Source organism: Desmodus rotundus, chromosome 7 (assembly GCF_022682495.2).
Source record: "Desmodus rotundus isolate HL8 chromosome 7, HLdesRot8A.1, whole genome shotgun sequence".
NCBI classification, from domain to species: Eukaryota; Metazoa; Chordata; class Mammalia; order Chiroptera; family Phyllostomidae; genus Desmodus; species Desmodus rotundus.
The window spans coordinates 112275465-112340173 of NC_071393.1; the positions used below are offsets into that span (position 1 = coordinate 112275465).

General features: G+C 43.0%; 1 protein-coding gene and 3 pseudogenes across 3 annotated transcripts; 1 reads left to right on the plus strand and 3 right to left on the minus strand.

The window, feature by feature from the left end:
• Window positions 1-15894: 15894 nt before the first annotated feature.
• EXD2 (exonuclease 3'-5' domain containing 2) lies at window positions 15895-57757 on the plus strand. Of its 3 annotated transcripts, none has more exons than XM_024567927.3 (10): window positions 15895-16054; window positions 20622-20709; window positions 22274-22659; window positions 40953-41209; window positions 46506-46632; window positions 50460-50791; window positions 52002-52108; window positions 52372-52507; window positions 53806-54162; window positions 56313-57757. In XM_024567927.3, the coding sequence occupies exons 3-10, from the start codon at window positions 22321-22323 to the stop codon at window positions 56527-56529; spliced, it is 1872 nt and encodes a 623-aa protein (XP_024423695.2). In that variant the 5' UTR covers window positions 15895-16054; window positions 20622-20709; window positions 22274-22320; the 3' UTR covers window positions 56530-57757. The 3 variants fall into 3 exon arrangements, with proteins under 3 accessions (XP_024423695.2, XP_045057750.2, XP_024423696.2); XM_045201815.2 differs by having other exon boundaries at window positions 15895-16036; XM_024567928.3 differs by lacking the exon at window positions 20622-20709.
• LOC112311534 (small ribosomal subunit protein eS4, X isoform-like) lies at window positions 17739-21399 on the minus strand (annotated as a pseudogene).
• LOC128781345 (RNA-binding protein FUS pseudogene) lies at window positions 29886-32008 on the minus strand (annotated as a pseudogene).
• On the minus strand, window positions 34699-35205 carry LOC128781346 (triosephosphate isomerase pseudogene; annotated as a pseudogene).
• Window positions 57758-64709: the final 6952 nt, after the last annotated feature.

Below are 64709 nucleotides of genomic sequence, written 5' to 3' on the forward strand. Positions count from 1 at the left end.
AACATTTCAAGCAGAGGAAATATAGCAAGTGCAAATGCCCTGAGGCAGGAGAATGTTTGCCACTGAGTTATAGTTACAGTATCCATATATGGGCCATGTTAATACTCGTCATTCAGTCAAGGTCCTACATGAATATATTGAAATGAAAAGACTAAAGCATAAAATTAATCAACACCAGCAATCCTTATATAAAGTAATAAGGAGAATCAGGATAGAGATTCTTTTATGTACACACACATAAAAAGCTAGAAGAAAATAGGCTTAGCTGTTACTGTGTTCATTTCTGTAAGTGGTCACAAGGTCATAGTTGACATATGTAACTGTTGTCTTCCACTCTCCATTTATTATTGCCTTTGCCCTCTGCTAGAATCTCTTTTTCTGGTCTGGGTTCTTTACCTGGTGGGACAAGCCAAACTTCGATTCCTGAAGTATCTAAATCCCCCTTAGGGTCCTGCCGTTTTCTAGTTGCTCTAATTTTGTATTAATCTTTCCTGTTAAACATGGAAGTGCTCAGAGGCTTTCCCAAAGAATCTCTTTGGTTCCAGAGAAACTCTTGGGTACCTGTCCCTAGTGTATAACAGAGACCCAATTGGTAATTAGGACCAATCACCTCACCTGGTTGAGTAACCCTGTCTTGGCTGTTGGTTCTGTGGCATGAGGAACCCAAAATGGCTAAGTGACATCTCAACTACCCAGTCAATGGGAATATTATGCTTCATGGTAGAAGCATTTTCCTTTTGGCAACTAAGCTCCAAACCATCAGAACTCAAAGTTTCAGAAACGGAGAAATAAAAATTCTGTAAGTAGATTATTAGGTGTAAGAATGAGAAAAACCACTTTCATTTTCAACCCTTGATTCATGGAGTGATGCATTCTGGCTATAGAAGAAACAATACTATATACTGAAGAACGCAAAGTGGGATAAAGTAGGTTTACAGTTGTGAGCATGTAAAACACAGAGTTTAGTTTTACTCTTGTATCATTTATTAATTATTGTATTATTTTCCATGTGAACAATGGTAAACCTACTTTTGCCCCCGCCCCTGTATATTGAGTTTTGTAAGACAACCCCAATCTTCCAAGGCGCTCTCTCCCCACTGGCGTTGGCACTAAAACCGAGGCATCAGTAGGCTATTCAAGCATTCCATCAGGCCACTGCTTCTGGATAATGATGTATATGGGAAGATCAATGAATTCCACAGACACGAGCCCATTGCCACACTTCTTTTACAATGAAACAGGTTTCCCAATTACAAGCAATACTGTATGTAACAACATTGCAGGAAATAAGCCCATGGATGGTGGTGCAGGCAGAAGTACCATATAAGCGGGGAAGAGAAATCTATGTCCATAATATATGTCTATTCTAGTAAGGACAAACTGCAGTTACCTCTATGATATTATAAGGGGTCCAGTAGAATCAACTCACTACCGATTGGCTGACCACTTCCCCCAGGGAAAGTGATATTGAGGGTCCAATTTACGTCTTTATTGTAGGTATGTTAGGCTTACTGAGGGGCTTGCTTACCCAGGTCAGACTTATTGAGGGGAAGTCAATGTTGAGACCATGCATAGTCTTGTTCTTTGCAAGATGGCCACATTGTACTTAAACTCATTGAGCAAACACTGGTGTGTCTGGAGAAAGAGGTGAAGTGAACTTCATACTACATGTCATCTTGTCCACCTAATTGAGAGCTTCCTCTACAGTGGATGCCCTTTTGTGAACATTCTTACAGGATTTAAATATTAATGACATTCTGCGCATTTGAGAGATCCATCCACATACCTCTTCCCCACACCTTCTTTCTACTTAGTGTCTCCCAATGCTTCTGTTCTGTCCAAGTCCTGAGCATATAGTGAAACTGTTGGCAACTGTTCCCATTGATGGGCATAGGTCTGCCCTGGCTAGTGTGGTTCAGTGGACTGAGCACTGGGGCCGAAATGTTGCTGATTCGATTCCAGGGCATGTGCCTGGGTTGTCAGGGTGCAGCCTCACTCATTGATGTTTCTCCCCCCTCTTTCTCCCTCCCTTCCCCTCTCTGAAAATAAATAAAGTGTTTTTAAAAAATCAGTATTGAACAAAATAAACTAATGAGCAAAACAGAACCAGAGTCATAGAAACAGGGAGCAGACTGACAGCTGCCAAAAGAAAGCAGCGGAGGGGGACTGGTGGAAAGAAGGGGAAGGGAGTAGTGAAAGACCATGTATGAGTGACCGACCCATGGACATGGACGACAGGGTGGGGACTGACTGTGGGAGCAGGGCATAGACTGGGGGGCGGAGAGCAAAGGGGGAAAAATTAGGAAAACTGTAATAGAATAATCAAGAATAAAATATAAAAGCCTAAATTTTAAAAAATACATAAATAATAATTTTAAAAATCAGTGTAAATCTATTCTTCTGGCTATTTCTCAGTCCAGATAGAGTAGACCACCAAATGTATTTCTTGGAGATCTTGCATCACCACTGTCTTTCAAGGACACTTCTCAAAAGTGTTTTCTGTTTAGTGCAGAATTACCTGTAAGTCCGGTACGATATAGGTAAATTACATTGGTTGGTTTTCAAATGTTAAACCAACTCTCAACTCCTGAAATAATTTTTGTCCTCTCTCTTTTTTTCTTGGTCAGTTAGTGGCTTGTGGATTTTATTGATCAATTCAAAGAAATAGTTTTTGTTTTCATTGATTATTGCTATTTTTGCCCATTTTCTATTTTGTTGATTTCTGCTCTTGATTATTTCCTTGGGCTGCTTGTTTGTGCTTGTTTTTCTAATTTTAGGTCTTTCTTCTTTTCTAATATAAATGTTTAAAGCTATAAATTTCCCTCTAGGCACTGCCTTATCTATACCTCACAAGTATCAAAATGCTTTATTGTCATTATGGTTCACTAAAAAATATCTTCTCATTTCTCTTGAATTTTTGACTTGTGGATTATTTAGAAATGTGTAGATTGAATTTGCTGTATTTTGAATTTTCTAGGAATTTTATTGTTATTTATCATTTAATTCCATTGTCAGAGAAATACTTTTAACAATGTTGATGTTTAAAAATTTGTCAATACTTGTTTTATAGCTTAACCTATGTGGTCTGTCCTGGTGAACCTACCATTTGCATTTGAAAAGAATGTGCATTTTACATTCGTTGGGCATAGAGTCCTATGAATATCAAGCAGGACAAAAGCGTTGATAGTGTTAGGTTCTTGTGTGTCTTTGATGATTTTCTACCTGGTTGTGTAGAAAGGGACATTAAAATCTTTAACTATGATTGTGGAATTGTCCGTTTCCCTTTTAATTCTGTAATTTTTGCTTCACATATTTGGAAGCTCTTGTAAGGTATATACACATTTATGATTGTCATGTCTTCTGATATACTGACCCTTTTAATATATAAAATAGCCCTTTTTATCTTCTTTAGAACTGGGTGTCTTGATCTGATTTTTCTAATATTAATATGCTCACTCCGATTTCTTATGCTTCCTGTTTGCATATCTTTCTCTATTTATTTTCAAACGATGTGTCTTTATATTTTGTTTATTTAAAATGTGCACTTTATAGGTCATAGATGCTGCTAAATATATTACATTGCACAGGGCCTTTCCCCACGGTGAAGAATTATCCACAGCCTAGTGTGCTCAGAAACCCTGATCTCTGGGTAAGAACGAGAGACTGGAGTGAAACTTCACCTCTCACTACAGTAGAGAGAACCCGCTACTTTACTCTCTCCAGGGAATCAATCCTAAGTCTTCAGCAGGGACAATTCAGAAAACAGACTTCCTTCAGAGGATGTTATCAGTAGGGCTTTTAAGCAAGGGATGGAGGGCTGCTGCTGATCCTGATTCCTTCCACCGAGACTGGAGGTTTAGAGAGATTTGGGCATTCCACAATCTTAACTTTGTTTGCATGAACCCAAATGTCCCCCTTCCAAGTTTCAGTGTCACACCCTCCCCAATCAATGCCCTATATTTTAATAAAGAGTTGTGGCAAGGCTATGAATCAACTTATGTTGTAATTCTGAAACCTGCACAATTAAATTTGATGTTTGATTTCCAGCAAAATTAGTCTGTGAGTACAAAAATTGAGGGTTTCATTTAAGGCTGCCATAGAAGCTTTCGTTCTCTGACTGTGACTTGAACTGAATGTTTAATGGCTCGAACTTCCCATTTCTTTTTTTAAATTATATTTTAATGATTATGCTATTACAATTGTCCAGATTCTTTCCTCTTCGCCCCCTTCCACCCAGCACCCCCTACTCCCTCTGGCAATCCCCACACCGTTGTTCACGTCCATGGGTAATGAGCAGAAGTTCTTTGGCTACTCCATTTCCTACACTGTAGGAATAAGCTGTGTCTTGACCGGAAGTCGAATGACCAGGCGGGAGTCTTGAAAGTGAATAATTTTCACTGAATCCTCATATTTTTAGGTACCCTCTACTTTACTCTCTCCAGGGAATCAATCCTCAGTCTTTAGCAGAGACCCTAGAAGTACAGTGACTTTGGAGCTAGTGGGGGAGATCTGGTGGTTTAACTACTTATTTTTAATCAATTATTCTGCTTGTAGTCCCAACTTTACCCCTGCTTCTTGAAGTACCTGGTGTTGCCCATTCTTTTTTAAAAAGATTTTATATATTTATATTTGGAGAGAGTCTAGAGAGAAGGGAAGGGAAGGAGAAAGAGAGGGAAAGAAACACTGATATGAGAGAGAAGCATCAAATAGTTGCCCCTCTCATGCTACCCAACCAGGAATGGAATCTACAACCCAGTCATGTATTTTGACCGGGAATCAAACCAGCAACCTTTTGCTTTGTGGGAGGATGCCCAGTCTACTGAGCCACACAGGTCAGGGCTGCCCATTCTTGAGCCTTTTGGTAGTTCTCTGGGGCAAATCAGGCTTGATCTTGGCCTGTCCTTTGTTTATTAGATCAGTTCCCACTACCTTTCTGCATTCCAGTTTCCAAAATGTTAGTAAGTTTATCTTCTCTTCTGTTCTCAGAGAGATAGACAAATGGATAGACCATATATGACATTAGAATGCTGACCCATAACCTCTGCAGCAACCAACCTGGGAAGCCAAACCACAACCTTTGAGACAATAAGCCCAGAATGGCCTGAACTTGTCAGTGAGTCAGCTTCCTTATATTTTGCCCCTACTTTCAACACAGGACCAGCCACAGAAAGCCAATCCGATCACACAAGTCTGGCTTCTAGAGAGCCCATCTGTGGCTTCCCCATAACAATGACCTCCAATCAGAGCATATTTGAAGCCTTCCTTTTTCTTCCCCCACTATAAACCTAAGCTTTCCCACTCCTCTGCCTGAGTGCTCTGAGTCTTTGCCAAACAGAAGTGATGGTGGCTGACTCCCAGCCATAGAAAATTCTGAAAAAATAGCCTGTCCGTTCTCATTTGGTTGGTCTTCGTCTTTCTCTATATTCTTTTACACTGAAGTTCTGTGTTTTTCCCATTTTTTAGAGGGATTTCAGGAGGAAGTGGAGTTACATGGGGCTCCATCCATCATCTTTAACTGGAGGTCTCTTCCTGTGTTCTTTTCTCTGTGACCAATTTACCCTTTCCCCTCCAGCTCCAGATAGCCTGAAATAACCTTTGTCTTTTCCTCTTGTAAACCTAGATGCAAAATGTAACACCTATTCACATTCCTCCAAAGAATCTCTTGGAACAAAAGCACTAGAAAATAATACAGCCTTTGCTGAACCTTACCTAGGAGAGAGAGATTAGGTTACATAACACGTACAATGCCTCAAGTAAAGAACTTAAACTCAACTCCCCAAACACTTAAAACATTTCTTTCTCCCCCAGAGTCTCTCCTCTGAGATGATTTTCTCTTTCTTGCAGCAAGTTTGGAGGCTTGCTGACTTCTCCATCTCTGATTCCCCTCACCTCTTTACCCTACAAAGCAATACAGCTCAGCCCCCAATCACTCCACTTACTGCAGAACAAAAGGAATGCTGATTCACCAGCCTTTCTATGCCTATTGTTAGATGAACTTGTCCCATAGGGGATGTATGTGTTTCACCCTCACTCTAAGGGGCCTTCATGAATTTCTTCTAAATGAATACAGGCATCTTTCCCAAGAGATACTTCCATTCCAGGTCCTTAGGAGAGAAAAAAAAAGTTCCCTATATCTCTAAAAACGATACATTTTCTCACTTGCTAACAGTCTTTTTGTGTTTCTAACTAGCTTGCCAGCTTTTCGAGTGCCTAGCTACATATTTTTATATTCTGTAGAGTACCTAACAATATTACAAAAGTTTATACAAGAGATCAGTGAGCAGAAAGGATGGGTAGAATGTCAATGGAAGGAAATGGGTTTTTCAGAAAGTGCCTATTTAGTGGTTCCTCTAAGTTTGACCTTTATCTTTAACACACTAAACAAGTCCAAAAAAGGTACTGTGTTAAAAACCGCTATTGTGTGTCTTTAGTGCTGGGCACTCTATTCAGCATGGTTTAGTTGACCTGTGTGGCATGCAGTCATTATTACTATCTTTCATTTCCTCCCTCAGGTCGGGATTGGGTTCCTGGTGACAAAGCCTGGGCTGCAGTGGCTTAAACAAAATAGTTTATTTTCTCATGTAAAAGAAGTCCAGAGGTAGGTAGTTAGTTCAGGGTTAGTATGGAAACTACAGAAGGCATGAAGGATCCAGGCTTTTTCTACTTCTCTATCCCATCTTCCTAAGCACCTGGCTTCCATCTTCAAGGTGCTACTGCAGCTCTAGGGAGCTGTTGGAGCTCCAGCCATCAGGCCCTAGTCTTATCAGGAAATAAGTGGAAGGGCAATGACAAAATGGAAGAAAACAAAAAGCCCGTGGCAGTTGTCTGCACTGTTTTGGGGAACCTTACCAAAAATCCATGCAAAAACTTCACTGGCCAGAACTTAAGTCACATAGCCATACCCATTCCCAATGGAGACAAAAATGTATTTTTTAAAAGATTTTATTTATTTATTTTTAGAGAGAGGGGAAGGGAGGGAGGAAAACATCGATGTGTGAGAGACACATCAACTGGTTGCCTCTTACACGCCCCCAACTGGGGACCTGGCCCGCAACCCAGGCCTGTGCCCTGACTGGGAATTCAACCAGCGACCCTTTCATTTGCAGGCTGGCACTCAACTCTCTGAGCCACACCGGCCAGGGCTAAAAAAAAAATGTTTTTTAAGTGCAATTTTTAAATGTCCTCCGACTTCTGTTCCTAAGTACAGGGGGACGATGGATATGGGGTAGGCCACGAGCACTTCCTGCCACAGTTCCTCCTGAATTTGCTGTACACGATGTTCCAGTGCTTGGTGTTAAGTTGTCCTTGGATCAATGAATAAATACATAAAGCATTTATGATAAGCCTCATTTTTAGATAAACCAAGCAGTTCACAATATGATCTTTTCTTTTAATTGGCTTTGTTTCTAGAGCAGTTTCAGGTTTATAGAAAGTTTGAACAGAAAGTACAGAGAGTTCCTGTATACCCCTCCACCACCTCCACGCAGTTTCCCTTATTATTAGCAGTCTTGCACTGGTGTGGTCTCTGTTACACTTGAACAAATATCGATACATTATTAGCATCTGAAGTCCACAGTTTATTTTAGGGTTTTCTCGCATCACAAAGTTCGATGGGTTTTGACACACGCATCATGTACCCATTACTACAACATTACACAGAATAGTTTCACTGCCCTAAAAATCCCCACCTGTGCACACTGTCCTTCTCCCAGGAACCCCTGGCAGACACTGATCTTTTTACTGTCCCCATAGTAGTGCCTTTTCCAGAATGTCATATAGTTGGAATCATACAGTGTGTACCCTTCTCAGACTGGTTCCTTTTCTTTCTTTATTGTTTAAAATATGTTATTTATTTATTTTTGTAGAGAGGGGAAGGGAGGGAGAAAGAGAGGGAGAGAAATATCGATGTGAGAGGGAAACATCAATCAGTTGCCACTCACATGCCCCCCGACCAGGGACCACAGCTCAGGCGTGAGCCCTGATGGGGAACCAAACCGGCGACCTTTCACTTTGCAGAACGATGTCCAACCAACTGAGCCACACCAGTCAGGGCCAGGCTGGTTGCTTTTACTTAGCAATATGCATTTAAGGCTCCTCCGTGTCTTTTCATGGCATGATAGCTCATGCCTTTGTATCACTGAATAATATCCCATTGTACGGCCGTACCAGAATGTGGTTATCCACTCACTTACTGAAGGATACCTCAGTTGCTTTCAATTTATGACCGAAGCTCCTTTAAACATTTGTGTGCAGGTTTTTGTGTGGACTTAAGTTTTCACCTCACTTGGGTAAATACCTAGGAGCCTGATTGCTCGGTTGAATGGGAAAACTATGTTTAGCTCGGTATGGAACTGACAAAATATCTCTGGAAGCGACTGCTGTTTTACATTCCCACCAGCACTGCGTGGGAGTCCCTGTTGCTCCCTGTCCTCCCCAGCATGTGGTGTTGTCAGTGTTTGGATTTTAGCCATTCTGTTGGGTTGGCCAAAAGTCTGCATGCTTTTTTTCTGTAAAATAAAAGGACACATTTTTCATTTGCAGCAATAACTTTATTGATTTGGATATTTTGAGTATGTCGGCTATCTCCCGCTATTGGCTTCTAGTGGGTAGAGGCCAAGGGTGCGCTAAACATCTTGCAATGCATAAGACAGCCCACAGCAAAGAATTCTTTGGCCAAAATGACAACGGTGCCAACAAAAATTCCCAAACCACTTTGGACATATTCGATCAGTCACAGTACCTTCTTCATATACTGCAGAAATCTTTTTTTGCATTTCAGTTGCATTATTACCTTTCTTGTAATAATAAAGCATAATACACCAAAAATGTTGTATACTTTCTTCCATCTGCAATATTAAAATGGCTACATAAAAATTCACTGATTTTGATAAGTTTTTTTTAATATATTTATTGATCATGCTATTACAGTTGTCCCATTCCCCCCCCACTCCACTCCATCCTGCCCACCCCCTCCCTCCCACATTCCCCCCTATAGTTCATGTCCATGGGTCATACTTATAAGTTCTTTGGCTTCTACATTTCCTACACTATTCTTACCCTCCCCCTGTCTATTTTCCACCTATCATCTATGCTACTTATTCTCTGTACCTTTCCCTCCCTCTCCCTCTCTCACTCCCCTGTTGACACCCCTCCATGTGATCTCCATCTCTATGGTTCTGTTCCTGTTCTAGTTGTTTGCCTAGTTTGCTCTTGTTTTTGTTTTAGGTGTGGTCGTTAATAACTGTGAATTTGCTGTCATTTTTACTGTTCCTATTTTTGATCTTCTTTTTCTTAGGTAACTCCCTTTAACATTTCATATAATAAGGGCTTGGTGATGATGAACTTCTTTAACTTGACCTTATCTGAGAAGCACTTTATCTTCCCTTCCATTCTAAATGATAGCTTTGCTGGATACAGTAATCTTGGATGTAGGTCCTTGGGTTTAATCTTGGGTAATGTAATTATGATGTGCCTTGGTGTGTTCCTCCTTGGGTCCAGCTTCTTTGGGACTCTCTGAGCTTCCTGGACTTCCCGGAAGTCTATTTCCTTTGCCAGATGAGGGAAGTTCTCCTTCATTATTTGTTCAAATAAGTTTTCAATTTTTTGTTCTTCCTCTTTTCCTTCTGGCACCCCTATAATTCGGATGTTGGAACGTTTCGAGATGTCCTGGAGGTTCCTAAGCCTCTCCTCATTTTTCCGAGTTCTTGTTTCTTCATTCTTTTGTGATTGGATGTTTCTTTCTTCCTTCTGGTCCACACCGTTGATTTGGGTCCCAGTTTCCTTCGCATCACTATTGGTTCCCTGTACATTTTCCTTTGTTTCTATTTGCATAGGCTTCATTTTTTCATCTACTTTTCGAACAGATTCAACCAATTCTGTGAGCATATTGATAACCAGTGCTTTGAACTGTGCATCCGATAGGTTGGCTATCTCTTCCTTGCTTAGTTGTATTTTTTCTGGAGCTTTGAAGTGTTCTGTCATTTGGGCCTTTTTTTTGGTCTTGGCGCTTCTGTTACTTTAAGGGGCGGAGCCTTAGGTGTTCACCGGGGCAGGGTTACGCCGGTCGCTGTGCTGTGACGCTGTATGTGGGGGAGGGGCCGAGAGGGAGCAATGGCGCCCGCCTCACTCTCCCTCGGACTTGAGTCTCCCACTCCGATACCCACAATCAAACTGGGCCCCTCTGGTGCTGGCTCCCCAGTGGGTGGGCTTGTGCACACTCTAGGCCCCTGTGGGTCTCTCCAATGACCTCTCCCGTGAGGCTGGGAGTCTCTCCTGCTGCTGCCCCAACCCCCACGGGCGCTTTCAATCAGAGGTTTGAGGCTTTATTTCCCGGAGCTGGAGCCCTGGGTTGCGCAGTCTGCTTTGCTCCCCGCCGTTCACCCGGTTTATCTGTGTGCGAATGTGGGGCCCCGGGGTGCTACCCACTGCTCTGCCTGCCCCGCTCTCCGCCACTCTGAGTCCGGCCCTCTCGGTTTATCTGCACAAATGTAGGGTTGCAGGGTCTGCTAGTGCTCGGACTGCCTGCCCCGTTTGTCCCACACTCCGCCAGTCTCAGTCCCGCCACGGCCACGTGAGTCCCCTCCACCCCGGTGCCCGTCTCCGCCCCTCCTACCGGTCTGGATGAATGTTTATTTTGTATTTCCTTGGTGTTGGACCCCCTTGCCGTTGGATTTTCTGTCAGTTCTGGTTGTGCGAGGAGGCGCAGTGTGTCTACCTACGCCACCATCTTGGTTCTCGATAAGTTTTTTAAATGAATGCTGATATGACAGCTGTTACAATACAATCTAACAAAATTGTTTACAATGAAGTGCAACACAACTAAGCATGACTAGAGTCATCATACAGAAAAAATGTAACAGAGTTTTTGTCCTACCCTATAATAGGACTTCATTATTCAATGAAATACCAGTATCTCATTGGTGTTTTAATTTGCAATTCCCTAATAACATATAATATTGAACATCTTTTCATGTGATTATTTGGATATTACCTATCTTTTTTTGGTGAGGTATCTATTTAGATCCTTTGTTCATTTTTTAATTGGGTTGTTGACTTTCGAAAGTTCTTTGTATGTTCTGTGTAAAAAATCTTTATTAAATATGTGTTTTGCAGGTATTTCCTCCCAATCTGTGGCTTATCTTTTCACTCTCTTGTCTAATCAATTCTTTTGGCATAAAGGTATTCATATTTTCTTGTTTCTTAAATCTATGCTATATTTTTTAGGTGTTACTAAATTTTTATTTTATTTTTTATTTTTAAGTATATTTTATTGATTACGCTATTATAGTTGTCCCATTTTTTTCTCCCCTTTGTTCCCCTCCACCCTGAATCCCCCCCCCCCACCAGGATCCACCCTCCCCTTAGTTAATGTCCATGGGTTGTACATATAAGTTCTTTGGCTTCTCCATTTTCTATACTATTCTTAACCTCCCCCTGTCTTTTTTGTACCTACCATTTATGCTTCTTATTCCCTGTATATTTTCCCTCCTCCCCCTCCCTCTCTCCTGCTGATAACCCTCCATGTGATCTCCATTTCTGTGATTCTATTCCTGTTGTAGTTGTTTGCTTAGTTTGTTTTTGTTTTTGTTTTTTAGGTTCAGTTGTTAATAGTTGTGAGTTTGTTGTCATTTTACTGTTCATAGTTTTTATCTTCTTTTTCTTAGATAAATCCCTTTAACATTTCATATAATAAGGGCTTGGTGAGGATGAACTCCTTTAACTTGGCCTTATCTGGGAAGCACTTTATCTGTGCTTCCATTCTAAATGATAGCTTTGCTGGATAGAGTAATCTTGGATGTAGGTCCTTGTCTTTCATGACTTGGAATACTTCCTTCCAGCCCCTTCTTGCCTGCAAAGTTCTTCTGAGAAATCAGCTCATAGCCTTATGGGAACTCCTTTGTAGGTAACCGTCTCCTTTTCTCTTGCTGCTTTTAAGATTCTCTCTTTATCTTTAGCCTTTGGCATTTTAATTATGATGTGTCTTGGTGTCATCCTCTTTAGGTCCAACTTCTTTGGGACTCTCTGTGCTCCCTGGACTTGTATATCTATTTCCTTCACCAAATTATGGAAGTTTTCATCATTTTTTCAAATAAGTTTTCAATTTCTTGCTCTTCCTCTTCTCCTTCTGGCACCCCTGTGATTTGGATGTTGGTACATTTGGAGATGTCCCAGAGGCTTCTTACAAGGATCCTCGTTTTTTTTTTAATTCTTTTTTCTTCTTGCTGTTCTGATTGATTGCTTTTTTTCTCCCTTGTGTTCCAAATCATTGATTTGATTGTCGTCTTCATCCCCTCCACTGTTGGTTCCCTGTAGATTTTTATTCACTTAATGTAACCTTCCTTTCTTCCTGGATCTTTTTTATGCCATTGCTGTAGTCAATGACTGTACTTCTTTGAGATCCTGATCACCAGTGTTTTGAACTCTGTAGCTGATAGTGTGGTTATCTCCATTTCATTTAATTCTTTTTCTGGAGTTTTGTTCTGTTCTTTCAACTGGGCCATATTTCTTTGTCTCCTCAATTTGGCAGCCTCCCTGTGTTTGTTTCTGTGTATTAGGTAGGGCTACTTTGACTCCCTGTCTTAGTAGCATGGCCTACTTGTAAATTGTGTGGGGTGGAGACTCAGGTGATCACCAGGGTGGGGCAACCCGTTTCACCACTTTGTGGCTCTGTGTGGGGGGAGGGCTCAGAGAAGGGCCAGTGCTGGTGCCTGGCTTCTGGAGGTTTGCCTGGGAGGAAGCTGTCTCCCAGCACTCGCCCTGTTTCCAGTCATTTCCCTTTCTCCCCAGTTATGCCACTTACACCCTTCTAGGTGTTGCCCTCATGCTGAATCCCAGAGGGGGTGGGTCTGTGTAAATCCTAAATCCATGCGGGTTCTTGAAGAGGAGTGTCCTGATAATCCGGCAGTTTCTTCTACTGCTCCATCCCCCACTGGTTTTTACAGCCAGAAATGATAGGGATTTATCTTCCTGGTGCTGTCACCCTGGGCTACCGGGTGGTCTGGTTTGGGGCTGGGATCCCTTGCTTCCCAAGTATCCCTACTGATTTTTATCTACCACCTGTGAATGTGGGACCACCCATTCTGCTGCCTCCCCACCTCTCTCCGTGTCTCTGTCCCTCCTGCCTGGCTGGATGTATGTGGCTTCTTTAAATCCTTGGTTGTTAGACTTCCATACAGCTAGGTTTTCTGATGGTTCTTTCTGAGTGATATTTGTTTTGTAGTCTAGTTGTAATTTTTTCTGTAGTTGTGCAAGGAGGCTAAGCATATTACCTATGTCTCCATCTTAACTTGAAGTCCCAAATTAATTTTCTTAAATATTCTTTGTATATTTGAAAAGTATGTGTTCTCCAAATGCTAGGCGCAGAATTCTATACATGTGCCTTAGAAAAAGTTAATAGTATTGGAGACATTCCTGCAATGACTGGTGATTCTTGGATGTCTTTTCATATTTAAGAGTGCTATACACTGAATGTTTTATGTCCTCTCAAAATTCATGTTGTAAACTAATTCCAATGTGATGGTATCAGGAGGTGGGAGCCTTCAGAGGTGATTAGGTCATGAGAATGGAGCCCTTATGAATGGAATTAGCGCCTTATAAAAGAGGCCCAGGAGAGCCCCCTAGCCTTTTGGCCAAGTGAGGATACAGTGAAGACAGATGTCTGTAAACCAGGAGGCAGCCACTTACCAGACAGTAAATCTGTCGGCACCTTAATCATAGACTACCCAGCCTCCAGAACTGTAAGAAATAAACTTCTGTTGTTTGTAAGTCAACTTCTGTTGTTTATAAGCCGCTTAGTCTATGGTATTTTGTTATAAAAGCCTGAATGGACTACGACAAAGAGTGAAGTACTAAAAAGCTGACTGGAAACCTTATGCACAGATGGGGCTTGTTGACTGGGCTTTCGATGTAGGGTGAGTGCTTATGGACCCAGACAGTTCATTACGGGATTCCTCAAATGTCTATATTCTGCCATCCTGGTCTAATTTATCTTCTAAAACTATGTTAACATTTGTGTCCGTTGTTCTTTTTTTTTTTCCTTTGGGTTTATAAACTTTTCACTCCTTTTCATTTCATTTTTAATTGGAGTATATATGCATTCAGAAAAATGACCACAAATGTGCAACCTGAACACACATGTAAACCAGCACTCAGATTAAGAAATCAAACATTGTCAGCATTTCGTGAGCTTCCCCATGTTCTCCTCTGGTCATTATTCCACCAACAGCAGTGGCTACATTGACCTCCAACAGCACAGATATTTGGATAGGTTCCAGTTTAGGGCTAGTACCATGTATGGGTATGATCGTTTTTATACATGTCCTTTTTAGTGAACATACCGACCCATTTCTGTTGGGTATACACCTAGGAGTGAAACTGTTTGGACAAAGGCTTTGCATATATTCAGCTTTAGCTGATAGTGCCAAACAGTTCAACAAAGTGATTGTACCAATTTACATTCCTTTCAGCAGCTTATTCGAGTTCCACTTGCTCCACCATCTTGCCAGTACTTGGTCTTTTCTGTTTGTTTGTTTATTTATTTATTATTTTCATTTTAGGCTTTCTGATGGATATGTAATGGTATCTCATTGTGTTTTTAATTATTTGCATTTACTTTTTACCTTTTTGTTAGTTTTTTTAAAAATGTGTTTCAGGACGGAGCAGATTACAATGCAGGGGGTTAATCCTCTGCATCTGTCAGAAATTTCCCCTGTATGAGTACCGATCTAATGGAACTTAGAACCTTGTTCCTGTACTGGAGTAGGGAATACAATAGAGAGGATGAGGGCAACAAGCTTTGTAATCAGACATACTGAGGTTTCATTCCCAGCTCCAGTGCTTACTTGCTTTGTTACCTTGAGAAATTTATTTAACCTTCCCAATTTTATGTAAAATGGCACTAAAAATAGTACTGCCTTATTAGGTTATTATGAAGATTATATAAGATACAATATGTAAAATGCTCTGCAAAGTTGTTTGCACACTGTGATCACATACTCATTTAATGGCAGCTCTTGTAATAGCTTATATTGTTTTATTTTAAATTTTATTTATTGATTTTAGAGCGGAAGGGAGAGAGACATCGATTTGTTCTTCCACTTACTTATGCATTCATTGGCTGATTTTTGTATGTCCTGACGGGGATCAAACCCGCAACCTTGGAGTATGGGACGATGCTTCAACCGACTGAGCTACCTGGTGAGGGTTGTACCTTACATTGTTAATGCACATCTCATTTCTCCTTCTGATTTACACATTCTATGTCAGAGCACACAGCACAAAGCTGCCTCACAATAATAACTGCTGGAAAAGACTGGTTGAATGAACGATTTTTAATATAAATGGAAGGTATTGTGATTGTTATAAAAGATGGCATAAATTATTATAATGCCTATAGTACCAAATGTACTGCTAATGAGTAATACATTATTTAAACACATGTCTCTCCTGAGTGCTCGCAGGGTAGCTCAGTTGGTTAGAGCATCCCCCGTCAGGGCAAATACAAGAAACCACCAATGAAGGCATAAATAAGTGGAACAATCAATCACTCACTCTCTCCCCCGCCTTCCTCTGTCTCTCTAAAATCAATAAAAAATTTTTGAAAAAGTGTCTCTCCTATTTACCTTCATCATTTGACAGTTAAGTAAATTAATACAGTAGAGAAACACTACTAGAGCTAATTAGTAATGACAGATGTCCCGTATTGCATTTGTGAGGATTCCAGAGACTTAACCCTTTAAAACTAAAGCAAACAAAAATGTTACCCCAGAAACAAAAGCAAAACACCCTTTTTTTTGAAGAGAGTTAAGTCTTTCAAATTTTAACAGAGCCTTATATTCAGCAATGGAAAGACTGGGAATAGCTGCCCCAGTAGCTTCCGTACAATATGGCGCCGCCCATTTGTGCACCCAGCTGGGATTACGTCCTCCTATTCCGTCGCAGGACCGGAAGTGGTTTCTGCCCTAGTGGATCCGGGTGGGTTCGCGCAGGTGGCTGCGGAGGTTCCAGTTCTTGAGCGTCAGGGACCGCAGGTGTTCAGGTGGGATCCGGGTCTCAAGTAAGTGAGGATCACGGTCTGGCAAGGCTATTCATCCAGCTTGTGCAAGGGGTGGAGAGGGTTTCCAGTGCGGTTGAGGAGACGGGTCGTGGAGTTGGTGATGACACCAGTGCGGGGGCGACTGATTGCGGGGACCATGCGGTCCCAAAGCTGCTTGGCGCTGGTTCCTCGCACCCCTTGCTCGTGGCGGGGGCGGTTCAGGACCCAGTGCGCGGTCACCCCCGCCCTCCCTAGGGCATACCGTTTAGACCCCTTTTCTCTGTAGGAGTGCCTACCAAACCTTCATGGCTTCTTCATCCAGTAAAAACGAAGCACCATCTGCAGCACCTAGCAACTCCTTGGGCGCTGCGTGTTCCACGCGTCCAGTTACATACAGTTCCCTCCCCCGGATTCGTGGGGACTTACCCCCGCCCCCCATTGATTCCACCCCTTTCCTCCCAGGCCACACCCGCTGTTTTGGGCCTTGCCGGGGAGCCACCTCTCTCTTTTTCCCCATCTGGGACAGATCAAAACTGGAACGTTAATTATTATTTATTACAAAACTGATAACTCCTTATTAAAATATAAACAAACCCAAACCTTTATAAGCTTTTGACGTACTATGGGACGCAAGCGGACTCTTTAGCTACCGACTCCATTATTAAAACACCAGATTAATTATATCGTATCACAAGGATGGAAGGAACTACACTGAAATGTTTTGTTAATTATCAGAAAAAGGAAGTGCGGAGGGGGGGAAAGGAGGTTGAATGGGGGGAGGAATGATTGATTTTGGTTAAGTTGAACTTGTTTAAAAATGCACTTATTCTTTTACATTTATTTTAGTTGCAGTACACGCATGCAGTCTGGGAAAACACTGATGTGAACATTGTAAACAGTGTAGATCCTCTTTGACCTGTCTCTTTCCACTTTTTCTTCTTTAATCTCTTGCCTTAAAGTAAGAACCGTTATCCATTTGGGGTGTGTTTTTCTATTTCTTTCTCTTTATATTTATTGACAAGTGTTCGTACATGTAAGATATATCGTGTTAAACTATTACAAATGCATCTTTTAAAAAAGATTTTATTCATTTATTTTTTTTAGAGAGGGGAAGGGAGGGAGAAAGAGAGGGAGAGAAACATCAGTGTGTGGTTGCCTCTCGGGTGACCCTCACTAGGGACCTGGCCGGCAACCCAGACATGTGCCCTGACTGGGAATCGAACCCGCCACTCTTTGATTCGCAGGCTGGCAGTCAACCACTGAGCCACACCAGCCAGGGCAAATACATCTTTTACAAATAAGGTGTATTATACCTATTCAGCAACTTGACTTTTTGTGCTTAAAAATGGGTCTTAGAACTTTTTCTTTGTCAGCATGCACACATCTACCTTATTGTTTCTACTTTCTCTGTAAATTCTATAGAATGTTAAGGTTTCTCTCTGGCTGGTGTGGATTGGTTGGTTGGAGTGTTGTCCTGTAACCAAAAGGTTGGGGGTTCGATTCCTGGTCAGGGCACATACCTAGGTAGTGGTTTGATCCCTGTTCCTGGCCCTTACGTTCCCCCGTATGGCACATCGGGGAGACAACCAATCCATGCTTCTCCCTTACATCAATGTTTCTCTTTCTCCCTTCCTCTCTCTCTAAAACGCAATGAAAAAAATGTCCTCAGGTAAGGATTTAAAAAAAAAAAGACTTAATAGTATGTGAGATTCTGTAGATTGCTTAGTTTTTCACTGTGGCATAGAAAAATCCTTCCACATGTGTCTGTGTGCCCCTGTGAGCATGTCTCAAGGATGGATACTTGCAAGTGGAATTGCTGGGTGGGAGGATATGGATATTTTCTGTGTGTGTGTGTTATATTTTCTTTAAGTACAAAGACTCTCCCAGTCACATCACCTGGAGCTCATTTCACCCACTGCTCTGTTTGACCACCAGTCTCTTGTCTCTCTTCAGCAATGATGAGGCAGATACCCTTTCCACGGGGAGGGGGAATCCATGGTTTGTTGCCTTTGCCAATAGCAAAAATGTTGGAGAGCCTTATGGCAAAGCTGTTGCCATTGACATCGTTCACGTGAACTACGTCAAAAGAATCAGGGTGTCTCTCCCTGTTGGTTATCACACCAATTCTTATCAGGTTAGCAGCGCTGGACACTATACGCAGGTTACCAGTATCAAACTTGATGAAATCAGTAATTTTGCCAGTCTCCAAATCAATCTGAATGGTGTCATTGACCTTGGTGAGGGGATCAGGGTAGCAGATGGTGCGAGTCTCCTGCGTCACCAGGTGAGGGATTCCTTTTGTGCCCACAAAGATCTTCCTCACTTTGCACAGCTTGTACTTGGCCTCCTCTGGGGTGATACGGTGAACAGCAAAGCGACCCTTGGTGTCGTAGATCAGATGGAAATTCTCTCTGGTCTTGTCAATGCTGATCACATCCCCAAAACCAGCGGGGGAGGTTGTATCAGTTCGGACCTTGCCATCGCTCTTAATGAACCGCTACACGCAGGTCTTCTTTACATCGTCTCCCGTCAGGACATGCTTAAGTCTGTTCCTCAGGGACACGATGAGCGGGAGACATTCTCTCAGCTTGTGGGGACCAGCAGATGGCCGAGGAGCAAACACGCTGGTCAGTTTATCCAGCATCCAATGCTTTGGAGCTGCTACACACTTCAGATGCTTCTTGGGACCAGGAGCCATGGCTGTGCTGGCCCAGAAAGAGGCGAGGATGTGGGTATTTTGATGCCATAGTAGTTACTTCTCAGAATATGTTTTCATGGTTGTTGGCAAGTTTTATCTCCTCTTTTGAGAAATGTTTCATTTCTACTGGGTTGTCTTTTTATATGTATATACTAGTGTTTTATATATTCTAGATAATAATCTTTTGTCTTATATATTTTTTAAATATTTATCCCCAACTCAGTGCCTTTTTATTTATTTATTTATTTATTATTTTTTAATCCTTATCTGAGGAGATGTTTTATTGATTTTAGAGAGTGAGGAAGGGAGAGAGAGAGAGAGACGGGGGGGGGGGGGGAGAGGGAGAGAGAGATTAAGATTGAGAGAGAGAGAAGCATCACTGTGAGAGAGAAACATGATCAGTTGCTTCCTGTAGGCGCCGGGACCAGGATCAAACCCGCAACCTTTTGGTGTATGGATCGATGTTCCAGTCCACTGAGCCACCTGGCCAGAGCCCAACTTAGTGCTTTTTAAAGTTGTTGCTTGTCTTTAGCCATGTGGCATCTTTATTAAACCAAAGTTTAAAATTTTATGTTTAAATATCAGTCTTTTGCGTTTGTGTTTTCTGGCTATCATTTCCTACCCTAATAGTTCTCAAGTGGGAGATATTTTGCCTCTGAGGGGCCATTTGGCAATGTCAGGAGACATTTTGTAAAGTTGAATTTATAGAGGGAGGGAGAGAGAAACATCAATTTGTTTTTCCACTTATTTATGCGTTCATTGTTTGATTCTTTTCTTTTTATCATCACCTGAGGACATTTTCATTTCCATTTTTTAGAGAAAGGGGGGAAGGGAGAGAGAGAAACATCAATGCAAGAGAGAGGCATCAATTAGTTGCCTTTGCATGCACCCACACAGATCCTATGCATCTGGACCGGGGGTCACATGTACCTGTGCCTGGACTGGGGACGAACCCGCAACCTAGGCATGTGCCCTGGCTGGGAATTGAACCCACAACCTTTTGACTATGGGATGATGCTCCAACACTGAGCCACACCAGCCAAGACCTTTGGTTGGTTCTTATATGCGCCCTGACTGGAGATTGAACCCTCAACCTTGGTGTATAGGATGATGCTCTAACCAACTGAGCTAGCCAGCCAAAATCATGTTTAAAATTGAGAAAGAAGGCACAATCAAGATGCAAATTGGGGCCCTGGCTGATGTGGCTCAGTGGATTGGGTCACCACCAAAGGGTCACTGGTTCGATTCCCAGTGAGGGCACATGCCTGGGCTGTGGGCCAGGTCCCCAGGAGGAGCACGTGATAGGCAACCGTACATTGATGTTTCTCTTCCTCTCTTTCTTCCTCTCTTCCCCTCTCTCTAAAATAAATAAATAAAATCTTTTTAAAAGAAAGATGCAGATTGGTGTCAGAGTATGAAACATTTGGCTAAAAAACAAGATAAAATTTAGAAGAAAGAACTGTAAAGTTTTGGATTTAAGTGCGAAATATAAACTACACATGTATAAAACTCAATTTGGTATCTGAATATTTTAATTTATCACAAGCTTTGTATTACCCATTAGTCATAAAACATTCTATTACTACTTAAAAACATTTCATACAGCATTAATAAAATATAGGTAAAATAGGTAATAGTATCAATGCAGCCCACGCCAATTAGACCCTGTCTCAAATACTGAATACAGACCTACGTGTCACATTTTAAGCAATACCTGGACGAACTTGGGGCCATTCAGAAGGACCTAGCCACAGTGGTGAGTGGTACACGAACTAGGTTATATAGGAAGGCCGGTTGGGGTAGGTAGACATACTAATGGAAGTCTCAGCGCTACTGTCTACATATTTCACAAGCTCTCAGGGAGAGAGTAAACGACTTTTGTCATTTCAGAGGCCAGACTGAGCATCACAGAGAGCAGCTTCTGTGTAGCAAACCTTAACAGAATGCGTGGACTTTTCAACAAAAACTGCCTCTTAAGGTAATGAACTCCGTTCCTAGAAGTGTTCAGGTGTAGACCAGGGCAGAGACCAGAGGTCTGTCACTATTACCGTGGAAAGGATTCTTGAATTGTGTAGGAGCTGAGTTTGGAAGGTTCCTAAATTTTAACACTGTGATTCCTTGTTTTCTTTTAATGGAAGTTCTATGAAGCTCAGTAGTAGTAACAACAAATATTTACTGAACTCTAGTGGGCTAGCCAATATGTTAAGTGAAGTACTGATCTTCTTACTTAAGCCTCACAGTAATTCTACCTGGTAGGTAGCATCTTTCCCATTTTACCAAGGAGGAATCTGCGGCGTAGAGAAGTTCAGTGAACTGCCTGAGTTTATATAGCTGGCAAGTGGCAGAGGCTGGCTTTGAACCTTAGGGTATTTGCCTCTAAGGCCCATGTCATTGTCTTCTACCTTGTGCTGCTCTCTGAACACTTGAACATTTTTGTTTAATTCATTGAGTATGATTTATTTGAGGAATATAATCATATTTCTTAAGTGTTAAGTGGGATATTTACATTGCCTGTCTCTAAAAAGTGTCTTTTAAAAAACTTGGGGTTTTCTAATTATGGATGTATACATAGTTGTATAGAATTTAAAAATTATAACTATTATTTGTAATAATTACTTATACTCCTACTACCCTTGGGTAACCACTGCTTCTGCATACCGCTACCCGCCACTTCACGGGGATGTGTTCTGAGGAACGCGTGGTTAAGCGACTTTGTCATGTGCGAGCATCGTAGAGCACACCGACACCGCCTCGATGGTACAGCCCTCCACATGCCTAGGCTGTGTGCTGACGCCTGTCTCTCCGAGAGTACAGCCCTGGACAGCATGTTACTGTGCACAACACCACGAGATTAAAACAAGCACAAGACAGAATGATGGCAGTCGAGATACAGTAGACACGAGACGTAGGAGGCTGCTGCTGGCAGAGCACGGCACACTTACAGCAAACTTACTTTCAATAAGCAGAAACGGTGCGGTCTAAAATAACAAAGAGTATAGTATAGTGTGTACTCATAAACCAGTAGCATAGTCGTTTGTTATCACCAAGGATTACGTGCTGTACGTAGTTGCGTGTGCTGTGCTTCTCTACGACCGGCATCCCCACAGACATGAGTAATGCCTTGTGCTGTGACATTATGAGGGCTGTGATGTCACCAGGTAATAAGAGTTTTTAGTTATGATCCTGTGGGACCAGTGTTGTATCTGCAGGTCATCATGTGTCATTATGCAGAGCCATTAATAAACATTTTTTCACTAACGTATCAGTAAGTGGAAGCAAGGGTCTCACTTATTCTGTTTTAATTGACATGCTTTTGTGTGATTAAAAGAGCCCTGGGCAACTGGTAGAGGGCAGGAGGGTTTTCTTGGGTGAGGGTGGAATAGAAATTGTACAAAATTGAAAAAATTAAAACATCACTGTTTCATGTGGAAATTTGTACCAGGGTTTTCATGGATTGTAAATGGGACGCTTTTTAGGGGAAGCTTGTTCCCATACAGGTTTAAATCCTTTGTGTAAATATATTGTTACCATTTGTCTTGCAGATTGTGGGATTAGTGACATGCTTTCCTAAACTGCAGCAAAGTTGAAGATGTCTCGACAGTTGGTAGCGTTGACAGTGACTACACTTTTCGGTGTGGCAGTGGGGGGGTTTGTCCTGTGGAAAGGCATCCAGCGCCGGAGGAGTAGATCGAGCCGTGGGACCCAGCAGCTGCAGCAGCTGCAGCAGCAGCAAGCTCCAAGCAGGAGGGAGCTGCCCCCTCCAGCGGAGGACCAGCTGCACTCCACTGCCCCCAGAGCCACATGGGAAGAGAGGATCCTTGACGCCAAGGTGGTGACTGTGTCTCAGGAAGCAGAGTGGGATCAAATCGAACCATTGCTTAGGAGTGAGTTACAAGATTTTCCAGTACTTGGCATTGACTGTGAGTGGGTAAGTTAAAATGCAAAAATAAGATCTTTTCTGCTTTTCCAACTAGGGACCTTGAATAGTTAGATAAAGGATAAGATTAAAGGAGAATTAGCTTGTCCTCAACTTGCTAGTAAGTAGATTTTAGCAGCAGAAGCTGCTTCTCTTCTCAGGACAGGGGAATGCTCATAATCATACATTTTAGAGTCAGGCAGATCCATATTGGCCCGAAACCCAGGAATGTGCCCTGACTGGGAATCAAACCAGCGACCTTGCGGTTTGTAGACTAGCATTCAATCCACTGAGCCACAGAAGCCAGGGCTACTATTAATATTTTTTAAAGTATATTTTATTGATTATGCTATTACAGTTGTCCCATTTCTCCCCCTTCACTCCCCTCCACCCTGCACACCCCCTCCTACCCACATTCCCCCCACTGTAGTTCATGTCCATGAGTTATACATGTAAGTTCTTTGGATTCTACATTTCCTATACAATTCTTAACCTCCCCGTCTTTTCTCTACCTACCATTTTTGCTACTTATTCTCTGTATCTTTTCCCCCTCTCTCCCCATCTCACTCCCCTGTTGATAACCCTCCATGTGATCTCCATTTCTGTGGTTCTGTTCCTGTTCTAGTTGTTTGCTTAGTTTGCTTTTGTTTTTGTTTTAGGTGTGGTTGTTAATAACTGTGAGTTTGCTGTCATTTTACTGTTCATACTTTTTATCTTCTTTTTCTTAGATAAATCCCTTTAACATTTCATATAATAAGGGCCTGGTGATGATGAACTCCTTTAACTTGACCTTATCTGGGAAGCACTTTATCTGCCCTTCCATTCTAAATGATAGCTTTGCTGGATAGAGCAATCTTGGATGTAGGTCCTTGCCTTTCCTGACTTGGAATACTTCTTTCCAGCCCCTTCTTGCCTGTAAGGTTTCTTTTGAGAAATCAGCTGACAGTCTTATGGGAACTCCTTTGTAGGTAACTGTGTCCTTATCTCTTGCTGCTTCTTAAATCTCTCCTTCTGTTTCATCTTGGGGAATGTAATTATGATGTGCCTTGGTGTGTTCCTCCTTGGGTCCAGCCTCTTTGGGACTCTCTGAGCTTCCTGGACTTCCTGGAAGTCTATTTCCTTTGCCAGATGAGGGAAGTTCTCCTTCATTATTTGTTCAAATAAGTTTTCCATTTTTTGCTCTTCCTCTTCTCCTTCTGGCACCCCTATAATTCAGATGTTGGAATGTTTAAAGATGTCCTGGAGGTTCCTAAGGCTCTCCTCATTTTTCCGAATTCTTGTTTCTTCATTCTTTTGTGGTTGGATGTTTATTTCTTCCTTCTGGTCCACACCATTGATTTGAGTCCCAGTTTCCTTCGCAACACTATTGATTCCCTGTACATTTTCCTTTATTTCACTTAGCATAGCGTTCATTTTTTCATCTAATTTGTGACCAAATTCAACCAATTCTGTGAGCTTCCTGATAACCAGTGTTTTGAACTGTGCATCTGATAGGTTGGCTATCTCTTCATCTCTTAGTTGTATTTTTTTCTGGAGCTTTGATCTGTTCTTTCCTTTGTGCCATTGTTTTTCTTTTTTTTTTTTTGGTCTTGGCGTGTCTGTTATGTAAAGGAGCAGAGCCTTAGGTGCTCACCAGGGCGGGGCAACCCACGTTGCTGCGCTGTGACGCTGTATGTGGGGGAGGGGCCGAGAGGGAGTAGTGGTGCTTGCTCCACTCTCTGCCAGATTTCAGTTACTCCCTCCGCTACCCACAATCAAATTGGGCCCCTCTAGTGCTGATTCCCAAGTGGGTGGGTTAGTGCACACTCTAGGCCCCCGTGGGTCTCTCTAACAACCTCTCCTGTGAGGCTGGGAGTTTCTCCTGCTGCCGCCTCAACCCCCACGGGTGTTTTCAGTCAGAGGTTTGAGGCTTTATTTCCCCGGCGCTGGAGCCCTGGGTTTCGCAGTCTGTCACCTGGTCCACCAGCTGCTGCCTCGCAGGCCAGCTGCAGCTTTGCCCACCATGCTCCACAATCTGCCACCTTGCTGGGTCCGCCAGCCGCCACCTTGCTGCATGTCCTCTCGCCCCGCTGCCCGTCTCCGCCACTCCTACCGGTCTGGATGAATGTTTCTTCTTCATCTCCTTGGTTGTCGGACTTCCATACAGTTCGATTTTCTGTCAGTTCTGGTTGGTTTTTGTTTTTAAATTGTTGTCCTTCTTTTGGTTGTATGAGGATGGACAGTGTGTCTACCTACACCTCCATCTTGGCTGGAAGTCTAATATTTTAATAGTATTCTCATAAAAATGCCGTGGAGAAGCTCATTAAGAAAGTCTTTTTAAATGGGCATTATTATACAAGTTGGGATTTTAAAAGATAACAGTTAAAATTTGAGACATTGTTTCCTGTAAGCCAGGTAGTAAGCTGTTTTGTTTGATCATCTCCCTTAGTTTAATTAGATTCTCCTACTAATCCTGTGTAGGGAGATACTACTACTACCCTCACTTTCACAGGTAGGAGATACTACTACTACCCTCACTTTCACAGGTAGGAAATGGAGGCACAATGGGGTTAGTTACTTGTCCAGGGCCACAAAGCTGGCAACTAGCATTTGAGCCCAGGGCTGTCTTTGCCATCCGGGTAATTTTCCTAACGGCCGTCAACTGTGTGGGGGTGTTGCGTGGTTTCAGTGACGATAACATGGCACACGGACTCTTCTGTCCTTCTGAGTCACAGAGTGCACTTTAATCTCCTTGAATCAGAAGATATTACAAACATATAAATAACTCAGAGTTATCATCTCTTATTAATTCATGTAATCCCCTGCCAAGAATCTCTGATGTTTGTCTTCTGGACATCTAGAATACAGCCAAGAACTGGCAAATGTAATCCGAAGAGGCCCTAAGCAGAGTACCTGCCACAAAGCCGGATCAAGGTTGGTAGGAGTGACTCCTAGATGCCAGCACAGTGATGACGAAGAAGAGACCCCCTGATAGCGCGGGGGAAGTTTGCTCGTCACACGTGGCCTCACGCGTGGCTGCTGAGGGTATTTCTTTTTATCAGCAATAGTAGTAGTTGTTTATGCCAATGACCACTGGGCACTTTTAGTTTATTCTGTAGAAGAAATTACATCCTTTTAGAAATATCTACGTATTTCTATATCATTTTAGAAATATTTACACTAACATTAATAGAAGAAAACATTAGTGAGCAGTGAGGTTTGGCATTTGCCAAATGCCTTGATTATTCTAACTAATGAAGTATAATTACAACAACAAACAGGGTATTCTGAAGTGAATAGTAACAGCAATTGACTTAATAATAATAGGGTTTAATTACTATAGCAGCGGCATGGAAAAGTTAAAGTGGCAAATAATCCCAAACCCACTTCGTGTTGGCCTCCAGTATGTATTGAATTCATGCCGGATGCCGCATCTCCCTGCAGAAGTGAGGGCCCTCTCCTCTCACTGCCCCCGAGAGACCTTAGGAGAAAGTCACCCGTCCTTGTTTTCGCCATTCTTCCACTTCTGTTTCCCTTTCTCTTTTATTTACTTCGGTGTGTGTTTAGCTATTGTTTTTGCTCTTGTTTTACAGTCAGTATTTGTTTAGATTTACCAAAATATTTCCCCCCGCTTTTTTTAGTTCATCTTTCTTTATATCTCAGACCTTCTTTTTGGACTCATTTTCTTTAAGGTCATACTTTAGAAGTTTCGCATTTCTTGAGGGCCCATTAATAATAATTGAAAATGTCTTTATTTTGCTCTTGATCTTGAAGATATTTTCACTGGATATAAAATTCTAGTTTGGCAGTTTATCAACATTTTCAACATAGTTTTTCATTTTATGGCTTCTATTATTGCTGTTGAAAATCACTGTCAGTCTACATGTTGATTATTTATAGGTAATCTAATTTTTTGTAACTCCTTTTAAGATCTTCTCTGAGTTTGTGGTTCTAAAAATTCACTATGATAAGACTAGGTCTTGTCCTCTTTCTGAATTTCCAGCTTGGGATTCAAAGAGATGATTGGTATCTTTTATCAGTTGTTAAATTCTCTTTAAAGATCGTCTTTATCCTGTTTTCTTCTCCTTTTTCTTCTCTTCTGCCTCCTCTTCCTCTCCCTCCCCCTTTTTCTTTCTTACTGGAATTTGATCAGCTACATTCTAAACTTTTTTTGAGATTTTATTTATTTATTTTCTAGAGAGAGGGGAAGGGAGGGAGAAAGAAAGGGAGAGAAACATCAATGTGTGGTTGCCTCTCTTGCCCCCCCCCCCCCCCCCACTGGGGACCTGACCTGCAACCCAGGCACGTGCCCTGACTGGGATTCAAACCAGCGACCCTTTGGTTTGTAGGACAACACTCAATTCATTGAGCTACACCAGCCAGGGCCTACATTCTGAATTTTTTATGCTAACCTACATGTCTGGTAATTTCTTTTACATTTACTATTCTTAGTAAAGAATAGGCACAATGTCTTTGGGCCTTTTTTACAGTTCCCCTTTTTTTTCTTTGGGTTTGTCTAAGCTGCTGTTTAACTTGCTTCCTGGGTCTTTTGTTTTTTTAACCTTTTTTATTGTGAAATAAAACATATCAAGAAAAGTACCTGAAACAAAAATAAACAGCGAAATGATTTATCTAGAGAACAGCTGTGTATTTAGAAACTAGGTCAAGAGCAAAATTGCTACTACCCCAGGAGCCCCCCTTGTGGCCCTTTATAATTAGGGTTCCCCCCTCCCCTCTGAGGGTTGCCATTGTCCCGATTTCCTGGTATTTGCATTCTTGTTTTTCTTTATACTTTTACTACTCAAGCATGTGCTATAATACGGTTGTGCCTTCTTTTTAAATTTAATGCAACTGAACCATCAAGTATGTGTTCTTTGTGTGGGCTTCTTTCTCCCAACTTTGTGTCTCTGAGATTTACCTGTGTTGTTTGTGACTGACTCATTGCTGCACGGTAGTCCATTGTGTAAGTAATGACACTACTTATGTACCCTTCCAAACGGTGGTGGACATTTGGGTTGATCACAGCACGGGGCTTTTACAGAGAACGCTGCATTTGGTGTTACTGGGCATGTTTCTCTGAGTGGGGCCCTGAGTCATGGAGTTCGTACATATGTCTTTAACATTTTTATAAATGATGCCAAATTGTTGCTAAGGTGGTTTTAACTAATTTACCTTCATTAGTGTATGAGTATACCCATTGTTTCCAGTCGGTTTTTGTTTGTTTTTTAACAGTTGTACTGACTTTATTCCCCTTACTCTTCTCTCTCACCCATCTGCTGTCTACCTTGCAGCTGTGGAGTGGGCACATATGAGCAGACATCAGGGGCCCACAGGCCTAGGCCCAGCCGTTCTGCCACTGCTGTGAGGGAGCTGTGGCAGCACGTGCCAGCATCAGAGACTCAGGCTCTGATCCCAGCCCTGTGGTTGTGGGGCTTGAGGCCCATCTCATCTCTCCAGCCACTCACCCCAAAATGGCCCAGGACCAGGGAGCTCAGGGAGAGCCGGGGAGGGGACAGGCCTAGGTTCCAGACCTGAGTTCCGGTCAAATGGGCCGAGAAGTCCAGCTGGATAGAGGGCCCCCTCACAGTGGGACTGCAGGGGGAAATGATGATGATGATCCTGAGCCCCCTCCCCGCCATTACCACCAGCCCTGGGTGGTGGGTGTGATGCCCCCGGGCCCTCCCTCCAGTATCCAGGTGCTTGTTAATTTATTTTTATTTCTATTTTTATTTTATTTTTTAAAAATACTTTATTTATTTATTTTTGAGAGAGGGGAAGGGAGGGAGAAAGAGGGAGAGAAACATCATTGTGTGGTCGCCTCTCACGTGGCCCCCACCGGCGACCCAGCCTGCAGCCCAGGCATGTGCCCTGACTGGGAATCGAACCAGTGACTCTTTGGTTTACAGCCCGTGCTCAATCCACTGAGCTACACCAGCCAAGGCTAATTTATTTTTAAAATAAAAGGAAATGGAAAAGGTGATAAACCAAGAACCCGGTCTGTACTGGCACTGCTGAGGTTCCATTATTGCTTTAGACCCTCCTGGTCTGGCCAGAAAGGAGTTCCCACCCACAGTGGCCCAAAGTGAAGAGAAGATTTAGCACCAGGGACACAGGGCTCCTGTCCCCATGGGACTGGGCCCCTCCAGGAGAGGGCGTGGCTGTGCCTGCCTACAGCTGCAAGACCACTCTGACCAGGGCCCCGCCTGCTATCTGGACTCCTCACCTGTCCTCAGAGGGAAGGTGTGAAAGAAGAGGAAACCCAGTCTTGGGACAGGGTTTCACTACCAGCTCCCCCACACCCACCCAGGTTTGCAAAGGCCACAGTGGGGCTAGCAGGGGACATGGCCACAGCGCCTATTGGAGACCCTGGTGTCCATGATGATGTGGGAACTCATGGGTGTCCTGGCCTAGAGCCCACTGGGGGAGATCAACTTTTTTAAGGACACTGTGAGTCAGCTCTGAAGATCTGCCAGGCACTGTGACTGGAAATTAGAAATAGCAAGGAACAGGGGAAGTGGGGAGGAGGGGACCCTGAGGACGTCATGGAAACTCAGAGATAAGGGATTCAGGAGAAGACCTACAGTAAAGCAGGAGCCTAGCCGGCCTGGCCTCAGAGCCGGTAGCCAGACGGAAGCTTTCCTCACTCGGGCAGCAGGGAACGGACCCCTTATCTCTCCTGGGGACTGCAGGGGCCTCTGAGGGGCATCTGTAGGCTCCAGCTTGTGCTGTTGCTGCTGCTGCTGCTGACCTGAACTCAACCAGGCCGGGCACTGCCCCCCCAGCCCCAGAGAGCGTTAGGCTGTGCCCGTGTTTTCAGAAGTGGTTCTACTAATTTAACCTCCCACCAAGACTATATGAGAATCACTTCATCTTACATCCTCTTCAATATTTGGTAGTCAGATTTTTAAATTTTAGTCATCCTGGTGTGTGTGTAGCAATATTTCATTGTGGTTTTAATTTGCACATTGCATTAGAGCGGTAAATCAGTTTGTGGGGAATTGACTTCTTTATAATAATGGGGTTTTAGTCTAAGTATTAATTTAGATCTTTAATTTCTCTTAATAATGCATTTATAGTGTCTGTGATGTTTTTATTCTTTTTTTTAAATTAAAATGATGGTTTTTAATGGGAACCAGAGATATGGTTGCAATTACATTGTCCGACACAAAAAAACCTGGGGAAGATCAGGAGTTGGAAGGTTACAAAATAATGAGGGTAACACTGGGTTTAAGAGAGAAGCTGTTTCAGAACCTCACAGGCTAATATAGCCTCTCCCTGCAGTCCTGTCTGTGGTCACCCCTGGAGCCCATCTTGCCAGGGGCAAAGCCACCTCTGTCCCCACCACCCCAGCCCCCTTGGCAGCCCCTATGGTCCCTGCCTCATCCTCGGTAGCTGCCCTGATCATAGCCTCCTCTGCCACCATGACAATCATCGCCACAGCTGCCCCCCCCCCCCCCCACTAAAGCCTCCTGGGCTGTCTCTTCTAGGGGCCTTACACTGGTTGCATTCATTCCTCTAAGAGAAAGTTGTGTTCTTACATGCAGGAGTAGGACACTTCTAGTCCCCAGCTTGCTGCTGCCCTCCACCGCCACCATCTCCACCGGGAATCCTTCCCAGCCACTGCCACCACTGCCACCACCTCCATAGCCTCCACAGCCCATGGGTCTTCCTCACCCTCAGCCTCCACGACCATTGCCACCACCCTGGTTGAAATCTGCTCTCTGAGTAGCAAGTGAAACCTTGATAGGATTCCCAGAGATCGTTTACCCTCAATAGCTGCTTCAGCAGAGGTGGGGCATCAAAGATACTGCTGCCTCTCCCTTCAGCTTGCCCGTTTCCCTGTGTGTGTGCAGTTTGCTCATGGGCTGCTCTGTCGTTTTCTTTTTTGTATTTATTACACCCATCTGCTTGAGGTCATCAGCCACAGACTCAGTCGTAACATTCCTGTCCAGGCCTTATATGAAGATGGTGGTGGTGTCTGAATTACCCTGTTCAGAGTCGTGATGTGATCCTCGGTCCCCAGGGCCACCAAATCTATTGAAGCTACTACGATTGTCACTTCTTCCCATGCCACCTCTGGCTCCACAGCCACCTCCATGACCTCGGGGTTCATAGCCACTACTGCTGTGGTTGTAGCCCCCGCCACCGCCCGGGCCTCATCTCCGATGGTCCTGCTGGCCTCTCCTGTAGTCACTGCCACCATCACCAGTCTGATTCTGACGGCCATCACCTCCACCACTGCCGCCGCCAGCCACAGAGCACTGATCTTGGCCACAGTTACTCTCACCACCTGCTCCGCCTCCTCCGCTGCTACTGTTGCACTGGTTCTGCTGTCCATAGCCCTGAGGAGGATTGCAGGAGCTTCACTGCTGTCCATAGCTCAGCCCCTGTCCACCACAGCCCCACTCGGGCTGCGCCTAGTTGCTGCTCTGAGAACTGCTCCCGTAACTTCCCAGGTGCTGCTAAGAGCTGGCTGCTGGCCATTTTCAGGGCAGGACTGCTGCCTATAGGATGACTGAGAACTCTGGCCACCGCCATAGCCACCAGTTGAGCCATATCCCACAGAGCTGACTGAGTGCCATAGCCTGTGTTCGGGGTCTGTCCATACGAACAGTAGGTGCTCTGGCAACAGCCTGCAGTGTCCCCTGACTGGCTGTAGCCACCGTAACTCTGCTGTCCACAGGACTGATTTCTCTGCTGGGAAAAACCCTGCCCAGGCTGGGTGATGTAGGGCCCACAGCTTTGGGTTGCTTGTTGGGTAGAGTTGCTTGAGGCCCTGTTGGCACCTGCACACACAGGCTGACAGGCAACGATATTCTACCACCACAGAGCACCGACACCTCGAGGACTGAGCCGACTTTTAAAAAATAATTTTTAAATTGTTGTTTGTTTACTTATTAAAAAAATTTATTTACTTATTTTTTAGAGAGGGGAAGGGAGGGAGAAAGAGAGGGACACAAACATCAATGTGTGCTTGCCTCTTGCACCCCCCCTACTGGGGACCTGGCCCATACCCCAGGCCTGTGCCCTGACTGGGAATGGAACTGGCGACCCTTTGATTCACAGGCCAGCACTCAACCACTTAGCCACACCAGCCAGGGTGATTTTTTTTTATTATATTATAAATTTAAACCTAAAAATGTTTGTGTTTCTTCCTGGTATATAGAAATGTAGTTGACTTTTGTATTTCTCCTATATTAAGGAACCTTACTAAACTCACTTCTTTTGGATTCCTGTGTACACTATTATATCATCTGTCATATAACAATATTATTTCCTTCCAGGCCTTACACTTTTTATTTCTTTTCTTGGCTTGATGAGCTGGCTGGGGCTGCAATGTAGTGCTCAGTAGAAGAGGTGACAGCAGGCGTCCTCGCCTCATTCCCTGTCTCAGAATGACAGTGTTCAGCATTTTTGTGTTACATATATTTGGAGTGGGTTTGTCTGTATATCCCTTTACTAGATTAAATACATTCAGTTCTATTCTTGGCTTGTTGAGAGGTGTTTTTTTTTTTTTTTTTAAATCATAGATGGTTGAATTTTTTCAAGTGCCTTTTCTGCATTTCTAGAGATGACTGTAGTTTTTCTCCTTTATTCTCTTGCTGTGAAATACCTTGCCTTTTGAATTACTAGAATAAATCTAACTTGGTCATGATGTTTTATTGTCTTTATACATTGAATTTATTTTGCTAATGATTTTTAGAGAATTAAAAAAAAATCTGTGAGTGATATTAGCTTATCATTTTTCTTTCTAGAAATGACCTTGTCAAAATTGGATAAAATATTTAGGTTGGCCTCACACAACTTAGGGCTGTTCCTTATCTTTGTGTTCTCTGGAAGAGTTTATGTAAGGTTATACTTTTCTTTTCCTTAAATGTTTGATTAGAATCTCATGAAGCCATCCGGAGTTTTCTTTTAAGGGAAGTTTTTAGATTATGGATACATTTTTAAAAATAGTTTCAGGCTATTCATATTTTTTATTTCTCCATGTCTGTGTTGATAAATTATATTTTTCATCTAAATCAGTCTAATCAAAACTGTAAATTAGAGGCATAAACTTGTTTACAATATCCACTGACAGTTTTTTTTCCCTGTCTGATGGCTATGTAGGGATGGCTTCTTTTTCATTCTTGACATTCTTGACATTCTTGCTTATTTGTGCTTCTCTCTTTTTTCTTGATTCCTCTTTCTGTGGGTTTATCAATTTTATTAGTCTTTACAAAGACCCAACTTGTGGCTTTGTTGATCTTCTTTATTACGTATGTTCTATTTCATTGATTTCTGCTCTTTCTCTGTTCTTTTCTTCCAGTCTCTTGGGCATAGTTTGCTGTTCCCTATTTATTCTTTAGTCCACTTTAATGACAGCCTGCCATACTACTCCACCGAAACTGATCGAGTTGGTGGCTTTCTTGTTTTCTGATCCAACGGACATTTATTTGGGCTCTTAGTATTCCAGCTCTCAAAAACATCTGCACAATTCCCACACAAATCATTCTCTTCTGAGCCTTCACAATCTCCTGTTTCCTGTCTTAGTGCCCTTTCCTCTTTTCCCTTTTCTGATTGATCTCTTTTCTACCAGACATACAAATATTGACATGGCTCAGGTTTGGTCTGTTCTCTCTGGACCCCAGGGTTTGCAAATTCAGATGCCTCCGAGCCCCAGACAGGACATGTTAATGAATGATGTAGAGCTGTTATACTTTGGATGCATAGGATTATTCTTAAATTTCAAGGAAATATGCTTCCTCCCTCTTTTCTTTAAACACAAGGCCTCTGTGGTCTGTCTCTTATTTTCCTAGTTTTGAGAGAGACGCGGATCCTGAAAAATACTTCTTTGTATTAGAAAATGGTGGTGTACAAAAACAGGGATAAGTGGAAAGTGACGGGCGGCTTCAGTGTTGAGGAGACGTTCTGTTGAAGCTGCTGTACAGTCCAAGCCGAGTGTTGCCAGATTGTTCATTTCTTTAAAGAGAAATGTGGAATAGGGATTTTTAAAAATGTGAACTCTACTAATTTTAAAATTCTGGCACATGGTTTTAAATAGGTAGAGACAAAAAACATTAAACTCATCTGCGTGTTAGCAGATGGGCCGTGGACCACTGACTTATGTCCTCTGATCTGCGCTACTTCTCTAAGTGATCGCATCCTTTTTTTTTTTTTTTGAGAACTGATTATTTTTACACTTTAAAAAAAACCCTATATTTTTTATTTTAGAGGGGAAGGGAGGTAGAAAGAGAGGGCGGGAAATGTTAGCGTGAGAGAGAAACATAGATTGGTTGCCTTCAGTACGCACTCTGGGGATGGAAGCTGCAACCCAGCCATGTGCCCTGACCAGGAATTAAACCAGCAACCTTTTGTTATTTTTAAAATTTTTTAATTGAAGTATAGTTGGCATGCTATTATATACCTTACAGTGACACCATGCAAAGTTATTACGATGTTATTGATTATATTCCCTGTGCTGTACACGCCATCTCTGTGGCTTATTTGTTTTATAACTGTAATTTTGTGCCTCTTATTCCCCTTCACCTTTTTCATCCATCCTCCCACCCCTTTTGCCACTGGCAATCATCAGGTTTTTGGTTTTGTTTTTGTTTTGCTTTTGTTTTTTAGTGCCAAGTGTTAATCTGCCCCACCCCCCAGGAGGGACTGCTCACATACACAGCACACACAGACCTTGGCATCAGGGGTGAGAACCAAACCCCTGGCCTCTGAGGGGAGGACAGGGCTCTCTCCCAGCCCTTGGCCCCATGGTGCGAGATGGAGGAGGAGGATGGCTTCTTTTTCCTGCCTTCACTGGGGACTGAGGGGACCCATGAGCAAATTCTACCCCTTCCACTTTGCAGCCAAGGAGAAGCCACCTTGGTGACATGTTTCATTCCAATTATTATATTAAGTGCAGAAGGGATTGCCCTCGTCCCAGCCATTACAAGGTAAGATGTAAGTGGTAAAGGAGAAGTATAGTTTGGATTAGGCCACGGGAAGGGGCAGGTGATACCATCAGAAGCATGTGTGGGTGGGAGGAGCAGTAGCCCTTGGCATAGCAGGAAGAGTAGGGGAGATGGACGGGGTTTACTGTTTGGCATTGATGATGTGCTCGCATTCAGGCTTGAGGGACGCACCACCCACCAGGAAGCCATCCACATGAGGCTGGCTTGCCAGCTCCTTGCAGGTTGCCCCAGTCAGAACCTTCATAAATGATGTGGGTGCTCTGAGCCACTGCATCAGAGACATTGGCCTTACGCCATCCCCAGAGCTTTTCCTGCACTTCCTGGGCCTGTTGGGTTGTTGCATTCTTGCCTGTACCAATGGCCCACACAGGCTCATAGGCCAGAGCAACCTTGCTCCAGTCCTTCATGTTATCTACGATGACCTTGGTTTGTTTGAAAACGACCTACTCAGTGATACCAGCTTCTCTCTCATCTAGCTTCTCTCCAATGCAGGTGATCACTCCAAGTCCCTTGGCTAGGGCATGCGCCACTTTTTGCCCAGTCAGCTCATCTGACTCCCCAAAGACATGCCTCCTCTCCGAGTGCCCCAGGACTACACTACCCATGTGGCTCCATAGTCTTTGATCATTACCTGGGCTGATTTCTCCAGTAAAGGTGCCATTAATCACTGTAGCAGTTCTGGGCAGCAACAGCAATCTTGGGATCTAGCTTCTGCCTGCCGAAGTCAATGTAGGTGGTGGGGAGTGCACAAACCACCTTGGTGTCGGCCAGCACCTCAGCCGTGTTCAGAGTGTAGATGAGTTCCCCCAGACTTGTCTTCCACCCATGCATCTCGCACTCCCCCCACCCCCATGAAAACAGAGGGTGCCGTGGTGCTGGAGCCTACACCCTGAAGGTCAGGATCACCTCATCAGTTTGTTCACTGTACCTCTGAGTCTGTTTTTGTTTTGTTGTTTGTTTAAACTCCATATGAAGTCAAATCATACAGTATTTGTCTTTGACGACCTCACTTAGCGTAATAATACTCTCTAGATCCATCCATACTGTCACAAATGGCAAGATGTCATTTTTTTTATTGCTGAGTCCAGTGTGTGTGTGTGTGTGTGTGTGTGTGTGTGTGTGTGTGTGTGATACACAGACACATCTGTCACATCTTTGAACATTCATCTATCAATGGACAACTTGCTCCATATCTTGGCAGTTGTAAATAATGCTGCAATAAGCATAGTGATGCATTTATCTTTTCAAATGAGTGTTTTTGTTTTCTTTGGATAAATACCCAGAAGTGGAATTGCTGGGTTGTCTGATAGTTCTATTTTTAATTTTTTGTAATCTCCAGCCTCTTATTAAATGTATCCCCCTGGCTACTTTACATTTCCCCTGGAATGTCTAATAGTCATCTCAAACTTAACACATTCCTAGCAGAACTTGATTTTTCTCCCAAGCCTATTATCCCTAGTCTTCTCCACCTTTAAGATTAAGATTAGGGAGACATCCTTACCCTAAAGGGTGTCCAGCAGAAGAGAGATGATTGAAAAGTCAAGACACAAACAGGCAGTTATATATATAATAGTATGTCATGTTAATTTAATAGCAAAATACAGGGTCTGCCACAAATAATGCCCCTTTTTATTTCCAAAGTCATAAGCATGTAATTCTGTAACATAACAGCATCACACTCAAGCACATCATATGACATTTTAGGTGAAATGTTCAAATTAAACTTTAAATTATTACGCCCATATTATTACCCTACCAACCACACTCCAGCAGATGTTAACTTCTGCCAGACTCTACACAGAAATTCAAAGAAATGTTTATGGAAATCAGGAAATGACACAGCATGCTACCAGATAGCAGTAGTGGTTTCCAGATCCCCCTGAGTTACCCATGATGATATACAACTGTGGATAAATCCCCTGTACAAAATAGGAATTCTGCCATGTTTTAGCAGTTACTATTTTGCCTTTCTTCTGGGGACGTGAGGATGGAGATGTTAAATATGCTTCTGGTCCATGACTCATGCCTGATTTTTTTCTGGAGTATCTGGCTATGGACTTCCTTGCTTAACAGGTACAAATAATTGGTGCAATAAATATTGAATGAAGCAAAGGTCATTTTCCCAAGAGCATTCTGCTGCAGGCCCAGGCTTCAGGCTTGCCCGAGGTCCACTTCCTTTCCTCACCATTAATGCTTCCCTTCCCATGTAGGAAGTACTTATTAACAGTGCTGTCTCTAAAATAGATTTTGCATTCATCCACTCTGTGTCTCTACTTCCTCCCTAGTCCAGGCCTCAAGTATCTCTCATCTGGATCTTTGCAATAGCCTCCTAACTGGCCTTCCTGCTTGGACTCTTGTGTCCATCCCTACAGTCCCTTCTCCATACCAAAGCCATCTTTTAAAAATGCAGATCAGATCATGTCAGTCCTCTGCTTAAAACCGTTCCATGACTTCCAGTAAAATCAAGATGTCTTAATTATTACACATTCTTAAGGACTTGTACGCTCTGGCCTCTCTCACATCTGAATTTTTCTCCTTCTAGTCTCTTCCCATCCTTCTCATTACTTTCCATCCTCATTGGGCCTTGATTCTGTTGCTTGAACAGGACAAGCTCATTCCTGTCTCAGAGCCCTGGTCTAAATTTAACTGATACATAAATGGCACAGACTAGGGATGCTCATTAGTTAACCTGTTCCAGCCCTCATGGTACCAGATCAGTCTTTACTCTCTGCTGCCATCGTGGGGTCATTGAAAGAATCACTGGCTTTAGCAGAAATCAGCTCTGGACTTGAAAGAATCCTGCATAGCACTGGCCCATGTGGTTCAGTTGGTTGGAGCATGGTCAGTTGGTTGGGACATCATCTCAAAGAGTTGTGTGTTCGATCCCTGGTCATATGGAAAGGCAACCAATTGATGCTTCTCTCTGACATCAGTGTATCTCTCCGTTCCTCTCTAAAAGCAATGAAAAAATGTCCTTGGGTGATGATATAAAAAAAGAAAGAATTATGCATAAAGGTTAGAGTAATTTCACAGGTATTCTTTATATAATTTGTCCTTTATAAGTTATATGCAAATCATATATTGTTTCAATGTATCACATATAAAAATAATAGAGAAAATAAAATATAAAAATTAAAATAGTACTACATAGCATATAACCACAAATCTGTTAAAAAAAAAAGTATTTTTAGATGCAAAGAGAACAAGTCTGGAAGAAAAAAATATCAGAATGTTAACAGTGGTGGTTATTTCTGGGTTGTAAAGTTTAGATATGTTTTTTATTTTTGTATAATTATGTTTTTTGCAATAAATATACAGTGCTTTCTTTATTTTAAATCTTCACCTGAGAATATGTTTATTGATTTTAGGGAGAGGAAAAGGGGGGAGGATCACTGATGTGAGAGAGAAACTTTGCCCAGTTGCCTCCCATACACACCCTGAACTCACAACCTAGGTATGTGCCCTGCCTGGGGATTGAACCTGCAGCCTTATGGTGTCCAGGACTACAGTCCAACCAATTGACCCACCCAGCCGGGGCTGCAGTGCATTATTGGAAAAAAAGAATCCCGAAGCTAAAATGGATTACCCACTGACCCTCAGGAAAGAATTTCTAAACCAGTGCTAAGTGAATCACTGAAACATGGATAAAAAGGTTAGGGATTTTGTCTATACTGACTGATGGCATAATTCATTTAAAATTTTTACTTTTGTATATATAGTAATGTAATGTCTGTAATACATTAGTACAGAACTACATATATAATTTATAAATACATGTGCATATATATTGTTTATGTCCCAAACATTTTTTATGAGTTGACCAATAAAAAAAATAGACTACTGAATTAAATAATGCTAATGAAGTTAAAAATACATCTTTTCCTATTAAGGGTTCCATTGTTTTCCATGAGTAGGAAGTGATATCAAGACAAAAGGATGTTAGAAAGCAAAAGGGGTAAATATGTGAGAAATCAAGATTGGCTATCTTGTTAATTAAGCCAAATGGACTCTGCTAGAGGCATTATCCTTTCAATTACACATTTGGCATAAATTGGGTACCTATTGCAATCATCATCATTTGGATTTCTAGGAGAAAACCTGAATTGTAATACACTGGATCTTAAGCACAGTCCAGAAACAACATTATAAAGACAACTTCCCTATCCGTCCCCCTATCTAGTTTTTTACTTAACGTGGTTTAGACAATGGAACCTCACTGAAAAGATGTGCAGGGATTCAGTGTTAGGAATTTGCAGTGCGTATTATGTCAAATTAGCAGGCTAAATATTAGAAGTGGAGATTGATAGCTTTTTATTAGAGCTGGTATTACAGAAGGAGGGAATTACCCAATAAAAAAGGCAATTTGGCCACATCCAGATGAATTATTAGAGAACAGGACCCATTAGTCAGTTTCTTGTAGGTCTTTTTGACCCTGGCTGAGCCCCAAGAAGTAGACATAGTAAAGATGAAACCGGCACGCTTTCCTTTGAGGATATGGAAATAGCCCTCATTGATAAAGCAGCGCCCGAGAAGGGAAATCCCAAGGCTTCTGTGAGTTAAACCGTGGTTTTACTTAGCACTGAAGTTGAGGGCAAAGGCCTTCCGGAATTTTGCTTTTAACAGCAGTTCTTTGAGATCCTGGTTGTTTCTTCTCTGTGATGTTGTTCACCTCAACAATAAAATATCCCTCCCTGGATTACTCGTAACATTTTGTTTGAACCACTCCTTCGGTATTTACCGTGCAATTTCTGAGGGCGTAAGCTTGTGTGTGTTGTGTTCTCCCTAAGAGGTTGTAATCCGTAAGGCAGGTTCCCTCTCCTGTGCAACTTCATACCCACCGTGGTGCCTGGTGCAGGGCTCTCCACTGTTAATGTTTTGGGCAGATGATTTGTTGTCGTGAGGGGCGATCCTGTACATGGCCCAGTACTTTGAGCAGCACTGTGGCCTCTAGGCACCGGTGCCCTCTCCCCCAGCAATTTCTCCAGACGTTGCCAAACGTCCTGGGTGTGTGTGTGTGTGCAAAGTCAATCTTAGTTGAGAAATACTGTTCTAGAGATTGGGAAGTTCAGGTTCTAGTCCTGACTTTGCCATTCTCTATCCATGTATAAGCGAACTGCCTGACCTATAGGCCTTAAACTTCTTTTTGGAAATGAGGATTGGGATTTATTGGGTACTTTATAGGGAACCTCTACTTAATGTCAATTTTGTATGTAGAAATTTCTGGGAATAACTTTCTTAGGTTTAACATTTTCTGTAACTTATCTATTACCTCAAGAAGATTAGAACTATACTCCTAAAACTAATACAGAATAATATTGTACATAAACTGTAATTGAAAACTAAAATCAGCCCTGGCCGGGTGGCCCAGTTGATTGGAGTGACGTCCCCTACACCAAGAGGTTTCAGTTTCGCTTTCCGGTCAAGGCACGTACCTAGGTTGTGGGTTCGATCCCTGGTCGGGGCGTGCAGGGGAGGCAGCCGATCCACAATTCTCTCTCCCATTGATGTTTCTCCCTCTCTCTGCCTTCCTTTCTCTCTAAAATCAGTGAACATATCCTCGGGTGAGGATTTATTTTTTTAAAAAAGGAAAAGAAAATTTAAGAAGATTAAAACTAGACTAGTTAATATACAAAGTTATTTTCATCTCTTAACATATAAGGATCCTAGCTTATGCTCAATATATACGTGTTTTTCTTTTATGACCAACATTTGTGACCATAAATGCTGAGAAAGTATTTTGTGCTACCAGGACTTATTATAACGACAGGTACCACTTATTTATACTAGCATTGTCTTTCCTGCCCCTTTTTAAAAGTAAGATTTTGTGGTAAGGTAAATGAGTCCGGTCGCTAGCATGTACGCTGGAGAGTCCGGATAGTGCGAAGAGTGTGCTTGTTGTTCGGCCCTCTGCTCCTGAGCCTTTTTCTTCTTCTTGTTAGCCTTTTAACACCAGTATGTTTCTTCTTCTATTTCGTGAATCCTCACCTGAGGATATGTCCACTGATTTTTTTTTAGAGAAAGGGGAAGGGAGAAAGAGACACAACCGAGCCACCTGCCAGGGCCACAACCAGCGTGTTTCACATGGCTCTGCCAGTGCAGGTCCTAGTCTCCTCTGTGTCAGCGGGTCACTATTTACGGGCCGCTCATGTTTCCGGCTCTGGAGTTTGGGCCCTCAGTGACCTTCGTTGCAATTGCTGCTTCACAGAGTCCGTCGCGTTTCTTAGTCTCTGCTGGCCCTTAGATTTGAACCGAAATCCAGTCAGCTTTGAGCAGCTAGGGATGTACCTCTCGGACTTTTTTTTTGCCACAGTGTCACGTTTGACTTGGTACTGTGCTAGGATGTGAACTGTGGCCCTGTTTTTCCCTCTGTTGCAGGTGAATTTGGAAGGCAAAGCCAGTCCTCTGTCACTCCTTCAAATGGCCTCCCCAAGTGGCTTCTGTGTCTTGGTTCGCTTGCCCAAGCTGATGTGTGGCGGAAGAACACTACCAAAAACATTATTGAGTATTTTGGCAGATGGCACTATTTTAAAAGTCGGAGTAGGATGTTCAGAAGATGCCAGCAAGCTTCTGCAGGATTACGGCCTTGTCGTTAAAGGGTGCCTGGACCTCCGATACCTAGCCATGAGGCAGAGGTATGGTTTGCACGAATACGAATGCTCTGCGATTCTTGCAGCTGTGGGGCAGCTACTGTAGCAAGATTTATAGATTAATGAAAGTTGATAATGAAGCACCTACAATTCACTACAATTCACTCAGAAGCCTAGAAGCTTCTGAGATACCTATTGAATTTGTGAGGAAATATTCCAGCTTCTGAGAAAACTTTAGTTAACTGGAATTGGTCTTTTATTTTTATTTATAAAAGTATTCTTTTTTTTAATCCTCACCTGAGGATATGTTTATTGATTTTAGAGCGAGAGGAAGGGAAAAGGAGAGAGAGAAACATTGATGTGAAAAAGAAGAAACGTCCATCAGTTGCCTCTCATATGTACCGTGACCAGGGATTGAACCCACAACCTAGGTATGTGCCCTGACCAGGGATTGAACCTGCAGCCTTTTGATGTATAGGACGATGCTCCAACTAACTGAGCCACCCAGCCAGGGCTAAAAGTGGTCTTTGTAAATGAAACATTTAATATACTCTCTCTATAAGCTACAGTTTATAAACTAAATGGCCTACTGGCTAAATGAGGGCCACAGATTATTTTTGTTTTCTCCATATGGTATTTCGGAAAATTCAGTTTAGATGCGGAAGATTTAATGTAAAATATCTGTATTTCTGGCTTCTCTTGAAAAATGTGATGGTTTGAGTATACTAGGTCAGTAGTTCTAGAGGCGACAGTTGGCTGGGTAGCCCTGTCCCCTTTAGATGAGCGTGCTCTATTCAACTTGCCCAAGTCCCCACTTTTCCCATTGTAACCGAGAGGTATCCTGAAGCATTCGCGTTTGGAAACCCTGCATTGGGCCAAAATGATGGTAGCTTTAATCCTTTACTGGGAGGAAGAAGGATTTTTCTTTGCCCTGGAATTCTATTTCTATGCTAATTCTATTCTAAATTTTTTTAAGGAGTTGCAATTACCTTTTCTTGTATATATACAGGTCCTCATTTTAATTATGCGGACTGAAACAGTCACACTCCCTGCCTTAGGTGACACTGATACTAAAAGTTCGGAGGATTTGTGGCCCTGGACAGGTAGCTCAGTTGGTTAGAGCATCATCCTGATACACCAAGGTTGTAGGTTTGATCCTTGGTCAGGGTACATACAGGAATCAACCAATGAGTGCATAAATAAGTAGAACAATAAGTTGATGTCTCTCTCTCACTTTCTCTCTCAAATCAATAAACAAAAAAAAAGTTTGGTCCTGGCAGGATGGCTCAGTTGGTTGGAGCACTGTTCCATATACCACAAGGTTGTGGGTTTAGTTCCTGCTCGGGGCACACACCCAGGTTGTGGGTTTGGGCCCTGATCAGGGTGCATACGGGCAGCGACCGAGAGATGTTTCTCTCTCGTGTGAATGTGTTTCTCTCTCTCTCTTTCTTTCTTTCCTCCCTCACCCCCTTCTCCTCTCTCTAAAAGCACATCCTCGAGTGAGGGTTAAAACCAAAAAGTTTGGAGGATTGATAAATTAAAAGAGGGCCTGATTAAAATCAATGCTGGTTATAAACTTTTAGTATAAAATGAAATTTTATTTTAGCTTTGTAGTTTGGCTTATGTAAATAAAATTCTCATAAATAAGTATCAATTTTTTTTCAAGAAGTACACTCAAATATTTACCATAAAAAGTTGTGAGCTCTGTAAAAATATTTGGAATGTCACAGCAGAAGCCGCCTGCCATCGGGCCCTCCTCCCCTTGGCACCGCCTCCCTGGAGGTGCCCACGGTTGCCTGGAGACGGTGTGTGCAGTGGCTGAGAGCTGACTCTGGAGCAGAGTGTGTGGGTCGTAGCCCAGCGCTGCCACTCACCAGCTGTGTGACCTTTGGCAAGTTTCCGAACCTCACTATTCCTCTGTTCCCTCATCTGTGGAGTAGAGGTAATAATGTTCCCACCTCAGAGGACTGGTGTGAGGATTAAATGAGATAAACTACGTAAAGAACTTAGAAGTAGTTTTTGAAATATAGAGAATGCTGTGTAAATTTTAACTGTTACCATCACCGTCACCCCTAGTTTTTGTAGGATCATTGTATGATTGGTTTGTTTTTCCAGGGCTCTTTCTATGCAATTACAGTCCTCTCTGTGGATACATAGAAATTAGGGCTGCTCTGCATTCTGTTTGGCTACATGCAGAATGGCCAAGTGTCAGAGTAAGAATTTGGCCAAAGCTGAATATTACCCTGAACTTTTCTAGAAATAAAAATGAAGCACTCATCAGACCTTTCAGTGTTCATGAATTTCATTAAAATTTAAAAGTTATTGTATTATCGATCACTCTAGTAGTAAAAAAATAAAAATTTTTGATAAAAAACTGTGAAATTCTAGCCCTGGCTGGTGCGGCTCAGTGGATTGAGTGCCAGCCTGTGAACCTAAAGGTCACTGGTTTGGTTCCCAATCAGGGCACATGCCTGGGTTGTGGGCTGGGTCCCCGGTTGGAGGCGTGTGTTAAAAAAGAAAAAGTGACATTCTAGTGTAAGAATTATACTTAGCACTATTAGCTATATGTCATTCCTGATGTTTGCCATAAGTAGTTGTTACTTTTAGTTGACTTCAGGGAGAAGCACATTTTTTTGAGGGGGGTAATGCTGTCTTTTTTTCTTCATACTTTTTACATTTTTCTTGTATGTTACCTGAAGATAATTTATTATAGAGACTGTAGTATATGATTTTGGAATCTTTCCTAGTGAAACTTTGAAGTGGCAAAGGTGGCATCTTTTGTTTCATTTGTCACCAAGAAATGTGAAACCTTCCCAAATATGACACTTCATTTATTTATTTTTAGAGAGAGGGTAAGGGAGGGAAAAAGAGAGGGGGAGAAACGTCGATGTGTGAGAGAGACTGATTGTCTCTCACATGCATTCTAAGCGGGGACCGGGCCTACAACCCCAGCATGTGCCCCAAGCAGGTACTGGACCAGCGATCTTTTGCTTTGTGGGACAATGCTCAAGCACTGAGTCATGCTGGTCAGGGCCCAAATATGACGTTTTAAAAAGACTAATGAAGGTCACCAGTTCGATTCCCAGTCAGGGCACAAGCCTGGGTTGTGGGCCAGGTCCCCAGTAGGGGGGGTGAGAGAGTCAACCACACATTGATATTTCTCTCCCTCTCTCCCTCTCTTCCCCTCTCTAAAAATAAATAAATAAAATCTTTAAAAAAGAAATTAAACAAAAGACTAATGATTTAAATAGAATTAAATGTCTAAAAATTAAGTACCGTTATTCAGTGAGGGTAATGATTACATTTGTACTTGCTGTCATGAAAAGAAGTCTCTGATACATTGAGTGATAGAGCAAGTTGCAGAATAAGAGACAAAACAAATATCGTAACACTATAACTACCCCTCCACCTAGCTATCTCTTCACTTACTGTGCATAGAGAAGTCTGGCGGGAGCCACACACCCTGTTAAGAGTCATATTCCTGAGGAGTGGGAGTGTAGGGCTGAGGGTTTTCACCATTCCCCCGTTATACTGCTCTGTTGTCTGAATTTTTAATAGTAAGCGTTTATTACTTTTCTAATTTCTCATAAATAAAAGAAAGTTTTATGTCCCTCCCAAATCCTTAAATTCTATTAATTGAACCAAGACCTTATGTATTTTACTTAAGTGTGTCTGGACCTCTTTTTACTTTCTAGGCAGTACTTCTCTTGGGGGTGATGAAATCCATCAATTTATTGCCTGTATTTGTAAGGAAAAACTTCCTGTTCCTCATTTTAATGATTTCAGTTCCTACAGTACTTGAGGGAATCCTGCATGTTTTAACACTGACGTGAACCTCCACCTCCAAGCTTCCTGGTCTAAAACTTCTAGTCTCTTGGAAACCAGAAGTCAGGCTCCACTTTTGTGGGCAGACATGTTCTTAATTTCACAGTTACCTCTTGCTTGGAATCTCCAATCCTGGAACAAATAATAATAATAATAATAATAATAATAATTATTATTATTATTTTACCACCCTGCAGCTATGTTAATCAGAAAGTGTTTGAAGAGCAGAAAGGTTACTCAGTTTTATTGTATTTTCACCCCTTTAATGAAAATAGCCTTATCTTTTTTTCAAATTTGAAAAGTAATACACAAATAGTAGCCAACTCAAAAAAATATGAAGAGGATATATAATCATCCCAAATCCCACAACCAGAGATGATATCACTAACAGTTGATTAGTTTCTTTCTAATTATCTCTTTGTTTTTCCTTTCTCTGTGATCACACACCTGAAATCACATACAAATATGTATTATGTCGTATGTGTATTAACATAAAGGGACCACAGTGTATGTTTTCCTTCACATTCTCTTTTTACTTAGCTAATATTCATGGACATCTTCTCACATCAATATAGATAGGTCCACATCCTTATTTTTAATAGCTGCATGGAATTTAATTGCATGGATATTTAACCAGTCTTCTACTGATGGACATTTAGCTTGCTCCCAATTCTTTGCTGCTTTAAATAGTGCTGTAATGGAGACTATTTTATGTACATTTGTCCTTAGGCTGAATTTCTAAAACTAGAATTGTTGAATCAGAATTTTCTTTTTTTAGTTTTTATCCTCACCCAAGGACATATTTATTGATTTTAGAGAGAGGAGGAGGTAGGAAGAGAGAGAGGGAGAGAAATATTGATCAGTCTCCTCTCACACATACTCTGACTGGGGACTGAACCTGCAACCTAGGCATGTGCCCTGCCCAGGAATCAAACCTGTGACCTTTCAGTCTATGGGATGATGCCCCAAACAACCGAGCCACATGGGCCAGGACTTTTCTTTCTGTCCTTTTTTTTTTTTTAATTGATTGATTTTAGTGAGAAAGAGGAAGGGAGAGAGACAGACAGACATCTATTTGTTGTTCCACTTTTTTATTCATTCATTGCTTTTTGTATTGCCCTGACTGGAGATGGAGCCCACAACCTTGACCTATTGGTATGACACTGTAACCAACTGAGCTGCCTGGCTAGTAATCAGAATTTTCATGTTCAATATTTTCATTGCTATTTGTTGTTAAGCTGTTTTTTATAAAGGTTATAAAAGTGTAAAATTTACAAATTTTATATTAGACTGTATGATTCTTCATGTTCTACCAATAGTAAATATAGTTATTTTAAATAAATCTTTGCAATCTAATAAATTTTTTAAATTGTGTATTATTTTAATTTTGTCTTATGTGAGGACTGAGATTGAATATCTATCATCTGTTTATTGGCCATTTATTTATATGTTTTTTTATTTGCCTGTTCTTGTCCTTTGCCCATTTTTGAGACATGATTTTATTTATGTTTTGTAGAAACAATTTGCTCTGTAATGGGCTCAGCCTGAAATCGCTCGCTGAGACTGTTTTGAACTTTCCCCTTGACAAGTCCCTTGTACTTCGTTGCAGCAACTGGGACGCCGAGGATCTTACGGAGGACCAGGTACTTCTTACCAGAGTGGCTGAAGGGGGGAAGAGTCACTGCTTGTGAACTATAATTGTTTCTAAAATTCTAATCCTCAGATAAGATACAAGTATTGGGTAGAAATGCTTTCAAATAGATGCCTTGTCTGATGATACCCAAGATAATAATGCTTAATGAAATTTTAGAAAATGCAGAAAACATTGGGTTGGCCAAAAAGTCCATATGGTTTTTTTCATAAAATAAAACATGCATTTTTCACTTTCACCAATAAGTATTGATTTGGATATTTTGAGTATGTCGGCTATCTCCCACATGGTAGAATGTTGATTGTTTTCAATTAATATCTCAATTTGATGGTTATCAACTTAAAGTGGTCTACCCGACCATGGAGCATTGTCCAGTGAGAAGTCTCCAGCACGAAACTTCGCAAACCCCTTTTGACACATGTGATCAGTCACGGCACCTTCTCCATACCCTGCACAGATCTTTTTTTGCGTTTCAGTTGTATTTTTACCTTTCTTAAAATAATAAAACATAATACACCAAAAATGTTGCATATTATCTTCCATCTTCAATAATAAAATGGCTATACAAAAATTCACTAATTTTGATGTTTTTTTTTAAATGCATGCTGATATGACAGCTGTCACAATACAATCTAACAAAATTGTTTCGAATGAAGTTAGAGACAACTAAGCACAACTAGAGACATCTTACAGAAAAAAGCCAAGCAAAGTTTTGGCCAACTCAATCATATTTGAATTTGACATTAAAAAGAATGGATTGACAGTACAGCACATGGCCAGGGCTTTTGGACTAGTGGGTTTTATTATCTCACTAGTAACTAGAGATTACAGTCAAATGGCAGTAACGAGAAGTCTTTTCGCACAGGCTACTCGGTTTCTCCAGAGATGAGTCTTCTAGTTTCTGCCCAGTGTGTACGCCCACAGCTTATATTCCGGTAGCTGAGTGGGGGAGGGGTGCTGCTAGTCTCACCATTCAGAATGTAGACGTCCTCGCAGTCCCCTCTTCCAGGTGACACTGTGCCTCCAGCATCCGCCATGCCTTGTATTACTAGGTCTAGGTCCTCTGTGATTTAGCCATTATATGACTTGAACTTATCAACCCAGATTCTGCACATTGATTAAAACAAAGCGGAAAGATAAGTTTATTATAAGGGTTTCAACCTGCAAGGTAGGAAATTCCAGGCTACAGGAGCAATGAATTCCGAGTAGCTCACGGGTTTTTATTGGTTCGATGCGGAAGTTACTCAGCTTTTTCAGCTGATTAGTTGCCCAGTGGTCTTCTTCCTAATTTGGATGAGGGTAGCTGAGAGAGGAACAAGGAACTCCAAAGATGGTATGAACAGACTTGGTGTTTGGGGGATCAGCTGGTGTCCTCTGCTGATTTCTGAGGAGAGCTATAAATTCCTGTAATTTATGTGAGGTGAAGTTTTGTTTTCTGTAATGTGCCTGCCTTGGCCAGCCCATTTTGTTCCTGACATAAGTGACTCCATTTTAGTTTTGGTTCTACAAACTCTTTACTCTTCTGGGTTAGAGAAGGAGTAATTGGCCCTGTGGTGTGGAGAGGCCTGGCATTGGTGTTCTCTATGGAGACTTTCACCTCATCCTCCTGTTTTCACCCCTCTATGTCCTTGCTTTCACGGACACCCGCCGCCTCCTATTCCTCATGCTTTGCCCTTCTTTGTGGTTCAAATTAATTTTATTTTTAATTCTTGGCTTACTACCTCTTATAGGCTTAAGTTTTCAGCCTTCTCTTGGTTGCCAAGTCAGCTACCACTTGTTTATTCTTCCCAAATGTTGGTAATGGAAATACTTGGCAATAGTTCAATAGTGAGTATCTTAAGGTTAATATCATCCTGTGAGGGAGTTCTGGAATCAAATTATGTGAATTTGTTTTCTGCAGCCATTTCTGATTTGCCGTGACCCTAAGTTACTTCTTTGTGCCTTGGTTTGTTTATTCATTCCTTCTTTACTTCCTTCCTCTTAATAGTTTTACTGAAATATAATTCCCATACAATCAAATTCACCCATTTAAGGTGTACAAGTCAATGGGTCTTAGTATATTTCCAGAGTTGTGTAACCATTATCGAAATTGAATTTTAGCACGTTCCCATCTCCCCCAAAAGAAACACCATACCCGTGAGCAGTCACTTCCCATCCCCGCCCGCCCCCGCCACACCTGGGTTTGGTGGAGTCTTTTGAAGCATGAAAGTTTTTAATTTTGATGAGGTCCAGTTATTTATTTTTTTAAATCGTGTATGCTTTTGGTATATCTAAGAAGTAATTGCCTGATCCAAGGTCATGAACATTTACTCCTATGTTTTCTTCTAAAAGTCCTATGTTTTAGCTCTTATACTCAGGTTTATGATCCATTTTGAGTTCATTTTTGTGTGTGATGTGAGGTAGGGGTCCAGCTTCATCCTTTCACATGTGGATATCCAGTTGTTTGGTACCATTTGTTGCAAGTGCCTGTTTAGGGCTTTTTTTCCACTTGAAAATAATTTGTTAGAAAGCACCTGGAACTTTTCACATTCAAGCACACGCTTTTCCTAGGGGAGACAGCTTGCTGATAGATGTGTGAACTGTTGTTGGGTCTAGGTGAAAAATTTTATCTAAGCTTGCTTTATTCTAGAAGCATTAAAAAAAATCCTTACTAATAATACCGTTTGCCAGGCTTGGCTATTAAGGCTATTAAAGGAGTCACGCCCTGTGGATTGAGTGCCGACCTGCAAACCAAAAGGTTGCAAGTGGGATTCCCAGTTGGGGCGCATGCCTGGGATATGGGTCAGGTCCACGGGTGGGGGCATGCGAGAGGGAACCAATGGATGTATCTCCTGCACATCGATGCTTCTCTCCCTCTCTCCCTCCCTTCCCCTCTCTCTAAAATAAATAAAATCTTAAAAAAAAAGAAATCTTAAAGTCTTTATAGCCTTTGTTGAGATAAGCTATTAATTATATACAGCTTTGACTACTTTTCTTTATGACCAGTTTTCTTGCGACCTGTTGCTTGGGAGAATGACTTATCACTATTAAATAAATTCCAGAAAAGGGCCTTGTGATTTGTATTTGGGGCCTATATTTGAAGCCTTTTGTTTTCCTTGTTTTCAACATCTTACTAATCGGTATGGCAGTGAACTTCACTATAGTCACAGAGACCTCTTAATGAATGTTGGTCTCAGCTGTTCTAAATGATCATCATCCCCAAAGTGAAGTTCACATACTATTTGTCAGATGTGTAATAACTACCCTATCCCAGGCTTGGGAAAAAATCTGTCCAGCAGGTTCGGTAGCAGATAGAAACTTCACTGATCTATATAGATTAGGATTTTCGAACATTTAAAGTAAGTCATTATTGCCCTGGCCAGTGTGGCTCAATTGGTTGGGAGTGTCATCCCATAATGAAAAGGTTGTGGGTTAGATTCCTGGTCAGGGCACACACCTAGGTTGTGGGTTCGATTCCTAGTCCAGGCACCTACAGGAGATAACCAATCGATGCTTCTGTCTTGCATCGATGTTTCTCTCTTTCCCTTCCTCTCTTTCTAAAAGCAATGAAAAAAATGTCCTCAGTTGAGGAAAAAGTAAGTCATCATTTTAACTACTTTAGTTAGAACATAGGGAGCGTGAGGATTCATTACACTATTCCATTTGCTTTTGTATAGTTTGAAATTTTTCATAAAAAAAGTTTTTAAGAATTACACTGTGCCTCGATTATTGTACATCTTGAATTAGGCCTAAAAGTTACTTGTATCTTTATGATGACTTTAAAGTTGCTTTCTCTGGTTTGCCTTCCAGATTCCACTGATCTCTGACTTTTTTCTTCAGGTAATTTATGCTGCCAGGGATGCCCAGATCTCAGTGGCTCTCTTTCTCCATCTTCTTGGATACCCTTTCTCTAGGAATTCAACTCTAGAAGAAAGCAATGACCTCACTGGCTGGAGAAAGGTCTTGGAGAAATGCCAGGATGTGGTAGACATCCCATTCCGAAGCAAAGGAATTAGCAGATTGGGAGAAGAGGTTAATGGGGAAGCAACGGAATCTCAGCAGAAGTCAAGAAATAAGAAGTCTAAGACCGATGTAACAGTGCCAGGCAACCACCAAGGGAGAGACCCCAGAAAACATAAAAGGAAGCCCCTGGGGGTGGGCTATTCTGCCAGGTAACTGACTTCTTCCCTGTCTAGTAAAGAGTCAGAGGCCTAACCTCCAGCAAAAGGCATGTGATGTCTCACCTTGGGTCTGGGAGAAGGCTTGTGGGTAAGAAAGCAAAGGTTCTCCATGGGTTAATATTCTTCCTTTCCTTCAAGGACATTTCAACCTATCCTTTGATTAATTTGTGTATTTTTCTCCTCCTTTTACTTCTTCATTGTTGAGCAGTTGGAGTGGAAATGAGGAGAGCTTAACCTAGCTTCGTCACTGACCCCAATTTGACCTTAAGGTCAAATTTGACTTTCTCCATGAGGGTATAATTATTATTCCTGCTTGCTTCAGAATAGCTGTGAAAATGAGTAACATGAAGTGCCTCATACTTTTCAGGAGAAACGCATCTTTTGACTTCTTGTTCATTTGGTATTTTACTATTTAGAATGGTATCCGGCTGCAAGTCAGTGTTACTGTCTAGCCAAGGAGAATTTATGCCTCTGTGGCAGAAAGATGGCTAATCAGTACATCGGAGTGGAAATTTGGTCCCTTAGCAAAGTGCCTTTAGGAATTGGATGATCACATTGGAACAAATACTGTGTTTGAGCCAGAAATAAACCCACGTGGCCCTCATCACTTTAGCCTGATATTCTTTGATTTTAATTTATTTTGTTTAATCCAATGATTGATTACTCGTTAGGGCAGTTTTCTTGGTGCTCTGCTCCTGTTTGTTTTCATAATAGAACCCACTCCCTAATGTCCCAATCCGCACATACAAAAGCTAGAAGTATAAACTATTAATTTTTAATTCTGCTTCCTAACCCAATGCAGATGGAGGAATTAACATGGCTTCTTTCCCCATTTTTTGGTTTTTTGGTTTTGGTTTTGTTTTTTTCCCATAAATGTAGTGTTTGTCCCCAGTGTTGAGAATAGCTTGGGTCACTCAGAAGAGAACGTGGTAAGGCAACTGATGCCTTCACCAATAGTTAGCTTTCAGTTGTATTTATTTATTTATTTTTAGAGAGAGGGGAAGGGAGGGGGATAGGGAGAGAAACATCCATGGTTGCCACTCATGTGCCCCACGCCACAGACCTGGCCCACATCCCAGGCATGTGCCCTGACTGGGAATTGAACCAGTGACCCTTTGGCTTACAGGCTGGCACTCAATCCACTGAGCCACACCAGCCAGGGCAGCTTTCCGTTTTAGATTTCTCTCTCTCCTCCCTGCAGAAAGTCACCACTCTATGATAACTGCTTTCTCCATGCTCCTGATGGACAGCCCCTGTGCACTTGTGATCGAAGAAAAGCTCAGTGGTACCTGGACAAAGGCATCGGAGGTTTGAGACTCACCTGTCATGTTTTACCTATAAATGAGGTTCACGAGGGCACTGGCAGGAGTGCAGGGAGAGACCTTGAGTCACATGGGACAGAGAGACCTCTGTCATAAGGCAGAGAGACCCCGACTCACATGGGACAGCACTATTCAAAACCCCCAAACAGTGATGTCTGCCAGGACACAGACGAGAACAATTAAGGTCATTTTCCTTCTCTGGGGGAAAGATGGGCAGTCAGACACTAACTGAAGCTTCTTTTCTCTAAGAGCTGGTGAGTGAAGAGCCTTTTGTGGTCAAGCTACAGTTTGAGCCTGCAGGAAGACCTGAATCCCCCGGAGACTACTACCTGATGGTTAAGGAGAACCTGTGTGTAGTGTGTGGCAAGAAAGACTCCTACATTCGGTGAGTGGGGCTGCCTACCCCGATTGTCTGCCTCCGGGGGAAATTGCCTTTGGGCCACCTGCAGAGCCCTCGGGCCTTGTGGGAGTCCGCCCACATTGGCAGGGAGACTTGTCCCTAGGGCACATCCCAGTTTTTCCCCAAGAGTTTTGACACTGGGCCTGGCCTTGCCCTGGTGGCCCCTACCCTTCTGAGCCCAGTTCTTAGTTTCTGGAATGCAATACTTCTCAGTGACAATTCTCCATATGAGAGTGGTTCCCTGTGGCTCACGGAGGAATGGAGACCAGTGTCTTTACAAGCTGCCTTTCTCTCCACATCATTATAACCCTCCCTTGAGGGGCTCACAGGCCTTTGATTTTGGTAGTGTTCCAAAGTATCCAGATGACCTGAGGCATACTCTGGGATAGTCTGGGAAGACTGTTCTGTGCCAGGGTGCCCCGCAGTGAAGGTGCAGCTGCCTGTCGAGCCCCGGTGCCCAGACACTTAGCTCCCCCCTTGGCTCCTGTGGAGTGAGTCACTTCCTTCCTTTCTCCCCGGGCAAAGTGAGACAAGCAGTTGTGGCTGCCAAGAGTTGTTTCTTTCTTTCTTTAAAAAAAGATTTTATATATTTATTTTTAGAGAGACGGGAAAGGAGGGAAGAGGAGAGGGAGAACCATATCAATGTGTGAGAGAAAAATCGATTTATTGCTTCTCACATGTGTCCCAACCAGAGACCGGCCCCACAACCCTGGCGTGTGCCCTGACTAGGAATCGAAACGGTGACCTTTTGCTTTGCAGTACTACACCCAACCCACCGAGCCACACCGGTCAGAGCGAGAGTTCTTCTTGAGAGCTTAGTTCTTCTTGGAAAATAGTGATGGACTTTGGTGAACCAGGGAAATAATCTTAGAGTAAGGGATTCTTCAAGTGAAGGAAATAGACTTTCTCAGGTCACCAGGCTTCCAGAATTTCAGGAGTAGAGGTTACACGCTACATGGTTTGAGAGAGTTGTCTTCCAGATGTTAAAGGCCATTGGAATTTCTTTTCATTTATCTGATACTTTTCCTTCTGGAAGTACTGAAACCTGATAGCTGGTAGTCTGTTCTCACTTCAAGAAGACAAGACCCGAAGGCACAGGTAGGTGGGTGGGCCTAGATAGAATAGGTATTATTGTCCTCCTGTCAGCTCTGTTGGCTTGTGGTGCCCCAGGCTTCACAGGCATGTTTAGGTCCAGACCAGAATCCCAGTAGCCCCTGTGCTAGCTGCAGGTGTGTTCTGTGCCGCGTGCTAACGAGCACTGCCTTCTGGGTGGGCCTGCTCAGGAAGAACGTGATTCCACACGAGTACCGGAAGCACTTCCCCATTGAGATGAAGGACCACAACTCCCACGACGTGCTGCTGCTCTGCACCTCCTGCCATGCCATCTCCAACTACTATGACAACCACTTGAAGCAGCAGCTGGCCAAGGAGTTCCAGGCCCCCATTGGCTCTGAGGAGGGCTTGCGCCTGCTGGAGGACCCGGAGCGCCGGCAGATGCGTTCTGGGGCCAGGGCCCTGCTCAACGCCGAGAGCCTGCCTGCTCGTCGGAAGGAGGAGCTGCTGCAGGCTTTCAGAGAGTTTTATAACACAGACACGGTCACAGACGAGATGCTTCAGGAGGCTGCTTGCCTGGAGACCAGGTACAGTCGGCAGTTCTGGTCAGAGAAGGGAGTGAGGAATAATCCAGTGACGTTAACCCTGACTGCTTAGTGGGGACACTTGCCAGGGAGGGGGCATTAGTTGTTGAGGTGCAGTGCAGAACCCCTCAGTAAGCATCCGATGACTTCAGATACCACGGGGGTGGGATAGAACAAGCTGTTTGGGAATTTCCTTTCTGTAGGAGACTTTCCTTCTATCCTTGACCCATTAAGGCCATATACTTATGTCCATTTTCATTATTAGCAGAAGAGTTCAAATGCAAGAGCGTTGTGCTTTATATACTCAATGCAGAAGTAAATCCTCAAGTCAGCACATAAAATGAAAGTAATAGTCAAAACATAACCTCAAATCACTGAAGTTGCCCGAGAAATACAGTGTATGTGGTTTTGTGCCTCACCTATCCCGGTCTGTGGGCACTGTGACCAGTGCATTTATGTGTCCTATCTCACCTGCACTCCAGGGTGCACACCCACTGCATGGAATGTTGGCCAGAAGTACCATTACTATTTAAATTACTTTTCTCCTTTTTCCTTCCTTCCTTGCTTTCTCAGACCTCCTTCCCCAGGAGTGCAGAGCTGAGTTCATGGGACTTCATTCAGTGCGCCTGCATGAGCAGTGTGTGGTCCTGAGAACTGAGTGGGTCCATGGCTCAGACGGTGAAGACTCCGGGCCACTGGCTGGAGTTTTGCTTCCCAGCCCTCCCTTTTTTCAGCAGTCCTGGGGCTTGAAATAGCTGAGCCCACAAATTCGCAAAACCCCAATAGCGGTGCTGGGTGCCTACAGCATTTTTGTTATCACAAAACCAAATATGTTAACTACAGCAACAAATAGTTATTGAACAAATATTTATAGAGATACCAATCTACTTAACCAAACTAATAAGCTTTATATAACTTGTCTTGATTATTTCTTCTAACAAACCCTATGAGGTAGAATTGAGGTTTCTTACTGGTAACTGCTAACATTATATCTTACGTTTTAAAAGATCTTTCAGGGTTTAAAAAAGTTTATTATTGAATTTGATACTTGTTGACATTATAGAATAGATGTTGTTTTCCAAGTTCATATTAGATATGCTGAGATTAAGTAGCTTGTCAAGGTCATGTTAGAAGTTCATGATACTGGCTCCTTTACCTAATTCCCAAGTGTATTTTCTAAAACAGCCAAGCTTCTCCTTTCAGCCATAGACCTTTCTAATAAATTTATCTGGCTGACTTGAATAGAAGGGCCCTGCACTTGGATGTCTAGGCGTGAGGAGAACAGCTGTTGAGGGAAAGATAGACAAGTTAGTGGGATGCTTGGGAGCTAAGGGATAAAATGTCTGGAAACATCCGGAGGCCACTGACACTGCTTGCCTTGTGGAGTCTTGGAGGGAGGATGAGACTGGGGTGTGGATGAGGGAGAGGAGCTGACTCTGTAGGGCAGATAATCTTTAACCCGCGGGCAAGGTAATCCTTATTCAGGGAGGCGAAAGCACTATTCACATGGTATCAGAGCAGTTGCAAAGGCCCTTCAGCTAGTCGGGAAGGAGGCAGGGATTCGTTTTCCGATTAAACAGCACCAGCTGCACGAGGAGCAACCACTGTAGCATTTCATTGTGACTGAAGCACTTCTCAGGGATGTGATTTGGCATTCTTTTGTGAGAATGAAGGTACTAAAGAAATGGCCCACCTTGCATTTTACATTCAGGTGTTAAACTGTTATAAAAAACAAACACATGGCCTGATTTAACAACCTCATATAAATACTGGGTACGGTTCAAAAGAAGCGTGAGCTGGTAACTGAGCACCCTGGAGTAAACAGAGGACCAGCTTTCTTCACCCATTGTCAGCCATTTGTAGGGCCCCTCTAAAGGGGGCTGAGCATCAGGCAGTGGTTCTCCCACGAGTGTAGCTCAGAATCCCCAGATGCCTTCTGTTGGATTGTGTGCATCATGCCCAAGCCATTTTTCTAAAGGCATATATTGGAAAGGGCGTGTTTCAAAAGCATTAACGTAGCCAGGCCGTTCGGAGTCTAGTCACCTCCCTTACACTGACCTGTGGAAGGCCCTTGGCCCGCAGCATTTGGAGCCCTCTGTAAGACCGTCCGGGGCCTGTTTCCCTCAGACCCTCTGCACTTTGTGTCTTGGCAGGATTTTTAATGAAAAGTTCATTCCGCACGGGCTGAAGGTGGTGCAGTGCCACAGCCAGGGCGGGCTGCGCGCCCTCATGCAGCTGGAGAGCCGCTGGCGCCAGCACTTCCTGGACTCCATGCAGCCCAAGCACCTGCCCCAGCAGTGGTCCGTGGACCACAACCATCAGAAGCTGCTCCGGAAACACGGGGAAGACCTTCCCATCAAGCTGTCATGAGAGCTGCTGTCCTCCCAGGTTAGGACAGCTGGGGAAGCTGGAGCCACGGTGGAAAAGTCACCTCTGCCGGTTTGAATTCGTTGTTAACTGTCAGCACCTGTGACATGACTCGGAATACTAACCCCGGGGTGCTTCTCGTGCAACATGGCTGTTATTTTAAGGGGAGCCCCGGTTTTGAATTTTAATTGGGCAGAGTGAAAATTCTCTTTTTCTCCCTTTAGTTTATTTTTATGAACAAGGAGGGCCTTGAAGTTATTTTACTCTTTCTCTTTACTTTCCCTGTGCAGATGGTAAAGGAAAGGTTCCCCCTGAAGTGACTTGTCAGGACTGTCCAGCTTCTGATACATTTCTTTCCTGTTCAGTGTGTTGACTTCTCTCAGGGTGTCAGGTACCGTCAGGTCAGGAAGGGGGAAAAGTCCTTCCGGGGGTTGTAGATGTGAACAACGGTGCAGATTCATTTTCCCAGTTCAACCTCATAATTATAAATTCTTTGGCTTCGTGCTCTCCCACAACGCACCTGTTTGGGATCCGTCCCGTCTGAACCACTTCAGTTTCTTTCACACACTCGAGAGTGCTCCCCCGGAGTGCCCAGGACCAAAGCAGTGATTCTGCCCTGCGCTGCCGCCCTCACGCTGGAGGGCGTCCTGTTCTGCAACTGGGCCCTCAGCCTGGGTGGGGCAGAGAGGAAGCTAAGCACCATCTCCCAAGAGACCTTTGGAAATTCGCTTGGCTTTTCCTTTCATGCTGTTCATTGTCTGCTTGTTGCAATCCTCTTGCTCACAGCTGCAAGGTTTTTAGCTTAATCCCTTTCTGAGAGGAAGATCATCTTTTCTCGGAAGCGGTATCAGGTCCCTTCAGTGTTCTGCTCCATCAGATTTGCAGTACTGCCCCTTCTGAGCGTTGATTCTCTCCGGGAGTCGTTTGGTTAGGGTGCAGTGTGAGGATTCCCCCTCTCCTCTCCCACCGGGACACTGAGCTTAATTAATGTGTTTCGATGTTCAAAGCAGTGGTGTTTTTATCTTTCACAATGTGAGGTCGACACTTTCAGCATGAAATCAACTTATTAATGATTAGTATTTTTTCTAAAGTATTAGGAAAACTTTCTTACTTCATAAGATCGTCATGAGCTTAAAGAAGAATTTTACGGCCAGAATTGAACAAGAGCTCTGTTTTGATATTGTGCCTGCATTGGTAACGGTTACTCTAATATTGATAAATAAAACTTCTAAGCACAAAACTCACTGACTGTTACTGTAGAACTTTTTTCTTCTTTACAACATTGGTAAATATTCTTGGGGCAGGAGACAGCTGCCCTACGAGTTTCTGCCAGGTGGCAGTACCGTGGCGTGGGTGCCCAGGGGGACGCACACATGCACAGCGCAGCTTCGGCCCCTCAGCCGGTGCCCACGCATGCCCGTGCACGTCCTACCCTCGTTCCCCTGGCCCTTCACCCCCGCCTGTCCTCAAAAAGGCATTTCTTGGATCTAAATTAGAAATCCTTGGACATGGATAGTAGTACTAGGCTTGGGGGGGGGGGCCTGGGCTCAATGCAGTAGGGTTATGGGACCTGTATCTCCGTGGCCATAGCACAAGGAGCCCAGTGGTCAACGGTGGAGATGACTAGGTGGTCATGTAGTAGTCAGACTTGCCACAAGGTGGCACTCACAGATTTTGTTTTATATTCATTCTTGAGAAATAAGAGGCTTTCATATATGGTTCCTGAACACAACTCATGACTTATGTCTCAAAATTTGTGTAGCTTATTTGGGGTCATTTTGATAGCTTCATAAGAGAAACTTCTTCCTCTGAAACAGAGAGGAGGGCTCTTCCATTCTCTTTCCCTACAATCCTCCTGCTAAGGGGCAAGAAGCAGGGGCAGATCACTTAAGCTGCGCTGGTTGCTGTGAGCAGAAGGAACAGGGTCTCCGACAGAGCTCCCAGCAGCCTCGGCAGCGGCAGCGGAGGAAGCCGGGCCGTGGCACACAAGGCTTCTCATCCTCTCCAGAAGAGCTATTGTGTAGACTGGGATCTTTTTGTTCTCTGAGTCAGCCTTAGACTTTTTCAGCCTTTCCCTATGACTGATAATTGCTATTTCAAACGAGATCTTTTTGAGTAGGCATACTATAAAGTAAATATTTATTGCCTTTTCTTCTGATACAAAAGTATAGAGGAGTCTAAAAAAGAATAAAAATCATCCATCTTACCTCCATCTAGAACAGAGCTAACCTTTGCTGGTATGTTTATGCATTTAAAAATGCATGTAGTACATATATTTAAGCAAAGATAAGAGTCACACACAGATCCAGCTTGGTATCCCATTTCTTTCCCTCACCTACCATGCTGTCACAAGTAATGAATTTCCTGTGTCTTTAAATATTTGAAGTCAATTTCTAGTGGTTCTGCCTTACTTTAGTTATTATCCATTCCCGTACTTGAAAATTTTGGTTGTTTCAGGTCCATTGTTGATGAATATCAATGACACTGTGGCGAGCTTTCCTGTGTATAAATCTTTGACTATATCTTTAACAATTTCATTAGAAAATCACCCTAGAAATCGTATGTGAGGAGGGGACTCAGCGCTGGTGTGAGTACACGTTGCCATCACCCTCAGGGGATATATATCAAGGGGATGCTGCTCCCTGACCCTGTAGCTCGAGTCCCACTGCATTTGCTGGGCTTGCCCATCAGTAGCAGAGAGAGGACAGCAACCTAGCGAGGGCCTCTCCGACTATGCCTGGTCGTTACGTCTGCAGGCTTAGAGTCTCTTCTCTGTTTCCCTCCTGGGTCCCACCCTTTATCACCTTATTTCCCCCTTGCAGTCAGTGTTTTTTGGGGAAAACTACTTATTTTAAAATGTATTTTAGCCCTGGCTGGTGTGGCTCAGTGGATTGAGTGCTGGCCTGCGAACCAAAGGGTTGCAGATTTGATTCCCAGTCAGGGCACATGTCTGCGTTGTGGGCCAGGTCCCCAGTGGGGGGCGCTCAAGAGGCAACCACGCATTGATGTTTCTCTTCCTCTCTTTCTCCTTCCCTTCCCTTCTTTCTAAAAATAAATAAACAAAATCTTTTAAAAAATGTATTTTAAAATAGCACTGGCTGGTGTGGCTCAGTGGATTGAGTGCCAGCCTGCAGACAGAAAGGCTGCCAGTTCGATTTCCAGTCAGGCACATGCCTGGGTTGGGGGCGTGAGAGAGGCAACCGATCGATGCTTCTCTTGCACAATGGTGTTTCTCTCCCTTGTTTTCTCCCTCCTTTCCCATCTCTCTAAAAATAAATAAGATCTTTTAAAAAATGTATTTTAAAATAAAAGTTATAGACAGATTTTTCCCCCCTGCTTGACAAGCAATTAGTGATTTGCCCTCCTAAAGTGAACAAAGCGCAATATTCAGGGATTTGTTCCCTCTTACGAGTGCAGCCATAAGTTACTTATTCTCATCCATGTCACGGATATAGAGATCAGATGACAAAACGTGTTCTGTTGAAATAAAGCCATTCTAATCCCTCATTTTAGACTCTTAGGAACCCAGCAGGCAGAAAGAGCTTTTGTTCGGCTTCCTATTCTCCCTCTTAGTTTGGGGCCCTAACATTTGACTAAAACTTCAATTCTTAGTTTTCCTGACCTCTCTTGAGTTTTTTGTATATTCGTTTATCTTTGCTGCTTCTTTCCTTCATTACGTATCATCATCATGAGAGGTGTTGCTTTTTGTTTTTAAAGGAGATAGTTCCTGAGTTTGCTGGTTTACTGTTAGTGCATGTGCTAAAGGGATTCCTTTCCCTGATCTTTTGTCCTTTTTGTTGGGTAGACGGTCATTTGCAGAGTGCCTCATCCCTCAGCGAGAGTCAGTTTCTCTGAGATGAGATGAGCAAAAAGAGGGGATAAGAATAATTCTTATGATTAACTCTTGATCTGAATAACAAAACTAATACATAATCCCCCAAATGTTTTTGTTCTAGAACTCAGCTGTCATTTTCAGTACTCACCAGGTTGCCTCCTCATGCTTCTGCCTGTCCCCAGTCCTGGAGCAGGGCTGACGTGCCAGTGGTCCACTTGTTCAAAAGCCCCTGTCCCACTAGCCTGCCAGGAGATGCATTAGTCACTCTCTTTCCGTGAGGCACCAAGGCCCTTGCTTAAATGCCAACGTGTTATTTGGGAAGGTGGGAGTACCTTAGGCCATTGTTTCTTTCCGATTAGCTCTGTCTGTTGGCAACTCTGGTTAGAGGTCCCTAGACACTGTGGGTGGCGGGACCAACTGGGTATCATTGGGCATAATCAAGAACTGACTTCACCTGCACAGGAGGAGAGGATGTCAGAGGACCTAGTTCACACGTCCTGGCCTGCGCCTCTTCTAGTGTGGTGCGTGCTGCCTGAGAAGGCTGTTCTCTGCTTAGACTGAGTGGAGGCAGTTAGTCTCATACCCTCCAGACCACACTCAGAGCACTGCCAGCCTTTCGGCTTTCTTCTTTGTTATTAATTCTTAAAATTTTCTCTGTTGCTAAATGGGTAACCTGCTGCCTTTCTGCCAGCATAAACTTTAAAAGCTGTTGACTTTAGAGTCGCTGTTGATATAAGCATGATATGTGGTCCACAATATTCCCGAGCTGAAGAGGCTACTTGTACTTTACTCCTGTTTCTCAAAGATCCCCCCTCTCGGGCTGCATCACGCTGGTGCACAGTCGGGGTTCTGACAGCTCAGGCCGCCAGGGTCTTGACTGAGTCCTGGATAAGAGTCAGAAATTCAAGTTTAGTGAGCTGATGGGCTGAAAGAAATGGGAGACTGAGACGTGGGTCATTTTAAACGGGGTCTGTTTATCTGGGGGGGGGGGCGATGGGGGCTGTAGCTGATGTACTTTACATTTTGCTTTTTCCTATTCTCAGTTCTGTCGTGCGTTGGAGGATCAGAGGAGCGAGCTGGTGACCTGGGTTCTGGCTGTGGCCATCCAGTGTGTTTCTTTGGATCCATCACTTAGCTCTCCTGGGCTCCTTTATTGACCAATAAAATTATGGGTTGGAATTAGACACACTGTTACAGCCTTCTTCGCTATAGCAGTCTGTAATACAGCCCACTGTTTCTTTATGTGGCACTCTCCCTTGGGTGCTGTGTGCCTTCTGCCTCATTGCACGCGCTCCGCGCCCCAGCCCTGGGAACGGAGACGGTGCATGGAAAAGAGGGAATGAGGGACGCAGGATGCCACGCCGTGCCCTCCTGGCCTCACTGGCTGGGAGAAGCCTGCTGCCTCCATCTGCTGCTCCACCTGGGGTCAAATAACTCTTCTCACCACCTATGCGCTGTGTGTGTGTGGTCTTAGGGGACTCACATTTCCACTCAGGTCACTATTTAACAGTAAAGAAAGAAGAGAAGCCTTTCTTCCAGAACCCTTTGGCGGTTTCCAAAGAGCAAATTTTTGCAAAAAGCCCACCTTTATCTTCAGCTACCTTGCTAGTGCTGTAAGGTTTAATAAGAGATAAGCACAGAATGGAAATGAGGCTATTTTGCCAAGTGTTGTAGATGGGAGGATACTGAGGGGAAAAAAGAGTGACTCCTTCTCATTTAAGGGTAGGAGAAATGAAGACTACTAAATGAAGAGACTTGAAAAGAATTGGATACTTTAAAAGGAAAACATTAAACCAGTAAGTTAAAAATACTCTTTTCTTATGTCGTCACGACTGCCTAAGAAAATGCAAAGGGCCCATGTATTAACACGTTGTTCCCCATCTGTGAATTCTAAGACTAGAGGAACTCACAGGGAGACTGGAAACTGGGAACTCGGGGGCCTGCGTTTTGCATAACCCTGACTTGCCTTGGACTTTGTCCTGCTTATTTTTGCCAGGCTAGACGAACATGTGCAAAATGTGAAGTTTGTATTTTATAAGCAGCTGAAAGACACTTCTTTCTGTGTCCATTCCCTGTGACCTGGCAGGAAATGTACTCTCCCGTCCACCCCTGTGCTTATTTTCAGTCCCAGAGAGAGTGCAGTGTGCTGGCTTTTCTTTGTGTGGCGCAGACTCGCACCATATGTGCTACACTTGAAGCTCTCGTTACAATAACCACCGAAACAGACGTGAGTCCCCATTTCCTACCAAGATGGTTGTTATTCCAGGAAAAGTGACCAGTAGCCAAAAGGGAAGCTAAATATAGTTCTCTGTGCCACCCCCCTGCAAATGGACCCTAACTTTATATAAAATTCTGCATCTTTCATTATACCCCATAAGGCTACCTGGAGCCCCAGTAAGCTACCTTAGTTTCTTTTCAGTCAAGATATGCATGTTGGGCCCTGGAGGCTTGGTAGGCCTGAGCTGTAGTGCACATGGCTTCCTCTGAGTTCTTGGATACAACGAGCAGGACTAAAGTTGGCTCAGAAAAGGAACAGAAGATGACTCGGGGTTACTTTTTCTGTTTTAAATGTTATACAAGTGCAGAGCAGTTGGCTGCCATCCCCTCCCAAACCATCAGCAGAGCTTGACCTTGGCCAAGATTTTGCCTCATCCTCTCGGCATTTCAGCATAGAGTTGCGTTTCAGCCGTGGAATGCTTAACCAAAAGCACATGCTGTAGCGGCGGTTTCCAAAGAGCAAATTTTTGCAAAAAGTCCACATCATGTTGTTTTCCCAAAACAACAGCTTTCTGTGAACCACCAACCCAATAACCCCCCCAAATTCTTTGGCTTATTTGTACACAGTGGCTGAGATTTTTGTTGTTGTTGTTAATACTTTATTGAATTGCACTATAATGAACATACAGTAACATGTACAAATCTTAAGGTTCAGCTCCATGAAATTCTGACAAACTTACACACCCCTGTAACCAGTAAGGGCTATTGGGCTGGGTATGTTTTGTTCTTGTTTTTGTTCTCTTTTTATCATGAAATCTCTCTCCTGATGATGTACAGCTTGGAATTAGAAGGTCGTACCTTCATCCAGCTGAGAAAATTACTGTAAGGCAGCACATCCAGGTGCAGGTGCGCTGCAGACTCGGTGGCCCCCGTCCGGGCAGTTCGCCCCTTTGTTACCAGTAAACTTGGTTACTGCAAAGCTTCATGGTGTTTGTTTTCAGCAAGTTGCTTTTAAAAATAGGCAATATGTGCACCCAGTACAAAACTTTTAAGAACTTGTAGCATGAAAAGGGAATCTCTTTGCTAGTCCTTTCCCTCCTTGAAGGTAACCCTGTTACTATCAATTGTCCATGGTATCGCCTTCAGAGAGAGAGAGAGAGAGAGAGGTAGGGAGGGAGGGAGGTTGGTTTTCTTTATTAAATGCCAGGTTTCTTCTCTGCTTGTTAACCAGGAATATGTTTCTCTGCCCTTCTCTTCATCCTCTAGGCTCTAGTCTAGGGCACATATGCAAAACTTGGATTCCGCAGCCTCAGCAGGACTAATCCTACTTGTCCTATACTGAAAAGTTTATTCTCTCTGACATCTGGTTTAAAGTTCGTGTTTCTCACAGAATTTGCCACAAGTTGATAATTGTTGAAGCTGGGTTGCTTTTTTTAAAAGATTCTATTTATTTTTAGAGAGGGGAAGGGAGGGAGAAAGAGAGGGAGAGAAACATTAATGTGTGGTTGCCTCTCGTGCGCACCCCACTGGGGACCTGCTCCACAGCCCAGGCATGTGCCTTGACTGGGAATCGAACCTGCAATCGCTTGGTTCTCAGGCCAGCACTCAATTCAGTGAGCCGTACCAGTCAGGGCATGAAGCTAGGTTTGTTGTTTTTTTAGTATTAGGTTTGCTACTTTTTAAAGATGGATTTGAAATTTTCCACAGTAACATGTTTTTTTATTCCTATTTCTTTAGCAGTAACTCCTGCACACACACATCTGTCAGGTGTTTTGTTCGTTTTAAAGTAATGCTTGATCGTACCCGAAGAGCAGACTGCAGGTAGATCGATGAACAGTCGACCCTCTCCCCCACATCCACCCACATCAGACGTTCACAATTCCAAAGTTACGACGTGGACTGGGGTGATTATTCACCTCCACAAGCCATCCTTCTGTTTAAACATAGGATTGATCTCACATTTGTTTTGAAAAGCCAACTTCTCTGGCAGGCAAAATTTGATTTGATCATAAGCCAATAAATCACTCATAAATCTCATGCAGAGCAGTATTTTACACAACTTACGGGCTCAACAGCCAGGGAAGGAAGAACCTCTCATTCCCAACCCTCCCAGTCAGAGACAAAAACAAAG

Bases quoted from the DNA above. Each gene is read 5' to 3' on its own strand.
- EXD2 (XM_024567927.3), top strand. From the start codon at position 22,321: ATGTCTCGACAGTTGGTAGCGTTGACAGTGACTACACTTTTCGGTGTG. The intron at 52,109-52,371 runs GTTTGAGACTCA...CTTTTCTCTAAG, and splicing joins CCTGGACAAAGGCATCGGAG to AGCTGGTGAGTGAAGAGCCT. The intron at 54,163-56,312 runs GTACAGTCGGCA...GTGTCTTGGCAG, and splicing joins GCTGCTTGCCTGGAGACCAG to GATTTTTAATGAAAAGTTCA.